The sequence below is a fragment of the Myodes glareolus genome, chromosome 6 (assembly GCF_982192425.1).
Source record: "Myodes glareolus chromosome 6, mMyoGla1.1, whole genome shotgun sequence".
In the NCBI taxonomy this organism is placed as follows: Eukaryota; Metazoa; Chordata; class Mammalia; order Rodentia; family Cricetidae; genus Myodes; species Myodes glareolus.
In genome coordinates this window covers 19,533,877-19,604,860 of record NC_142031.1, presented here as the reverse complement: position 1 = coordinate 19,604,860, position 70,984 = coordinate 19,533,877, and the positions used below count along the sequence as shown (strand labels likewise).

At 47.7% G+C, this 70,984-nt stretch overlaps 2 protein-coding genes and 1 pseudogene across 5 annotated transcripts in view; 1 reads left to right on the top strand and 2 right to left on the bottom strand.

Moving 5' to 3' along the window:
• Window positions 1-22,465, bottom strand: part of Ncmap (non-compact myelin associated protein) — a 33,031-nt gene extending 10,566 nt beyond the window's left edge. For both annotated transcript variants that reach the window (XM_087907024.1, XM_087907025.1), the window contains exons 1-2: window positions 22,384-22,465; window positions 2,639-2,821 (exon numbers count right to left, since the gene is read on the bottom strand). The gene's annotated coding sequence lies outside the window, so the exon portion shown is untranslated. The remainder of the gene's footprint in view (window positions 1-2,638; window positions 2,822-22,383) is intronic.
• A 21,272-nt stretch (window positions 22,466-43,737) lies between these two features.
• On the bottom strand, window positions 43,738-70,496 carry Rcan3 (regulator of calcineurin 3). Of its 3 annotated transcripts, none has more exons than XM_048443192.3 (5): window positions 70,276-70,496; window positions 60,852-61,084; window positions 55,548-55,721; window positions 53,883-54,054; window positions 43,738-52,173 (listed from the first exon to the last, which is right to left on the bottom strand). In XM_048443192.3, exons 2-5 carry the CDS (start codon window positions 61,044-61,046, stop codon window positions 51,995-51,997), a joined length of 720 nt encoding a protein of 239 aa, XP_048299149.1. In that variant the 5' UTR covers window positions 61,047-61,084; window positions 70,276-70,496; the 3' UTR covers window positions 43,738-51,994. The 3 variants fall into 3 exon arrangements, with proteins under 3 accessions (XP_048299149.1, XP_048299150.1, XP_048299151.1); XM_048443193.3 differs by lacking the exon at window positions 70,276-70,496 and adding an exon at window positions 69,965-70,143 and having other exon boundaries at window positions 60,852-61,087; XM_048443194.3 differs by lacking the exon at window positions 70,276-70,496 and adding an exon at window positions 69,965-70,143.
• Window positions 45,360-47,764, top strand: LOC125406296 (protein Spindly pseudogene; annotated as a pseudogene).
• Window positions 70,497-70,984: the final 488 nt, after the last annotated feature.

The following is a 70,984-nucleotide window of genomic DNA, read 5'->3' as shown; positions in this document are numbered from 1 at the left end:
ACTCCATAGATAGCCGAGGATGACCTTGAACTCACCTCCCAAGTGCTGAGGTCACAGGTGCACTGCTGTGCTCAACAAAGAAGTCAGAACTTGGTTTTTCTTTTTCAAATGTTTTTAGTTTATTAATTTCTATTTGTTTTATTTTATGGATATGAGTACCTTTGCTTCATGTATGTAGGTGCATCACATGCAAGCCTGGAGCAGGTGGCATCAGAAGAGGGCCTCAGAACTCCCGGAACTGATGCTACAGACGGTTATGAGCCACCATATGGGTGCTGGGAACAGAACCAGGTTTTCTCAAAGAGTAGCCAGTGCTCTAACACTGGGCCATCTCTCCAGACCCAGAACTTGTTTCCTCAAGGTGGTTTGTACTCATATCAGCTCTGCGGGATTGCTGACACAAGAGACCTGCCATTGTCTCCCCTGTCCCTGTGCTGGCTACTGCAGGCATCAGCCCCCACTCTCTGCTGTAAACCTCCCCAAGAACCCCCATCTCCACTTCCCGGCTCTACTGGAAACAGGGGTAGGTATCTGCCTGAGACATGAGGGAGGCCATCTGGAGGCTCTTGGTGGGCTGGAGAGATGGCTCAGTGCTTAAGAGCACTGGCTTGTCTTCCAGAGGACCTGGGTTCAATTCCTAGCACCCACATGGTGGCTCACCATTGTCTATAATTGCAAACTTGAGAAGTTCCAACACCTTCACACAGACACACATGCAAATAAAAAGAAACACCAAAAAGAAGCACATTTTCTTTTTTTTTAAAAAGCTGAGTGGTGGTAGCACACACCTTTAATCCCAGCATTAGGGAGGCAGAGGCAGGCGGATCTCTGTGAGTTCAAGGCCAGCCTGGTCTACAGAGCGAGTTCCAGGACAGCTAGGGCTGTTACACAGAGAAACCCTGTCTCAAAAAACAAAACAAAAAAAGAAGGCTCTTGGTGACCTGGCCATGTTAATCTATAGGGCAGGCACTACCTTCACTTTCTCTACCCCAATCCAAGTCCAGGGTCCTGCCTGCCCTGTTCTTGGGATCTTCAGACCCTCCTATGGCTCAGCACCCCTCCATGGCGTCTACAGGTCTCTGCCTGACCTCCCCTTGTATATTCGCCTTCTGCCCTGGGCTTCTGGTCACCTGATTGCTTTAGATAGGCTGGGGTAGGCCACATGCTTCCCAGAAGAAAGAACACAGTCTCAAGCCAGGCACCCCTCCCACAAGACTCCCACCCAGCCTGAGTTCGGGAGGCTGTTTTCTTCCTCCCCACTGCCACCATTAGCCAGAAAGCACAGCGAGTGTCTGTGGCTTGGCTTGGCTTTGTGTGCTCCCTGCCAGCCCTTGAAGATACAGCCATGTCTGGTTCTTTTTCAGATCTGCCCTCCTCCCCGAGATAAAAACCACCATCTTCCCTTTGCCGGGGGAGGACTGTAGTAAGGGCCCATGTAGGGCCCCGTCCTAAGGGAGCAGAGGGCTAAGGACGTGAATAGGACTTTTGGTTTTTTGAGACAGTGTCTCGAACTCACTGTGTAGCTAAGGATGACCATGAACTGGCTCTCCTGTCCTCACGTCTCCAGCGCTGGGATTATAGGTGTGTGCCATCCCACCTGGTTTACGTGGTGCTGAGGACTGAACCTGGGGCTTCACGCTTACTAGGCAAGTATTCTGCCAACTGAGTGGCATCTCGAGTCTAGAAAGTGCTGGTAAGAGTTCAATGTCCTGGGCGCAGTGGCAATGCCTGTAATCCTAGCAGCAGAGAGGTGCAGGCACGAGGATCAGGATTTCAAGGCCATCCTCAGCTACAAAGGGAGTTGAAGCTAGCCCAGGATATAAATACTATCTAAAAAATGAAAAGGCCAAGGATGGGAATTTGGGATGGAGGTCTCCCTGTCTCCCTGCTCTGTTCTTCTTTTCTTTCTTTCTTTCTTTCTTTCTTTCTTTCTTTCTTTCTTTCTCTCTTTCTTTCTGTTTTTCGAGATAAGGTTTCTTCTGTAGCTTTGGAGACTGTCCTGGAACTAGCTCTTGTAGACCAGGCTAACCTCGAACTCACAGAGATCCACCTGCCTCTGCCTCCCCAGAGTGCTGGGATTAAAGGTGTGCGCCAACCACCGCCCAGCCCCTGCTCTGTTCTTGAGGAGAGTCCTTGGCCCCTCCCATCACAGCAAGGCAGAGGTACTCAGATGTGTTTGCCTAAGCCTGTTTCTAGCCCCACTGCTTCCAATGCAAGATGCCACAGAAAACAGGGTTTCCTTTTTCATGGCTTCAGTCAGGACTCTGAGGCTCAGGGCTGTGAGGTTCACTCTCGTGTTCATTTGGCCTGAAAGCTGTAGGGCAGCTCATGAACCTGACCTTGCCAACTGCAAAGCTTGCATTTTCCCCACCTTCCCATCTGCCCGGTAGGGACCGTGACCGGTCACCGCAATAATACACAGAGGCGGACATACACACACACATGCACACACAGACCCACTGATACCCTCATACCCACTCCCACCCAGTCCCACATATTCTACCCCCTCATACATGTGTACTATGCACACATAAACACATACATACACATACCCTCATACCCATTCACATCCAGTCACACAAATTCAAACATACACATACACATAAACACACACACACACACACACACACACACTAACCGGTGAGTGGCCTCCTAAGGACGCAGGACACAGGCTCCTCCTCGGGTCTGCTGGGTTCACCTCCTGGGTGCTGGGGTCCAGGTTCCAGCTGGGCCAGTCACTCCTTCAAGGACAACAGTGTGTGGTCCCAAAGCTGATCTCGCCTCCTCCCGGCAGCGAGGGCTCTCAATGACATCTCTGTTCCTGCCACATTCGAGGAGGTGGGAGGAGAGCAGTGAACACTGGTGGCCAAGGATGTGGATGTTTTCATGTGTGGGGGTCCCAGCAACTGCAGTTAACCACGTCGGGCCCAAGCCGGGGGACTGAGCACTGTGCATGCCTGTGGCCGGGGGATGTCGGGATACTCTAGGGAGACCAAGGTTGTTTTTCAGAGAGCGAGACTAATTCACAGCCACCGTTGTGAGCATGGTCCTTGTGCCTCACAGGCAAAGAAGGTCCCGTTCCATCCTCATCTTCACTCTGGAAAGGAGTGTGTGGCCACTATTGCCACTGCACATAGAGGTAGCCAGTGGCTCAGCGCAGACAGGAGCCCCACCTAACATCGCTACACTAGGTGGTAGGCGGGGGTCTGGAGCTGTACAACCCCATCTCTGGGAACCACAGTAGACTGCATAACCCCATCTCTGGGAAACCACCGTAGACTGCATAACCCCATCTCCGGGAAACCACCATAGACTGCTTCCCAGAGAACACACACACACAAGGGGCGGCCTGCATCAGTGTTGGGCTTTGACAGAAACCCTGAGAGGTTAAGGAAGGTTCCACCCACAGAGTGGAGAATTTGTCCTGGGTTTTGACCCTGCCTCCTACTGTGCGCCGCCTTTGGTCACACTGGGGTCCTCTACCTCAGTCTAGTTTTAGTCACACTCACAGACTCCACAAGGGACTATGGATGGCTCCCTCACATTAACAAACTGTCTTGTATGGGAGCAGGGCTGGGAAGTGTCGGAGGGTCAGGACCTTTTACTGCTTACTTACACATCCCTCTCTGTCTCTCCCAGGGTGTTATTGGGAAGAATGCTGCCCCCTCAACTCAACACCTCCCCTCTTTGTCTGCCGTGCTTCCAAGCTCCTCCCAACGGAAAAAGCCACAACTAAGCAACTGCGGCCAGAGTTACTGTAACCCACGAAAGCCGTTCCATGGGGCTGGGACATAGCCTGGTAGGAAATGTTCCTGCCTAAAGTGTATGAAGCAGCCTCTGGTTCAATCCCCAACCCTACATAAACCGTGTGTACACCTGGAAACTGGAAGCAAGAGGACCGGAAGTTAAAGATCGTCATTGGCTACAAATTGAGTTTGATTACGGCCTGGGCTACATGAGAACCCTGTCTCAAAAATTAAAAATAAATAAACAAATAAATAAATAATGAGATAGGGGTTGGCAAGCTGGCTCAGCAGGTAAAGGCACTTGCTGTCAACCCTGATGATCTGAGTTTAATCCTTGGGACCCACAGGATGGATGGAGAGAAACATGTACCATCATGCATACACACAAAATAAATAGTTAATTAAAAAGTTAAATGAAATTTTCAAAAGCCCTAACTTTCCAAAAAATTGGGTCTGATTCAAGCTACAGAAAACTGGCCTTCATGTCGGCACAGTGTAGTCTTCACCCACTGGTACTTTCCCTTCTGTCTTCCCCACATGACAACCCCGGCAGGTTTAAGAGCTCTGGTTTGTGTGAAACTTCTTTCTACCTCTGTCCAGCAGGCGGCGATAGCAGTGAGTTGTAGGTTAAATAAATTGCAGAATCCAAGATTCTAAGGATTTTCTGCCCTGGAAAACAGTCATTCTATGGTCTCTGACTGTTTTCTTCTCTGGGTTAAATAGCTTCCATTTCAACAATCCTTAAAGTGGGCTAGATGGAGCTGGTAATGTTTATAATGCGCTGGTACTGAAGGTATGTACCAGGCTGGAGGGACGGCTCAGTGGTTAGGAGCACTGACTGATCTTCCAGAGCACTGGTGTCCAATTCCCAGCACCCACGTGGCAGCTCACAACTGTCTGTAACTCCAGTTCCAGGAGATCTGACACCTTCACGCAAATGCACATTAAATAAATTAAAAAAAACGAAGAAGGTATTTACCCTTACACTAGGCTCAGAATGGAATTTTTTTGTTTTAATCTCAGGTGGGTACCTGGATTTTGTTATCACTACCTGGACCAACGGAGGAAAATTTCCTTCTGTTTCAACAGTCCCCTAACACCTCCTCAGCCCACAACTTCTGTGAGAACTCTAGGAGGCAGCTGCTAGCTGTGGAGGCCACTGCCATCTCCTCTACAAACGGGGAAACTGAGGACCGAGAGAGCCTCAGAGCGCACACAGAGGAGAAGCTCGTGACTGTCTTTCTGATGGGTGCAGAGCAGGGTAGAGCAACAGCAAAGAAAACTGCATAGCATAAAATAACCAGCTGGTGACCCTCAAGCGCACCCCAGGCTGCAGGCTCCCCCCACCCAGTTTCTCCTTTAGTGCCCGGCTGCCATGACAGTACTGTTCCCTGTTCATAAAGCACACGGGGTTCAGAGCTACTCCTAGCAGGATGTAGGCGAGATGAAAGCAGGATGCAGGCGAGATGGCTCAGCATGTAAGAGCCTAATGACCCAAGTTCAAATCCTGGGACCCACAGTGGAGAGAACCGACTCCCAGAAGTCATCCTCTCTGTCTGCCTGTCTGTCTGTCTGTCTGTCTGTCTGTTTCTCTCTCTCTTACATGCACACACAAATATCATATATATATATATATATATATAAGCATTGTCCCACCCCCATAGGACATATGTATTGGTGTGCAGGTGGAGGACAGAGCTTAACTTTGGATGTCACTCCTCAATGCCATCCACCTGTTTTATGAGGCAGGGTCAGTTGTTAGCTTGAAGTTCACAAATAGGCTAGAGTAGCTGGCAGCCAACGAACCCGAGAGATCTTCTTGTCTCTCTGCCTCTCCAGCTATGGGCTTATAATCAAGCCCCCAGCTTTTTATGTGGGTGCTGGGGGGTGGGTTCAAACTCAGGTCCTCATGCTTGTGTAGCAAACAGCTTACTGACTGAGCCGTCTCTCTAGGCCCCTCCCCAACTGTCTTTAGATTTATTTTATGTGTGTGAGAGTTTTGATTGTGTGTTGATGCTACCTGGTACCCACAGCGGTCAGAAGCGGGTAACAGATCTCCTGGGACTGGAGTTGTGGATGGTTGTGAGCCACCATGTGGATGCTGTAACCAAATCTGGGTCCTCTAAAAGAACAACCAGTGCTCTGAGCCACTGAGTCACCTCCCCAGGCTGTTTTGTTTGTTTTAAGAAACATGGCCTGCTGGGAATGGCAAAGTACTCTGCTAATTCCAGATACTCTAGAGGCTGAAGCGCGATTGCGACAAGTTTAGGTCCAGCCTGGTCTTTACTATGTAGCCCAGGCTGTCTTTTAACTCCACCCCCTGCCTCAGTTTCCCCAGTGCTGGGGTTTCTGACCTGTGCACTGTGCCTGACGTGATCTGGATTTGGCTCTCTGTTTCTCCTGCCTTTCCTGAGGACATGGCAGGCTCAAGTGCTTGCTGTGGATGGCTTAGGTTGAGTAAAGCTTGCTGGCCCAGTGCTTCTCAACCTATGGGTCACAACCCCTTTGAGGGTGAAGGTCTCTTTCACAGGGGTTGTGTATCAGAGATCCTGCACAGCAAATATTTACATTATGAGCCATAACAACAAAATTATAGTTATGAAGTAGCAACTAAAATATTTTTATGGTTGGGGGGTTCAGCACAACACGAGGAACTGTATTGAAGGGTCGCAGCATTAGGAAGGCTGAGAACCACTGCTTTAGAGCACCTGTGTGGAGGGAGGGTGTGCCAGCTCTTAATCTAGACAGTCCACTCTTTCTGGGAGCCCCTTGTCCTGATCTGTGGTCTCATGGGGGGGTCACAGTGTAAACCCCTGATAGCTGGAACCCTGGCCTGGGAGGGAGAAGTCCTGGATTCAAACCTTACCTTTGTTGCTCACTTGCTGTGTCTAGAGGGCAGCTTTCTCTCGCTGGGAATGGCCAGCCAGGACCCAGTGACCTTCTTCCTCTCAGCCATCTACCTTCAGACTTCAGCCGTCCTGAGTGGCTCAGGACATGGCCCCCTCACCCTCCTCAAGCTGGCTGGCCTCCCACATCCTCCATTCCAGAAAGAGCACACCCCCTGTTTCCTGCCCGAGTCAGGACCTGGCAGGTCTGGGCTGCAGAGAGGACAAGAGAGAGGCCAATCCCAGCCTCTGAAGCTGCCTGCGGTGAGCACTGGATGGCTGCCAGTCACAATAGGCCTCAAGATACAGAGGGGCGTTTGTCTGGGGACTCGCAGCCTCACGTAAACCTGTGCTCTGGCTTTGGCAAGCCACCTCCTTTTCTCCACACCCTCTTGGGCGGCAGTAGCAGCTTCTGCTTGGCTGTGAGGTGAGAGAGGAATGCTGGGCAGAACCCTTTGTAAGGCTGGGAGTCAGGCAAGGAAAGGGATGGGAAGAAAGGCTGGGCATCATTTGTGTAAAGCACAGCAATGAGGGTCACAGTGAGGGTAGAAAGAAGGCAGGAACAGAGGAAGGCAGGAAAAGCTCTGGACATGGCCAGGTTTGGTCAAGAGGGCCAGGGACTAGTTCTAGACTCCCTCACTGGCTAGATAAGGAACTATGGGCACAGAACCCTTCTCTTCCAGACTTGGTTCTCTCGGCTGTAAAATGGGACGATTGTCTTAACCTCAGGCTGAGAGGACCTCATCAAATGAAGTGATTTGTGAATATACCAGTAGGGTATAGGAAAGAAGATGTAGTGAACACCTAGAGGGGTACAGAAAAGATGACAAAGTTTGGACCCGGACAGATTTAGGTCTAAACGTTACCACTCAGCTGGTGGAGTGTCTGCCTGGCATACACAAAGCTGTGGATGTGGCTCCCCAGCCTAGAATAAATTGGGCATGGTGCACCTCTGCAATCCCAGCACACAGGAGGTGGAAGTATAAGGGGCAGGAGATCAAGACCATCCTTGGCTACATAGCAGGTCTGAGGTCAGCCTGCCTACATGGGACCCCATCGCGACAAAACCCAGTGCTAGTCCTTGTCTTCCCGCTGTGTTAAAACCCTTGACCAAGCCAACATAAGGAAGGGTTATTGTGGTTCACAGTTTGAGGGTACAGTCTATCAAGGTGGCAGAAGGGATGACCGGTCACACTGTGTCTAGAGTGAGGAAGGAGAGGGGGCGGCCGGGGGGTGGGTAGAGGGGAAGGCTGGATGGTGGGTGGTTGTTGGTACCCAGAAAGCATTTTCCACTGTTCTCCCAGGGCACCCGGTGATGCTGTTGGTTGCATTTAGGATGGGCTTTCCGCACTTTAATTATCCTAATCGAGGCTTGTTTCTTGAATGATTCCATATCCTGTAAAGATGACAATCTGTAGTACCCTTCACACCTCCACGGACTTATTTAGTAATGTGGGGGGGGGCACACGTTATTCCACTTAAAAAGTATCCCCCACTTTAGTTTTTCCTTTTGAGATAAAGTCTTGTTTTGTAAAGTTGGGCCTGAAATTCACAAGCCCCCGGCCCCAGCCTCCGAAGTGCTGGGATATCAGGTGTGAGCCACCATGCTTGCTGTTCCCCATCCCTGATTTTAAAATCTCATTGAAGGGCCTCAAAATATCGTGGGCCTCCCCACTGTGCCAGGTGGCCCCCACACAGGTTCAGGATTCTCTAGGTGCCAGTCTGTCTGTCCACCTTCTGCTGGACCCCATGTCCTCCGAGCTTCCTCACTCTGGGCAGAGCTGAGCTTGGGGCCCTGGTTGGTGACACTGTCCTCCTTCTGTATGGTACATATTCTGTTTGTTCCCGAGGCTGCAGACATCCTAGAGGCTGATGGGGTACCTGTAATCTCAGATATGGAGGGGGGACATCCAGGTGCGCCCAGGGTCTAGGTGTATATTAGGCCATCAAGAACTGGGGCGACGGGGTGAGCACTCAGCATTAGCTGCTCCTTTCAGCTTCTTGGTGCCGACCTCCGTGCGCGAGGCCTCCCATTCAAGTCCGTCTGAAGCCCCGTCACACCCCTTTCCACTCTTCCACCCCCAAAAAACTTAGGCTCAGAAAGGCTGAGTGACTCATCCTGTTCACAGGTATCAGAGCAGGACATAGACCCTGCCTTCTGCTTCCCAACGCCCCCACCGGTTCCCTCAGCGTACTGGAGGCAATGTGGAAGACTGTCGGAGTTGTGCAGAGCTCTGGACAAGCGTTCTGGGCCCAGGAGAGGTTGGGTTGATGTCCTGGTTGTGCCAGGGTGTTGAGCAGGGGAAGTACCTGTCACTGCATGTTTCTGGGAACTGTGTGTCCCTGGCTGGCCCCAAGTGTGGGGGAACCTTGGCCAAGAGGGGCTGTTGCTAAACAGACTCACGGGGACTTCATTTCCTTACCAAGAAAGCCAGAGCCACATCTGTTCACCGCAAACCATAGAGCTGCAGAGCTGGGGACGGGACTCTGTCCATTCAGGGACCTTTGAGTGCTTATGAGGGAGACACTCAGTCACCAGAGGATGAAGGGGCGGGAGGTAGGAGGCCCTGGGCCCGAGGTTTCCCTTAGGGGCTTACATCCTCTTCCAGATGATACCCAGCTCTTCTGCTGACCGAGCAAGCGCTGTTTTGTCCGGCAGAGAGAGGAAGAGCCACTGGGCGGGGCTCGCCTGTGGGAATGGTGACTGGGGTCCGGAGGACTGAACACTCAGGAGGGGGAAGGGGACTGTCTGGGCTGGAATCCTGGACTGTACGAAAGGAGAGGGTAGCACCAGGATTTGTCAGTTTCTGCTTCCTGACTGGATGCAATGTGACCAGCCTCCTCAAAGTCCTCCTCCGTGACTTCTGTGACTTCCACATCGCGATGACCCGCAACCTTCAACTGTGAGCCACAATAGACTATTTCTCCTAAAGCTGCTTTTGTGTTTTTATTTTTTATTTTCATTTATTTGTTTGTTTTTCGAGACAGGGTTTCCTCTGTAGCTTTGGAGCCTGTCCTGGAACCAGCTCTTGTAGACCAGGCTGGCCTTGAATTCACAGAGACCTGCCTGCCTCTGCCTCAGTAGTGCTGGGATTAAAGGTGTGCGCCACCACTACCCAGCTTGTTTTTATTTTTAATCAGGGTGTTTTATCACAGCAACAGGGCAGTAGCTGAGACATTGTGGGCTTGTTGTCTGAGGAAAGTGACTTTTTTGGGGGGGGGGGTAAAAAAAACCTCTAGCCATCAGAAACTACAATGAACAGACTCCCCTCCTTCCCCAACCTGTTGGAAGGTCTCCACACTCCCAGCTTGCTTTCCAATCAAGACAAATGAGAGCTGTGGGTGTTGCTCAGTCAAGCACTTGCCTCAAAAACATGAGAACCCAGGAGAAAGGCCGGGCGTGGCAGAGCATGTATGTCATTTTGGAGATGGGGAGTTGGGTAGTAGAGATAGGTGGAGCCCTGGAAACACCTAGGCCAGCTAGGATTTGCTGTTTGCCTATGTGGTGAAGTTTCAGGCCAATTAGAGACCGTGCCTCAGACAGATGGTGGAAGGAATCTGAGGACTAACACCCAAGGCCGGTTGTTCTGACCTCCATATGCATGTACCATGTGCACCCCATCCTCACACACACACACACAAAAACAGCTTGGACTCTAAGGTAAAGGAAGAAGGGAGGCCAAGCTATCCAGGTTTAAATATGTACAAGACTAAGAAAAAAGAGAATAATTTAATTGAATGTCCTCCTTCCTTCCTGCTGCCAACTCGGAGTCACATAATTGAATTTCTCCAGGTATCCTCTTCTCCCTGGCCCCAGGCCCAGCTTCTGAGCAAACACAGCAGCTGGAGAGGGAGGACCAAATTCTGAGTTGCCCAACCCACCTGGAAGGACACAGACAAGTCCCATGGCCGTGTGACCACGAGGAGATTCAGCTGGACTGAGAATCACAGTCCCAAGGGCACGTCGGGCCCCGCCCCTTTCCTGCCCCTCCACCCACCCATCACCACCCACGCCACAGATGGAGTCTTTTAGGACACTTGGTTTTCCCAGCAGGGTGTTGCCCAGTTCCTGATTATCCTGTGTTCTGTCCTCCATAGCCTGGTGTGTGGTGAGAAGGACAGCTTTGGAATTGGTCCTGGGTTCGAATTCTGGTCTAGCTATGTCTCCTGGGCTATAACCTCCTTAAACCCCTCCATTACCATCGGTTGGCTTGTGCCTTCTCTTCAGCGATAACTCTTAATAACTAGGGGCAATGACTTAGCCTTAGCTGGACACCAGGCCTGGCAGTCTTACCTCTTAAGTCACCTAGCCAGGTGTACTGACCCTAGTGGCTCAGTCACAGGGATGAAGAAGTCCTAGACTCTCACTCTAGTTAGGAGCCAGTCTCCCCAGAGACTGGTCTTCACCCCTCCCGAGTCCCCTCTTGCAGCAGTTGGCATACGGGCATGCCAGCTCTGTCTGCCCTGTTGTCCTTATTCTCAGAGAACAAACCTGCCTCAGTCATCACTACCTTACAGCACCCAGCCTGGAGCTGCCTTGTGGAAGGTCCTGGAAAGAGCAAAGGAGGAGAAGCCTGCAGGTGTGCAGGCTGCCTAAAGAGCTGAGCCTTGTGGACGCACACAGCGGGACCTGCAGGGGGCAAAGGTGAGTGTCCGAGGTCAGGCGAGAGCCAGCGCTGCCTCTGTCACCTTGATGCAGACGAGGAACCTCACAACTTCAGACCCTGAGCTTTTTCCTGGACTCAAACAAGGGCAATTACACTGGCTGTAGTAGGACGGATCTTCAATTCCAGCACTTGGGAGGCAGAAACAGGAGGATCTCTGTGAGTTCCAGGCCTGCCTGGCCTATAAAGCAAGTTCCAGGACAGTCAGGACTGTTACACCGAGAAACCCTGTCTCAAAAAACCAACAGCAAAACATAAAACAGGAACTGGACCTGGGTGTCGTGGCACGCGAGCCTTGGGCAAGGGACTTGGAGATTCAAACACATAAAGACACATAGATGGGGACACGGGTCATCCTTGATACAAGAATGCCCACTTTATTGTGTTCAGGGGCAGCTTATTTAGGGCTCTGGCCACGCCCCAGCTCTCGGGATCTTTCAGCTGCAGACTCATCAGAACCCACTCCTCTGCTATCAGGGTCTGGTGCTCAGAGCAGCTGCAGCCTGCTCAGAGCAGAGGAAAACAAGTTGTTTACAGGAAATTCAGGGTCTGGTGGTCGGCAGTCCCCAACAGGGTGTGGTGATACATGATCTTAATCCTAGCACTTGTGGATTGGAGACAGGAGGATCAGAAGTTCAAAGCCAGCCTCAGCTATATAGTGAGTTTGAGGTCTTGCCTCAAACCTGGAAAGATGGTCCAGTCAATACAGACACTTACCTACAATCCTGACAACCTGAGTCCAACCCCCAGAACCCACCAGATGGAAGGAGAGAATCAACTCCCCACATGTGTGCCATGGCATATGGACCCCTCCAAAATAAATAAATGTAATAAAACATTACGAACAACAACATCAAAAGGGGACTCCGTGGGTAGTCCCAATTCAGCAGTCACACAGACGGCACCAGTTCAACTAAGTGGGTCACACACACCAAAACCAAAAGTAAGGAATCTGGGAAAGGGACAGACAGGGAGGAGGGCAGGTTGAAAGGGGTGGGAGAGAGATGAGACAGAGAAAGATAAGAAGGGATGGGAAAGAGATGGGGGGCAAGAAAGACCAGCCAGAATGTATTAAATATAAGTATGAGATTGTCAAGCAACTAACTTATCCAACAAAGGAAACCTGCATTCTGCACTGGGAAGCTAACCAGTGAAGTGTTTGCTTGACTTCACACCCTAGAACCCATGTAAAGACCATGCATGTGCAGTGGTGGTGCATACCTTTATTGCCAGCTCTCAGGAGGTAGAGGCAGGTGGGTTTCTATGAGTTTAAAGACAGCCTGGTCTACAGAGCGAGTTCCAGGACAGCCAGGGCTACACAGAGAAACCCTGTCTCAAAAAATAAAACAAACCAACAAAAGAGCCATGTATGACGCTGGCCTTAGTCCCAGTGCTGGGGAAGTGGAGACAGGAGACGCTCTGGGCCTCACCTGGTCAGCCAGCCTAGCCTAATTGGTGCGTTCCAGGCAATGAAGGATGTATGGTGGTGTGTGCGTGTTATCCCAGCACTCAGGTGTTGTGGAGTATTTGTTTACCTAGGCAAGGATGTGCTACATTTGTTTGTTTCAGAATACTGATTTAACTGTGTAAAGGTGTGCTACATTTGTTTATGTTTCAGAATACTGATTTAACTGTGTAAAGGTGTGCTACATTTGTTTATGTTTCAGAATACTGATTTAACTGTGTAAAGGTGTGCTACATTTGTTTATGTTTCAGAATACTGATTTAACTGTGTAAAGGTGTGCTACATTTGTTTATGTTTCAGAATACTGATTTAACTGTGTAAAGGTGTGCTACTTTCGCCCATGCTGCATTTGTTTAATGCTGTAAAGACGTGTTGCTTTGCCTCCCTAAGGTACCTGATTGGTCTAATAAGAAGCCAAACGGCCCCTACCGAGGCAATAGAGGGCTAGGCAGGGCTGTCGGGTGGAGAGAATAAGGAGGAAGAGGAATCTAGGCTTGAAAAGTAATAAGGGGAGCATGAGGGAGAAAAAGAGGAAGATTTGCGGGGTCAGCCAGGCAGTTACCAGACAGACAGACACAGAGTAGGACATACAGAATGAAAGAAAGAAAAGCCCGAGACAGAACATAGATGAAGAGAAACATGTTATAAGAACTACTGGGATGGGACTGGTGAGATGGCTCAGCGGTTAAGAGCACTGGCTTCCTTTCCAGATGGACCGGGTTCAAACATTCCCAGTACCCACACGGCAGGTCACAACTGTCTATAACTCAGTTCCAGGGAATCAGACACAGTCACACCAATGTGCACAAAATTAAATAAATTGTTTTTTACAAAAGAGCTAGTGGGACAAGTATAAAAGGCCGAGCATTCATAACTTCTAAGTCTCTATGTTATGATTTGAGAGCTGGTTGATGGCCAAAAGAAAGCCTACCATATTCAGGAGGCAGAGACAGGAGGATTACAAAGTCAAGGTCATTCTTGGCTAAGTAGCCAGTCTGGGCTAAGTGAGACACTATCTAAAAAAAAAAAAAAAAAAAAAAAAAAAAAAAAAAAAACACAGGAAAGGAAACAAAAACAAAGACAGGCAAGTGCTTTGGTGACCCTGGTGAGGTAGCAGCCAGGCTCAGTATTGGCAAAGAACAGCTTTGGCGTCCCTGGATGGAATGCAGCCATAGCATGCCCTGGGCTTAACAGTTCCTGCAGCCTGTCATTACCGCTTGATGGGTTAGGCTGCTAGGCTCCCAGGTTGGTACCCTCTCAGTGATCCTGGAGCACCCTGACACTCCAATCTTTAAAAGAGCCCCTGATTGCAAGAAGACCTCAAGTTCAAGGTCACCATGGGCTGTGTTGTGAGACTCTGTCTCAAAACTAAAGATCTGTGTGATGCACGATTAATAAAAACTCAGAGAGAGAAATTGGAGTTCAACAGGAAGATCAGAAAAGCAGAAGAACCAGCCACTGACTCCGTCTGAAATGACAACCCTGCCTCCGGGAATCCCAGAACAAGACTGTGTCTGAAAGCTGTTTCCTCCCATTTTATAATCCTCTCTAGTGCTGGGATTAAAGGTATGCACCACCCAGTTTCTATGACAACTAGTGTGGCTACTGGGATTAAAGGTGCATGCCATTGTGGCTACTGGGATTAAAGGTGTATGTCATTGCTGGCTGGTCTGTAAGACTGACCAGTGTGGCCGTTTTGCTTTCCCGACCCCCAGGCAAGCTTTATTTATTAAAGTACAAGTGCAGTGCTACTACATCTGTGTGCAGCTCAGTTGGCAGCGTGCCTGCCTAGCCCCACTCAGTTCAGGCATGGTGGCACACACCTGTAACCAGCACCCTGGAGGCAGAGACAGGAGGACCCTGTCTCAAACCGAATTAAACACCCTCCTCCCTAATGTGCGAAAGCCACCCCTGCCCTGGCTCTCCACACTGCAGCATCATCATTGGCGTTTGTTTCTTTTCGTGGTTAACTATTTCCTCCCTAATAGTCTCTGTGGGCTCCACCTTCCGAGGCTTTATTGATTTGCCTCGGAATGCTTTTATAGTGAGCTCATGTTTAGAGGCCAGTTTGGCTGGCTTTAGGGCTCGGGATAGACCCAGCCCTTTTCTTTCTCTTCTGAGGACGTGGCCACCTCCATCCACTCCCTTTATCAGAATAGCCAGCTGCTGCTCTCCACTTTATTCTTAGCCTTTCGCTTTTTAAAAATAATGTGTGTGTGTATTTCATCTGCACACATGTCTATGTACCACCTGCATGGCTGGTGCCCGTGGAGGTCAGAAGAGGATACTGGATCCCCTGGAACTGGAGTTATAGCAGTTGTGAGTTGTCCTGTGGGCGCTGGGAACTAAACCCCAGGTCCTCTGGAAGAGTAGCCAATGCTCTTGGCCACTGAGCCATCTCTCCAGCTTGTCTGTCACGTTTTCAATCTCAGCTTCACAGTGATGTCCGTGTTGAGGACTTCCCTTATTTCACTGTTGATGCTCTGTGTCCTTTTAGTCCGTGCTCATATGCTCTCCCATCATTTTGGAATATTAAACCACCATTATTTTCTTAGTGATTTCCTTGTTAATGTCTTCTTTGGGTTTCTTTCTTTTTTCTTTTTTCCCTTCTTTTTTAGACAGGTTGTAACCTAGCCAAGGCTGGCCTTGACCTTGGACTTCTGATTTTCCTGACTCCACCTCCCAATATTGGGAGGGCAGATGGGCACCACCACGCCCACACCTTCCCTCCCCTGTGTGAGGACATGCTGCCCATCTTCTCAGGGACTTGGCTTTCACAGAGGCCATACTTCTCAGCTGCTGTTGAGATCTGGGTAGAATGTTCCTGCTCTAGATACTGTCCTGTCTCACGAGCAGACACCATGGCCAAGGCAACTTTTAGCATTTCATTGGGGGCTTGCTTACAGTTTCAGAGGGTGAGTCCATGACCATCCTGGTTGGGGAACATGGCGGCATGCTGGCCGGCATGGTGTTGGAGCAGTAGCTACAGGCAGCAGCAGGGAGATAGATAGATAGATAGATAGATAGATAGATAGATAGATAGATAGATAGATAGAGACAGACAGACAGACAGACAGACAGACAGACAGACAGACAAACAGAGATTGGGCCTTATAGTGATATTTTATTTGTGTTTTAATAAATAAAGCTTGCCTGAAGATCAGAAAAGCAAAGCAGCCAACCACTAGAGAGACCAAATCTTCAGACCGAAAGGGCAAGACCCTGTCTCTACGAATCCTCAAACTGAAGTTAGAGGCTGCACTCGACTCCTGCCTTATATTCCTCTCTAGTGCTGGGATTAAAAGTGTGTGCCACCACTGCCTGGCCTGAGTGTCTGAGGCTTTAGAGGAACCGAGGAAGCAAATGCTGGCCCACTGGGTGCTCAGATCATCACTGCTGATGTCTCCTGAACACCGGACACTGAGGCTGGCGGTAGGAAAGAACACACAGGAATCTGCGAAAGAGAACTGATGTGTGACTTCCAGAAAGTTTGGGAGGACTGAATGGACTGGCCTCCTCCTAAAGAAGCTCTGGGTGAAAACGGTTCACCATGCTCAGTGGTGGGAGGAACTTTAAAATCCTGAGGCAGTGTGCCCTGAAAGTTGTCACAGCAAACCCCAACACCAGGTCCTCCAAAGGGGACACGGATATCAGTAAGTGATTACTGTGGATATCAGAGGCCAAAGGTTTGAGCCAGAGGTGGATGCAAGGACACAGCGTGGGGTGTGGTCCCTGCTGGCTTCCCTCTCCTCAGTTCTGCCACATGACCAGATGGGTTTCTAGGGCCTCCACCTTTCCCCAAGGAACTGTGATCATGTGTATGCCACTCACTCTGCTCCCACGGGGACCCTGGCTTAGGGCCCCATCAGCTCCAGCCTGCCTGATCCTGATAGGAGGCCCCAGTCCTGCTGTAGAATAAACCTTCTGTTTCAGAAACACACACACTCTCTTTTCCATCCCCAGACCAAGCTGTGGCCAAGTTACCCGAGAACTTCAGACCACATGAGAACATCTGGCCCTGTTGCTCTGCAGCCAGCCTCTGTCCTTGCCTGTGCTGCAGTGGGTGGGGGAGCATGGAGCCCCACTACAGTCAATTGACTCAGCTCTGTCTCTTCCCTGACTTCCTGCCTCCTTCGGCCTACCTAGTGCCAGTGTGGATCAGGAATTCATCTCAGGACAAGGCACAAAGAGTCTATCCTACCGGATCTTAAAGTGAAGACAGAGTCCAGATGCTGAGGCACCACGGGGCAGTATTCAGGAAGATGGGAATAAGGAAGCTGCTGGAGGCAGAGAGGGAGAAGGGGAAGCCAGCTAGGAAACCTCACATGCCATTTCTGCCAGCTGGATGCAGGAGCCCTAAGTGTGCAGCAAAAACAGGTTTTTGTTTTTCTGTTTTAGAGACAAGACATTACTGATCCCAGGATGGCCTTGAACTTGCAATGTAGCAAAAGATGACCTTGAACTCTTGATTCTCCTGCCTTCCTTCCTCAGTTCTAACACCTGCCCCCCAGCCCCAGGGCAGTGTGGCAGGGAGGTCATCAAAATCTACTTTTGTTCTCTCAGCTCTTGGGGCAGCAGTTACTTCATGTCCTGGCCTCCCTTGAACATGCTTCTGTGCAGCTCTTGTCTGAGAAGAGCCACTGGTGCAGGGGAGAGGGTCCGGTGAGAGGGGTGACCTAAGCTGGAGGGGGTGGGACCGGAGAGTGAAGAGTTCACTGTTCTGCCTGAACCTTCAAGTCAAAGGCAAGAGTGCAGGTTCGACAGCACCGGTGTGTCGCCTGCAGGGCTGCGGGGTGGTAATAGTGAGCGGGGGTGGGGGGTGGGGGGGGGTGGGGGGGTGGGGGGTGGTGCAAGGTTGGGGCGGGGGGGGGGAGTGACAGCAAGTGAGGGGGGCAACATCCTTGCTTCCTCCCTCCCTGTTCACTTAGATACCACAGTGAGACATACGTGGGATTTTGTTTATTTATTTTTGAGACCGGGTTTCTCTGTGTAGTCCTGGCTGTCCTGGAACTCTCTCTGTAGACCAGACTGGCCTTGAACTCACAGAGATTTGCCTGCCTCTGCCTCCTGAGTGCTGGGATTAAAGGGGTGAGCCATTATGCACAGCAAAACTTACCATTTTATTTGTCATTTTGTGTCCGTGTGCTCACACGGTGGTGCATGTATGCAAGTCAGAGGACAATTTTCAGGAGCTAGTTCTCTTCTTCCACCACGTGGATCCCGGGGTCAAAGTCAGGAGGTCAGGCTGCGGGTGTTTTCCCCTGCTGAGCTATCTCATTGGCCTTACCTGGCTACTTTCCTTCCTTCCTTCCTTCCTTCTTTCCTTCCTTCCTTCCTTCCTTCCTTCCTTCCTTCCTTCTTTCTTTCTTCTCTCTCTTTCTCTCCCCCTCCCTCCTCCCCCCTCTCTTTCTTTCTTTTATCTTCAAGATTATTTCGCCATCTAGCCGAGGCTGGCCTTGAACTTGTGGTAAGCCTTCTCCCTCAACCTCCTAGTACTAAAAGGACACATATGGACTATCACAGCTGTCAAGATCCAAGTAAAAGATTCCAACCAACTAGGAAAGTACTATGAGAGGCATTGATATTGTGGAATAATCTTTTTGCACATTGTGAAGATGTGTCTTTGCCAAAGTGCCTTTTGATTGGTTTTAAAAAGAGCTGAATGACCAACAGCTAGGCAGGGAGAGGGATGGAGGGTGGCAGGCAGAGAGAATAAAGAGGAGAAATCTAGGAAAAGAAGGATCAGCAGGAACTAGAGAGAAAGAGAGGAGCACGCCTGAGGCCAGAAGCCAGGCAGCTGTCAGTGAGCCAGACACTAGAAGCAGTGAAAGTAAGATATACCGAAGGAAAGAGGGGTAAACAGCCCTGAAGCAAAACATAGATGAAGAGAAACAGGTTAAGTTATAAGAACTAGCAAGGGGGGCTGGAGAGATGGCTCAGAGGTTAAGAGCACTGGCTGCTCTTCCTAAAGGTCCTGAGTTCAATTCCCAGCAACCACATGGTGGCTCACAACCATCTGTAATGGGATCTGGTGCCTTCTTCTGTCCTACAGGCACACATGCAGACAGAATATTGCATACATAGTAAATAAATATTTTTAAAAAAAGAACTAGCAAGAAATGAGCCTAAGGTAAGACTGAATGTTTATAATTAAAAATAAGTCTCCATGCTATTTTTGTGTGAGCTGGTGACTCAAAGAAAAATCTGTCTACATATGGCGTCCAACATATGGGGGCTCAAATACCCAAACATAGGGCCTGAGAAAGCTAAGAAAAGTTCTGGACAAGGAGCCAGATGTGACTTCCTAGACATAGGGTTTCTTGGGTGGGGTGGTGCTCTGTGTCCAGAGGTGCAGCTTCCAGCCATTGCCTGCAGGCTGGAGCCAGCCACCAGCACCATGTGCTAAGCTGAGCCCCAGGGCAGCTGACCTGGCAGTTTAAGATTTTTCTCCTGTAGTCAGAGAACACTGCAGATGCTCAGTAAACACAGGTCCAAATGGGAAAAAAAACTCTCAGATTTCAGTGTGTTTAAAAATGTGCATAGGCTTAAGAAAGAAAACCAAAAGGGGTATAGACAGTCAGAGAAAAAGATAATTTAAAAATAATAAAGAAAGAATAAAGTAACATAAAAAGAACAAGCCATGTAAAGATGGAAAATACACAGAGTCTGGATCCTGTATGGCACTGTGCTAACTTTGAATACTTTTCTTGCTGCTGAATAAACAACAGCTGTGGAGAGACATGGGGTCGTAAGAGGAACTGCTGAACTATACCAGCCTAGATATGTAGGGATGCCTTAACTTTAAAACGGAAGTCAGAAAATGTATTTCATTAGGGAAGAGGTTACGCTTTTGTTTTCACAGGAAATGAAAGGCTGTGGAATCCTTCAAGGTTAATAGGGATCAGATTTGATAGGGGGAGACCCCCTGAAAATCTTGACTACAGGCATAAAGAGATAAACCTAGAAAAACTATTAGACAGGTGACATATAGTGTACCTGCTCAAACAACACACACACACACACAGAGATCATCTTTGGCTGGCCTGTGTTCAACTCAGAGTCCATACTTGTGTTAATGCAGGTATGTATGTTACCGTTGAAATCCTGTGTGTTTTCAGAGCAAGGGGACCAGACACCAATAAAAATGGGTGGCCAGATGATCCAGCCTCCCACATGCCTCTGCTGCAGTGTCCTGCGAGTTCTGCATCCAGAACAGCTTCAAAGTTCCTAGCTGGGATGGTCCAGCCCCAGACTAGTCCAGCCCGGACTGCAGATAGCCTGTGCTTTCCTATTGCACAGAGACTGGACAGCAAACGTTATGACTGGTTCTCCCAGGACTTGATCATTATCTCAATTTCTCAGGTTCCCTTTGCCCACAGACAGCAGGACGCAGTCTAGAGAACACAATGCCCACCTTCCCAAGAGATGAAATGGGTTATTTTCGGTCACTTAGTGGGTAATGGATGTTTGTCACCATTTAAGGGGGACATAGGCATATAGGATAAAAAGGCAACTCTTAACCTCAAGTAATTTTACATTGGTATGGATTTTGGCATACTGATACAGATTTAAAGTTATTTTTGTTATAGAGCATACATGTTTCTACTCTTATTTGGGGTATTGTGCTTATGCAGAGCATTAAAAAATGCAATGCATAATTAAGAAATACAGGTTAGTAGTTAGTCATCTATAATAATCAAACTTGTAGTCACATTAGGTATGCTTTCAAGGTTAAACAGATGTAGTTAGATAGAAGGACTTCAAAAATCAAAGACCTACAGAATTATGGCATTTAATATGTTTAATAACCTAAGTCTTTTTTCATGACAATGAGACATGTCTGCCCCTGTCATTACCAATTTATTTCATAAAAGGATAATGGGCACTGAAGAACCTCCATATGGACTTTCCTTTCATTGTAAGATTAGACATTTGGGCAAGAAGCTGTCCTTGCCTTGACTGCAGGCAGTAAATTAGGTACAAAACTTTGGATTCAGCAAGATAGGATAGATAACGGAGCATTTTCTCTGAATTTGCCAAGTACAAATGGACTGGACATTGTGAATGCAATTCTTATCTAATAATTGTTATTATTGTATACAGTTTTACTGTGTTAGAGTTAAAACCTTTCTTTTTTTTCAATTTAGACAAAAGGGGAAATGTGGAATAATCTTTTTGTAAATTGTGAAGATGTGTCTTTGCCAAGGCTTCTGATTGGTTTAATAAAGAGCTGAATGGCCAATAGCTAGGCAGGAAGAAGCTAGGCAGGAGAGCAGAGAGAGGAGAGGAGACACCAGAGGAGATGGAGAGGAAGCAGGAACTGCAGGAGGCAAGGTAAAAGCCACGAACCATGTGGCAGCGTGTAGATTAATGGAAATGGGTTCAGTTATAAGAACTAATGGGACAAGCCTAAGCTACACGCTGAGCTTTCATAATTAATGTCTCCATGTAGTTTTTTGTGAGCTGGTGGCCCAAAGAAAAATCTGTGTACACACTGAACTTATGTTTTTGGGGGGCAGTGTCTTCCGGCTCCTGTGGGTACCCGAGGCCCCCCCCCATATCAATTCTCCACTTCAGATCTTTGCTTCTTACAACAGTTTCAGTCAGCTCAGAGCGATGGAAGCCCAACAATGACGGTGAAGGAATTAGGCAACCACGGCCACCACAGAGACCAAGCGATCCTATCTTCAAGTCCGGCTCACCAGGGCCTGCTCACCACACACACCAGGAGGTGCGCGGCTCTGCCCCATGCAGCTACCCTTCGGAACTTTACTAGATACTCGGCACCCTCCGGGAGCTGGTGAGACAGTGGTGAACCAGCCTGACAGAAATTAATAGCTTACGTAAAACCATGACTTAATTTGTCAAAGATGTTCCACTTAGGTACAAGAAAACAGAATTGCACAGAAAAGAAAGGGCTACGGCGCCAGGCGGGGAAGACAGGGGGACTCTGACTGGGACCACTCAGGCTTCTCTGCTCCTTTTGCAACTCCTCAAATCCCTCAACCTCTCTTGCAAGAAGAATATTCCTCCCACACCCCAGGGCTTCCTTAGTTCCCAGTTCAGCCTTTTTAGAGGCAGGAACCACAGGTATCTCTTTCCACCTTAAAGAACCCAGAACTGGAACCTCCCCCTATCAAGGAGCGGCTTGTTCAACGTCTTGCTTATTGACTTTGCTAGAAGCCTGGGCCCCTATGGTCTCCTTGGATTGCAGAGCTCCTGGGGCCTCGGAGGGGGCGCGCTCTCCTCGATACCTACCCAGTTCATAGACTAGGCGAACTCAACGCTCCTCCTACCTCTCCAAGACTTTTCCCCAGGAGTCGTGGTCACTCCCGGTGGCTTCGCGGGAGGGGACAAGGAAACCACCAGCTTTCCGCATGCCTGAGATGTTACCCCAAATGCAGCTTGCTTCGGGGTGCTTCTCGGCCTGCTCCCGGGACACCTCAGTGCACTAGGGTCTGCAGGTACTGGAGATTTTGCTGATCTTTCGGCTACTCGTTCCCGTCAAGGTGCACCAGGCTGGGAACCCCCGCCCCGGGCGACCCCGAGAGCTATCTCCTGCAGGCCTGAGCCCTTGCACGCTGTCCTCCCGCACCCCAGCGTTCCGCGCCCCGCACTCCTACCTGCTTGGCACGCCCGCTCCACCTCCTGCCGGCCGGCTTCTAGTGCTCGGTGGCCGCCGGCCGCCGTGGCCTCCGGGTCCCGTCCCGTCCAGCCCCGCCCAGCAGGTGACCCCCGCCCGCTCTGCGCTCCGGCGCCGCCCCGCGGTGTCCACGTGCCGCCCTCTCGACCAGCCACTGGAGGGGACTTTAGGTCTGGCACCCCCGCAGTCACTTCTTCCAGGTAGGACTCCCGAGAAGGCAAAAGAGGAGGAAGGGACTCCCCCGCCCCCGAGCAGATCGAGACCCGCCCCTGGGAGTCGGATGAGGCGAGTTGATGGAGTGGGGATGTAGGCCGACTGCGGGACGCACGGACCAGAGAACTCACAGTTGTCAAGTGACAGAAATTTCTCCTGCGTGTGTTTAGAGTCTAGTCTTTCAACCCAGGAGTGAGATACTGTCTCAGAAAAGAAGATGGCTCAGTGGGTAGAGTGCCATCTAGCAGACATGAGGACCCTGAGTTGAAATTCCCAGTATCCAGTCTAAAAGTCAGCTTGAGGGGCAGAAAGGGTGGGCTTCATAGGAGCTCGGTTCTGAGCACCCACATCAGGCAGTTCACAACTGCTTGTAACTCCAGTATCTGCAGGCACCTGCCCTCAAGCGCACACACCCACTCTTCGCGTGCTCGCAAACACCCCCCCCCACACAATTTAAAATAAAATATGTATTCAAATAAAATAAAGCTGACTGCCTCTTGATAATGTGAGGCCTGGGGAAGCAAAAACAAGAGGTTCCCGAGGCTTGCTGACCATCCACTCTAGACGAACTGGTGAGCCCCAGGTTCAGTGAGAGATTCTGTCTCAAAAACTGAGGTGAAAGGCAACTAATGGCTGCCGGTGGAGGAGTGGGGTAGGCACTGGGAAGTTACCCATGCTCGGGTAAATAACCCATGACCCAAGCAGCCATATGGAATGTGCTTGTTTATAAAAGCGGAAGGCAAGGAAGGGAGAGCGTGGGAGAGGGAAGGGGATGAGAAGGGGTAAGGAGGAGGCATGGCCAAAGTATGAAATCATGAAACAATAAAAAACAAAATGGGAAAAGATAAGGGAGACACCTGAAGTCCATGTGTGCACACGCATGCACATTCACTCCCACACATGAACATACATGCACACACAAACTTAAAAAAAAAGAATGTCTCCCCCAACAAAAATAAGGAACAGCAAATCTCCACCTTCAATCAGACTGTCTCATTCCTCACGGTCTGCTGGGAGCCCTGAACTTTATTCCGGGCACATAGTGGGCTCTCAAGCAGATTTAAAAGAAGGGTTCCTTGAGTAAACAGGGAAATTGAGGGGGGGGGGTAAGCCTCAAGTCACCCAGCAGGTAAGTGACAGGCCAGGAGTAGTTTTTGGTCATATACAGGGGGTGACTGGATCTGGACGAAGTGCCTTGGAGATGCTCACACCCCAGCTAACGTCCTTCCTGGGTGCCCAGCCTGGTGTTTGGATCTATGCTGATCAAGATGGACAATACCATAATTCACTGCTTCCCTGAAGACACCAGCCAGTCTGCTCCAGAAGGCTTTGCAAGGGGAGGGCAGGCATAAATGGAGGAGGATATAGAGGACACGCCTGGCTCTGAGTTCCAGTCCCAAGGAATTAGAATAGGATGCTTCCCGAAGCTCTCCTGGTACTGGGCATGGGACAAGTGCTCAGCAGTGAGATGGTCTTGGGTTCAGATTCTGATCCATGGCTCACGAATTCCAAGACAGGAGCAGCTATCGTGTCCTCAGCTCAGAGCTACCATGACGAGGACTAGAAACGAGATGCTTCAAGGGACGGGCTGGGGACCATCATATTTATTCATAGGAGCCAGGGAGAAGGCCACACACACAAAGGGGCCTCAGCGCGTCTGCGGCAGGCAGTCCCCTCCACGAGATCAGTTTGTCAGTCCTCCTGTCTTCCATCCCATCTAGCCTTTTCTCCCCTCATCCTAGCCGCCAAGTCACGCTACGCCAGAACAAGTTCTCCCATTCCGATATGAAGGCATGTGGGGGTGGGCCCTCTCTCTCACCAGCTTTATCCATAACCAGGGCCAGCCCTTAGAGCCATCCTCCTCGCCAACACAAATGTAGACAACCCAAGGTATCCTTTATCACCTATTGCTCCTGCATGAAAGCCCCGTGAATGTTCACTTTGGGTTAGACTCTTTGAGAGACGGGGCATCACCATGGAAGCCCCACGCTGCTTGTGGAGCGCACCTCCAGTGAGGTGTGGTGGGGGTGGTGTCTGTATGATTCTACAAAAGGGAGGCAGTCTGTGGTGGTGTGGTCGCCACGGACTCCTGGGTTTGAACGCTTGGCCATAGGGAGTGGCACTATTGAGAAGTGTGACCTTGTTGGAGTAGGTGTGGTCTGAAGTGTGCCACTGCATGTGGGGGTAGGCTTTGAGGTAATGTGGCTCAAGCTATGCCCAGTGTTACAGGCTCCTTCTGTTGCCTGAGAATTAAGATGTAGAACTCTCAACTCCTTCACAGCACCATGTCTGCCTGCATGCCAGTCGCCATGACAATAATGAACTGAACCCCTGAACTGTAAGCCTGCCCCCATGTTTTCCTTTATGGGAGTTGCCGTGGTCATGGTGTCTCTTCACAGCAATAGTGACTCTAACTAAGACACAACCCAAGCAAGGGACAGGCAAGCACCATCTGTGGGGGCACAGGGGAGCCAGCCAGGACTGGAAGGACAAGGGGGCTGGATCCTGTGTGTGCAAAGTCCCTAAGCAGTGAGCTTCCCCAAGTGGAGGCCGGGAGGGGGATGCTGAGACCAGAGGTCTCAGGAGGAGGAGTTCCGATTTTCCTCTAAGGATGGTAGAAAGCCAGGAGAAGGTGAGGAGGAAGGTCACAGCTAGTCTGGTCCGTGTTCTCAGGTGGTCACTGGGGACGGTGGATGGGATGGAGAGAGCCCAGCTGGAAAGCAGTGTGGGTGAGAGGGTGAAGGGGAGTGCTAAGGGCTGGGGCTTAGCTGAAGGAAGGCAGGACTGGTGCCATTCCAAAAAGGCCCTGTGGTGGCCTGGTCACGGACACACCAATTTGTGTCCTCAGCTTTGGAGGCTTCAGAGACAAGAATCCCAACGCCTTGTGCACATTAGGAGGGGTTCACTACTGAGCCACACTATCAGAATCTTGGCCCTCCTTCTGGCCAAGCTAGGAGGCTTTTGAGGACTTCTCTAGTCTTCCCTGGGGACATACCCAGAGTCTGCACGGGAGAGCTGGGAAACAAGCCTGTGACTTGTATGTATGCTGTGTAGAAATACTTGATGGCGACAAAGCCATCCACCTGGTTGATATGACATCATGGTACTGATAGCGCTACTACAAGACCTGTTTTGAGTACCAGCTGCACAAGACGATTCCAACGTGGTTAGCTGAAATGATGCACATCTTGTACAACATTCTGGCCAGTCCTCCACAAAATACTCAGAGACTATTTGCAATTCTAAAAGACATTGATCTTGAAATTTAACCATCATTTTGCTTTCACAGGATCCCCCAGAAAGAACGTCACCCCCATGACAGCTGGAAGTAATTCTAGAGAACGACGTCCCCTCTCCCAGTAAAGTTTGTCCTTGGGTTTAGGGACATCATTTAGGGGTTGGCTATAATTAGTATAGGGTTGAGGGTTGGGGGAGGAATTTTATAAGCGCAGGAATCCAAAAAAAAAAAAAAAGAGGGATAATTGGATTGTGGGATAATAGCTTTGTACTTGTGAGTTATTGTTTTTAGACAAATATATTGGTATTGATTCTTATATATTGATACAAACTTAAATTATGTTGACTATTTTATGCATGCATGCTTCTACCTCTGTTTAAAACATTTTTATGTATTGACATATATATATTGTATTGATATATGTATATTTTACCATATTGCATTGTATACTTCTACCACTGATTAAGATACTTATATATTGTTTATGTATTGATATATATATTTACCATATTGCAATGTATACTTGCACATTGTTTATATTTGGAGGTCATATTGTCCCCATTTATTGCACAGTTGTTTACTATTTCAGTCTTTAAGTTAGATAGATATTGAGAATAATATAGATCAATAGTCATCTAAGTTTGTCATTTATAATTAGACTAATCAGGTTCTTTAGATACATAGACATTATATTCAGTATAGATAGATAATCTTCAACCTCTTCAAAGAGCTGTAGAAAATGGCCTTTAATCTAACTCAGAGTTCTGTGGTAGGGAGACACAATCGCTCCTGGCAACACTGATCTATTCCCGAGAGAATGTTGAGCACCAAAAACGCTCCACCTGGAGCCTTTCTTCTTGGCAGAACTGGCCTTTGGGTAAAGAAATGCCCATACCTCAGTTACAGAGTATCCGTAAATGGATAAAACAGGACTGTCATATCCTGCCAAGACAGGATAAGATAGTTTTGAAAAGTTCCTTGCCTTTGAAAATGGTATGTCAGTTACGTTAGGCCTTAGCCAAAGTTGGTTGCTTCAACGCTGCAAACGTGATTTTGGGTGTTTGCCCAGGTAGCCAGTTGTCTATGTGATTTGTTACATGTTCTGGAAGTTTGATTGCACTTCCTAATTACTCAGGTAACATTATTTCCCTTCTCAGATCTTTGATGGGATTGAAGATTATATAAACGTAGTTACTTTCTTTTCATGACGTGGCCAAGTTATTTCTTATACAAGACTTAAGCTAGTTAGAATAGGATATTTGTATTTATTGTATATAATTGTGTAGGTTTGTACTTACTGTATATAATTTCGTAGTAGGCTTAGAACTCTCTTACTTAAACAAAAGGGGGAGGTGTTGTGGGAGTAACTTCCGCTGCCTCAACCAATAGTCGCTGAAATACGAGCCCACAGTGCAGCGGGGAGCGACTTCCGCTCCGTCAGCCAATAGCTGCTGAAATACCAGCCCACTGGGGCGTGGTATATTTCTCTTTTAAAAAGAGAAGCAGATCCGGATCAGGCCCTCTTGGTTCCGGCTCTTGGTTCTGGTGCTTGCTCCTGGCTCCAGCCAGGATCTCTGAGTTTAAGGCCAGCCTTGTTTACATTATGAGTTCCAGGCAAGGCTGGTGCATAGGGAGAGCCTGTCTCAAAAACAAACAAACAAACAAACAAACAAAAACAAAAGCTCCAGTATTGGGCACGGTGGTTGATGACTATGACACCAGAGCTGGAGGCTGAGGCAAGGGAGAAACAAAACCCAGACTGTTTGGCTGTATAGTGAGTTTTAGGCCAGCCTGGGCTACATAGTGAAACCTTGTCTCAAAACAAAACAAAAAACCCTGAAGAAACAAAAAGAAGGAGGAGAAAGAAGAGAGAAGGGGGAAAGATGCCCCTTTTCAGTGGAAAGTCCCCAAATTCACCAGGCTTCTTTCTTGTCCTGCTAACAGAAGACAGCTCAGTGAAGCCCCTCTGAACACTGGCCTTGAACTTACCTGGCCTGTTTGGTGCTGGGGATGGAACCCAGGACTTTGTGCACACCAGGCAAGCGTGCTCCCCACTGAGTCACATCTCCAGCCCAGCACTGAGGTTTTTATCTCAAGTCAGGGTTGCCCAGTCTTTCTTCTCTCCAAGCCTTGGTCTGCTGTTTATGGCTTTGGAGATGGTTGCTGGGGAAACCAGCCCAGGTCATGAAGGATTAAAATGTAGTCTCAGTGGGGAGACGGCACGGTCAGAGCCAGAGACACCCACGTGTACACTGATTAATCTGGTACCAGGAAGCGTGGATGCTCTTTCAAAATCAATTATTCACCTTGCAGCAAATGAGGTAACAGCAGAGGCAGAAAAACTCAGGCTGTGGTTCTTCCTTTCTTTCTTTCTTTCTTTCTTTCTTTCTTTCTTTCTTTCTTTCTTTCTTTCTTTCTTTCTCTTTTTTCTTTCCCCTCCCTTCCTCCCTCCTTCCATCTTTCCCTCCCTCCCTCTCTCCCTATCTCCCTCCCTCCCTCCCTCTTTCCCTCCCTCCCTCCCTCCCTCTCTCTCTCTCCTTCTTTCCTAATTATTTAAGGTTGGAGAGACAGCTTAGAAGTTAAGAGCATGTGCTCTTGCAGAGGACCCCGGTTCGATTCCCAGCACCCACATGGTGGTTCATAACCATCTATAACTCCAGTTCCAGGGGATCTGATGCTCTCTTCTGACCTCTGTGAGCACCAGGCATGCACATGGTGTACATACAAACATGCAGGAAAACACTCACACAAAAGCAAAATGAATAGCTCTAATAAACAAAATCTCTTAATAATAATAATTTATTACTGTTATTTGTGTGTGTGTGAGCATGTGTGAGCGTGTGTGAGCATGTGTGAGCGTGTGAATCTGGGCATGTGCGTGTTACAGCACACCTGTGGAGGTTAGGAGGTAACTCCTTACACCGTCACTGGGTCCTAGGTGTCAGCTTTAGGTTACAAGGCTCGCAGAGTCCTTCCTCTGACCCAGGTGAAGGGTAAGCAGCCAAAGGATGGTGCCCCAACGAACCATGTGATCTCTCTGGGCCTCTGGCTTCTCATGGATGATTGGCAGGGAGATTGTGTGGTGTCTTGGACTCTCCCTGCAGGTGAGATTGCTTTTCATCACCATTCCAACTAGCCCAGGCGAGCCCACAACAGCCTCCTCATTGTCTCTGCTACACTGTGGGAGTCTGCACAAGCGATTTGCAAGTTAATTCAAAGGAACATTTTCTGTCCCCACAATGAGAACGAGAAGCTATAAATGAAGATTAGCCTCCAGCCATCTGTCAAGGGGGCCCCCCTCACCCTGAGGACCTGTGGCTACATCTAGAGAATTCTAAGAGCTCTTTCTGGCTGCAGTTAGTTCATACAAAGCCATTCAGACTGCTGAATCTGGGTACCACTTGGGACCCCGAGTCGGAAAAGAGAAGACAGAGAAGAGATGCAACTCGGCAGCTTCTCTACTGGCACGCTGTGTGACATCTGCCAGCTTTCCCAGCCTCTCTGGGCTTTAGTGTCCTCTTCCACCATTCATTCATTCATTCATTCATTCATTAACTGTCACTGAGGGCCTGCTAAGGGTCAGTGTTGGACAAAGGAGTTGACATCTCTGCTGAAGCCGATACTTCACGAGAGGAAACCAATGAAAATAAACAAGCCAATGACACCGGTGTGGGAGGAGAGTGCTCTGGAGGAGGGTGAGGAGGAGCTGGAGATGGCACCCACCTGCTCACCCACCCCAGAGTTTTGTGAGGAATGAAGGAGTCCATAGTGTTACCCAGCTGGACAGTAAAAGAGCAGAGAGAATGAAAACAGAGTGTTGTAAACAGGCATCCTGTTCAATGGAAAACGTCTGCCCAAGACTCCAAAGGCCCAAAGCGGAGGCAGTGATCCAGGGAGAAAGGACTGATGAGGTGAACTTGACCGTCCTTGAACCCAATGGCCTCAGCCCTGCTGGTCCGTTAGTACCTCCTGGATACCTAGGCTGGCAAGACGGCTCAGCAGGTAAGGCTGATGAGGTAGGGCTTGCGGCTAAGGCAGATGACCTGATCCCCGAGCCCACACAGTGAAAGCAGGGAACTGCTCTCACAAGTATGCTTTGACCTCTGTGTGCACACACTTGGCATGCCCCCACAATAAATAAATGCAATATTTAAGAAAAATCTGGGTATGGTGGCATACAGCTTTAATCCCAGCACTCAGGAGGCAGAGTCAGGATCTATGAGTTGGAGGCCAGCCTGGTCTACACAGAGAGTTCCAGGTAGCCAGGGCTACATAGAGACTTAGAGATAAGTTGCCTCAAAACTTATGTATTTATTTATTTATTTAAAGACTCCTTGGGAGGAGCTGGAGGGATGGCTCGGCTGTTGAGAGCTCTGGTTGCTCTTCCAGAGGACCTGGGTTTATGTCCCAGCACCACTCAATGGTCTGTAATTCAAATTCTAACCCCCTCTTCTGCCCCGCCCCCACAGGCACTGGGCACACATGGGGTTCATGGGCATTCATGCAGGCAAACCCTGATACACATAAAAAAATGACTATCTCCTGGACACACACTGAAGGACTTCAGAAGTCACAGAGGAGCAGGCCTCGGGGGCAGGGGCAGACAGGCCTAGCTTGAGATTAGGCAATACTAATTAATATGTCACTAGAATTGAGGCCATAAAGAGGGAGCGACCTGCCCACTGGCTGGCACTGAGGGGTGCTGGCGCTCAGGCCTGAACTTTCCCACACTCTGTGAGTTTCCAGGTGTGACTTAGCACTGAACCCCTCCAGGATATCCCCGCCTCTCACGCCCCGTCCTCCTACCTTCCTGCAGGTTGGGATGTCTGAGGGAGAAAACGCTGGTGGCCCTGGGATGGGGATGCAGCTCAGCGGGCAGCTGTCTGCCTAGAATGCACAAAAGCTGGGGCTCCATCCCTAGCATCCTATAAGGTAGGCTGCGTGGTGTTTGCCAGTAATCCCTGCACTCCGTAGGTGGAGGCAGGGGAATCAAAGTTCAAGGCCACTCTCAGCTACTTAGAACCTGTCAAACTAAATAAATAAAAGAAAGAAAATGTGTAGGTTGTGGTGAGGGAGCCTTGTAAACACAGTTCCCTCACCTGTCTGGACAGTTCCATGGGGTAGGTGCTACTACTGCAATTTGTACCTGAAGAAACCCAGGCTTAGGCAGGTCTTAAACTTGCCCAAAGTCACCCCAAGAGTCTGGCCCTAGAGCTTTGGACTTAGAAAAACAAACAAACAAAAACAAAAACCCCCCAAACCAAAATCAACTACACAAACAAAACACCTGTCACTGTGGGAGGGGCAGAGTCAGTGGAAGCCTGAGGCAAGGAGCTTGAGACCTGGAAGTTTTGGGGGGACCCAGTCCTGGGCACAGACATCACTGATGCCCTGATGTTTGCTGTAGTCTGAGTGGAGTCACCCCTGATAGTGCCTCCCTTCCCAGCTCCCCCTGGGCTCCACCTTCCTCACACCCATGCCCCAGGGCTGCTCCTGTTCCTCACACAGCAGCAATCTGACTGTGACCTGTCCACAGTTCTGGTTTCTGATGGAGGAGGGTTATCTGTCTATTGTGTTATTTTCATTGGTCAATAAAGAGACTGCCTTGGCCCCTTGATAGGACAGAAAATTAGGTAGGTGGAGTAAACAGAATAGAATGCTGGGAAGAGGGCTATGAGGCAGATGCCATGGAGCCAGCCACCAGGTCAGATATGCTGAATCTTTCCCGGTAAGCCACACCTCGTGGTGCTACCATGAGATTATTAGAAATGGGTTAATATCAAGATATGAGAGTTAGTCAGTAACTAACTCTCTAGAGATAATGGGCCAGGCAGTGCTTAAATGAATACAATTTGTGTGTTGTTATTTCTGGGACTAAGCTAGCCGTGCAGGAGCTGGGTGAGGCGAAAAGCAGGCCTGCCCGCAGCCCCTCACTACATATGGCGCCAACGTGGATAACTGAATCCACAGAAAGCTTGAGAGAGCTTGGGAACAAATAGAGTAAAGCATGTTTTGTTGGTAGCAGCAATTTCTCAGGTCTGCTCTGTTTGCTAGAGGCAAGCAAATGCTCTCGTCTAAGGGAGGCTTCCTGACTCAGCTTTAGCTGCAAAACTTTGTAGCTCATTAAGAGGTCCTGCCACGAAACACTTAAACGGTGTTGGTGAAAAACTGAATGCATGCTTTTTGGTTTTCAGCCGTAGCAGGAAAAAAAAAAGCTGCGCTGTTTTAAAATGCCGTCTTTCTGGGCTGTCCTGCCAGAGCAAACTCTGACTCTTTCAGGCAGGCAGTCCGACTGAGTGTGGTCTGTGAGCAGAATGCTGCAGCTTGCTTGCTGGCAAGGACCTTGAAACGCCATAGAGTTGTGGCAGTGAACACAGCTCTGGCTGGTACCTCAGCCTTGAGGCTGAAATGCTAAGGAATGAGCTGGATCTAGCTGTCAAAGCCACGGCTCTCCATATTGCTTAGTAAATTAATGGCTCATGTGGTCAGAAAAAAAAATATACAGTAAAGAGAGATTCAAAAAGGAAAAAAAACCTCTAAATGGTTTACAATGTGTATATACAGGCTAAAAGTTAAAGTTCTTAAAGTTAAAAGGAAAGAAAGAGAGTAGTTGGGTGTGGTGGTACACACCTTTAATCCCAATGCCTGGGAGGCAGAGACAGATCTCTGTGAGTTCAAGGTGTGGTAGCATACACCTTTAATCCCAGCACTGGGGAGGCAGAGACAGGAGGATCTCTGTGAGTTCAAAGACAGCCTAGTCTACAGTGTTATTCCAGGACAAAGATATACAAAGATCCTGTCTCAAAAAATAAAAGTAAAAATAAAAGAAATAGAGGTTAAAATAAAGCCACATAAAGATGAAAATATACAAAGATCCTGTCTCATAAAATAAAAGTAAAAATAAAAGAAATAGAGGTTAAAATAAAGCCACATAAAGATGAAAAATGCACAGAGAATCTTCATACTGTATGCTTTTATGCTCTCTTTAAATTGTTTGATTGCTGAGGAAGGAGCAACAACTGCTAAAAGACTTTTGTTTATAAATGCTGCTAAACTAACCCAAGATAGGAATTTTAAAAATACCTTGGCTTCAAAACTGAAGTCAAAAGGTATGTTACTTTGGAGAAGAGATTTTGCTTTTGTTTCCATAGAAAACGAGAGACTCTGGATTTATTCAGAGTTAAGAATAATCACCTTTGACCAAGGGAGGCCACCTAAAAAATCTCCGATAGGAACAGATGGCCCAGATGACAAAGGTCTACATCCAGAACTGATCCAAGACTGCTGCCTGAGATGATCGAGACTCACAGGATACTCCAGTCATGACTTGATTATAACTCTAAATTTTCTTTAGGTCCCCTTAAGACTATCAGCGCCCCCAACCAGCAGGAAGTAGCCTAAAATACTACGCCCACATTCCCAACAAATGGATTATGGGTATTTTCCTTTGTTTAAAAAAAAAAAGAGGGAAATGGTGCGGGAGAATTATCTGTATTCTGTCAATCATATTTTAATAAAACGCTGATTGGCCAGGCAGGCAGTATAGGCAGAAAAGCCAGACAGGAAGTAGGGGTGGAGCAAAGAGACTGGGAGTATTCTGGAAGCAGAAGCTCTCTCTCAGCCATTCCTGCGCAGACCACCAAAGAGGCAACATGTAAGCTGTCACACTGAGAAAGGTATTGAGCCCATGTGGCTAACATAGATAAGGATAATGGGGTAATATATGTTATAAGAGTTAACAAGAAGCCTGACCTAATGGACCAATCAGTTTATAACCTTATGGAGTCCTGTGTGTGATTTTCTTTGTTGCTTGCCGGCTGTTGGGGTACTGGGCTGGACAGAAACCCCAACAAGTCAGCCCTCTTACTACAGGTTTCTGTCCTGGAGCTGTAGTTACTGCCCAGTCACAAGCTCTGCCCTCCCATCTGCCTTGATTCTCTCCGTTTGATCTACAGATGGATGCTTGGAACCCATGGCTCCTGTGGGCTCCTGGAGGGCAATGACTGGCTTTGGTTTCTCTTTTTCCCAAGTACTCAAATAGATTTTTGCCTTCGAGGGGCCCAGCCCCCAACAGGCTCTCAGCAGGTCAGAGAAACTGGAGAGATGTGGGTAGGTAATCTCTCTCTCCCTCTCTCTCTCTCTCTCTCTCTCTCTCTCTCTCTCTCTCACACACACACACACACACACACACACACACGAACTTTATTTGAGCCAAAGCTTAGTTCTTCATTTTATTTCCCTCTCTGCTGGTTGTTCTTTCTGCTCTGTTCGTTCCCTGTTCTTTTTCTTCCCAGTTGTTTCCCTTCTATTTCTTTCCTGTTCTTCCTTCTGCCCCTCTCCTAGCTCTTAATTTTCTCTTATCCCTCTCACACCTCCCAATACAAAGATTTCTACACAGGAAAAGATTACCTCACAACCATAAGTTACATATTTTCCAAGAATAAATTAAGTTACCTGTTTTCCGGAGAAGCCCACAAGTAGTTAAGCATTTTTCTTCGTATTAATTTTCCCACCAAAGCATCTTTACACCCCCCCCCCCGATGATTCTTTTATAAATGATTAACAAAGTTTTAAGCCAGCTCAGTGTATTTCAGCCGGTTCCCTGTGGACTGGCAGGCAGCGGTTTGTGGCTCCAGTGTAGCAGCTTCCTATCCTCTAAAAACCTTTGAGCGAGCGCTCAGCAGACATCCATTTTCCTTCACACACGACAGGGTCATTTAAGTTCCTTTCACAGCCTGTGCTTTCAAGGTGCGCACTGGGCCTGCGATTAATTCTGTAAGTTACAAGACCAAGGAACTCAGGCCTAACCTCGGGTGTAGGGACAGAACTGTTTTCTTTAATCATAGGACTGTTTTTCACAGGCAGCAAGCAGTTATGTCTATAATGCATGAAACTTCCTGCTTTTATTTTCTGTCTTCTGCAAACCTCATGTCTAACAAAGGGGAAGGTAACTTCTAACCTACTTTTGCCTTTATTGGATCTCTTATTGGAGCAATTGGTAGAATAACCTAGACCATTTTCCCGATCATCTTTAGTCTTAGTCACCTGTATCTTTTAGGTGACTGACTCAGAAAGTGCAGTTAAATCATAGATCTAACTAAGCATCGTTGCTCTTATAAGAATCGTCTTCAATATGATCTGTAAGCAAATTACCCAGAGAGGAAAGGGGTTTCCCTATGAAACAATCACACTGTGTTAGAAACGGTGGGGTCCTTTCACATAGTAATCACACCACACCCAATACAGCAGGAATGCGGCAACAGTCAGCAAGGAAGATGCACAGCAGAAGCAAGGAGATAACCCTCCCGCCAGGGGCTTTGCTTCTCCAGAGTTTAGTTTTGCTATTCTGTGAATTGAATAAGCACCATTTGCTGGCCGTAGCTCCACTGACATGGCCACCAACCATTTTTTTTTTAAAGATTTATTTATTTATTATGTATACAACATTCTGCCTCCATGTATGCCTGCAGGCCAGAAGAGGGCACCAGTTCTCATTACAGATGGCTGTGAGCCACCATGTGGTTGCTGGGAATTGAACTCAGGACCTCTGGAAGGGCAGTCAGTGCTCTTAACCTCTGAGCCATCTCTCCAGCCCTCCATTTTTTTAAACTTTATTTTAGACAGGCTCTTATTTTGTGGCTGAGGCTACCTTGGAACTCACGCTATAACCCAGGCTGACCTTGAACTCTTGGTAATCATCCTGCCTGAGTCTTTCAAGTGCTCCGATTATAGTTGTAAACCGCCATGCCCTGCCTAGGAAGGGTTAAAAGAGCTGTTTTTAGGAAGCAGCATCAGGCTGAAGGATATTGGGCACCACTCCTGGAGTGGCCATAACTTTTCTTTCGCCCAGAACTGCTCCACCTAGGGTACCACCCAGTACCTCATGGGCTCCCAAATTCAGCTGCTTTTTGTCCTAGAATCTATTTAGGTCCCAGGGCAACTGAAGGTTAGAACGGCTCAGACTCCAGGCTGTAAAAGACAGAACCCTGGCTACTCACTGCCCAGGACACTGTGGGACTCTCTGTTCTGTCTTTCCACAAGGTGAGTTGAGTTCAAATTTAGAGAGAACTGTGGCTATCGGCATGGCTCAGCCAGCACTGTCCCTGGCTTCTAGGACTCTCAAGCAGATGTCCAATGTCAAATGGCCAGAGCAGGACCTATCCCAGGAACAAAAATACCCATCAAAAGTAGTCCACAAAATGAGTGGCCACCCAGTATAGGACTGTTGTGGAACAAACTTTTGTACACTGTAAAGATGTGCCACTCTGATTGGTTTAATAAAAAGCTAAAATGGCCAACAGCTAGGCAGGAGGAATAGCAGGGACTTCTGGACAGAGAGCTCTGGGAAGAAGAAAGGTGGAGTCGCCAGCTGGATGCAGAGGAAGCAGGACTTGCAGAGGAGAGGGAAAAGTCACGAAGCAAGTGGCAACACATAGATGATTAGAAGTGGGCTAACTTAAGAGGGATAAGCCTGAGCTATAGGCTGAGATTTTTTATAATTACTAACAAGTCTCTGAGTTGTTATTGGGGAGCTGATGGTCCTAACGGAAAAGTCTGACTACAGAGTCTGACTACATGCAACAGCTGCCAGGACCACAGTGAGTCGGTAGCAGGGCCCCAAACAACACTGGCAGTAAAATGAAAATAAGCTAAAATGGGTTTTTTTGGTAATATTTATTTTATTTTATGTGTATGGGTGTTTTTCTTGCATGTATGCTTGTGCACCACGTGTGCCTGTCTCCATGGAGGTCAGAAGAGGGCACTGGATTCCCTGGGTCCAATGGTTGTGAACTACCTGGTGGGTGGGGCTGAGAACCAAACCTGAGTCCTTTGCAAGAGTAACAAGTGCTCTTAACTGCGGAGCCATCTCTCCAGACCCTAAAAATTACTTTCAGGATTGTTCCTTTTGCTGTTTTACAAGTGCAAAGCACAAATGCTTTAACGATCAAGGCCAGGAACCATGACAGAAAATCTGTCACTTCAGACCACGGAACTCAGGGTCGTCTCTGGCTTGCGTTAGTCCGTCTCTTTGGAACTCTCTCCCACTAGGTACCTGTTTACACTCGGACCCCAGACAGCTTGTGCTCTAAGATGTTGGACCATTTTTTTATCTTAATTTTAAAAAATATTTATCTTACGTGTAGGGTGTTTTGCTTGCACGGATGTATGTATTCCTGGTGCATGGGGGTGTCAGAAGGAGGTTGAAGAGCCCCTGTGTTGTTGTTGTTGCTGTTGTTTTAACTCTTTGCTCTTTTGGGGGACCCTCCACCCAGTTCCAAAATTAATACACACAGTCTTATTCTTTCTTATGAATGCCTGGGCTTAGCTTGACTTGTTCCTAGCCAGATTTTAACTTCAATTATCCCATCTGTCTTTGTCGCTGGGCTTTTACCTTTCTCTATTCTATATACCTTTTTTTTTCTTTTTACTTCTTACTCCATGGCTTGCTGTGTAGCTGGGTGGCTGGTCCCTGGAGTCTTCTTCTTCTTCTCTTGCTCCTTGATCTCTTTTCTCTTTTTGCTCCTATTTATTCTCTCTGCCTGCCAGCCCCACCTATCCTTTTTCCTGCCTTGCTGTTAGACATTCATCTCTTTATTAGACCAATCAGGTACTTCAGACAGACAATGTAACACAGTTTCACAGAGTTAAACAAATGCAATATTAAAGAATGCAACACAGGCTGGAGAGATGACTCAGTGGTTAAGAGCACTGGCTGCTCTTCCAGAGGTCCTGAGTTCAAGTTCCAGCAACTACATGGTGGCTCACAATCACCTGTAGTGAGATCTGGCGCCCTCTTCTGGCATGCGGGCATACATGGAGGCAGAATATTGCAGACATAATAAATAAATCTTAAAAAAAAGAATGCAACACATCTTTGCATTATTAAACAAATGTTCCACAGCATAAACAAATGTAATATGTTTTAAAATAATACTCTACCACTGCCCTGGAACTGGAGCGATGGATGGTTGTAATCAAGCGTGTGGGTGCTGGGAACTGAGCCTGAGTCCTCGGCAAGAGCAGCAGGTGTTCCTAACCACAGAACCATCCCTCCAGCCACACTTTATTTTTTTTTTACCTTTAGGTTTTCCTTTCTGTCTCCTGCCCCTGCTGTCGCAATCCTCTCTGAAACCTGCTTTCTATTCCTTTTTTCTGTCTTCCTTAGTACAGTGCGGTAGCCTTTAGAGTCAGCCCTTCTGTGGTCACGGCTCGCTGTCATAAATAAAAATTCCAGAAGCAACTATTTCCCTCTCCACGATGAGATGGTGGTGGTGGTGGTGGTGGTGGTGGTGGTGGTGTGTGTGTGTGTGTTAGAAAAGGTTGTTAGGTGTCCTCTTCTGCCACGCTCTGCCTGTTCCTTTGAGGCAGAGTTTCTCGCTGAATGGGTAGTTTGAGCCTATTGGCTAGGCTGGCAGCTAGCAAGCCCCGGGTCCTCCGATCTTTCCCCCTTTCCCTGGAGTTACAGGTGTGCAGCCCATGTCCAGCTTGCTCCGAGGGTTCTGGGATCTCAGCATGTCCTCATGCTGGAGTAGCAAGCTCTCTTAACGGCTGAGCCATCTCTCCTGTCCCCACATAGAGAGATTGATAGGGTGGTTTGACCTTCAGTGGTCAGTGGTTAGATTTTTTTTCTAACTTTCTGCTTTTGAGGGGTCAGGGCAGGGAACAACAGGGTCTCACTGTGTAGCTCTGGCTGGTCTGAAACTCACTATTTAGACCAAACAGGTTTGAACTCAGAGATCCATCTATCTCTACCTCTGGAATGCTGAGATGTTGTAGGGAAGCTGCTTGTTGGTTCCTGGCTGCTCAGCAGCTCAGACCGAAAATAACCACACAGGAACTGTATTACTTAAATCACTGCTTGGCCCATTAGCTCTAGTTTCTTATTGGCTAACTCGTACATATTAATTTAACCCATTTCTATTAATCTGTGTATTGCCAGGTGGCTGTGGCTTACTGGCTAAAATTCTGGTGTCTGTCTCTGGCGGGCTACATGGCTTCTCTTTTGACTCTGCCTTCCGTCTCCCAGCATTCAGTTTAGTTTTCTCCACCTAGATCTGTTCTACTCTATCAGGCCAAGCCAGTTTTCTTTATTCATTAATGGTAACTACAGCATACAGAGGGGGAATCCCACATCACTGAGATTAAAGGTGGGCACCACCACTGCCTGGCATGCCTGCCCCCATCTTAGACTTTCTTGAGAGCTTTTCTTTAAGGTGAAGGAACTAAACACAGCTGTGAAGAGCCAGTGGGGAGCTGTGGCTGCTGAGGAGCCCTATGAAGCCTGTTTGATGTCTGACTGCTGCTCTCAGGAAGAAGACAGATTCTGCATAGCCAGTCACCACCAGGAAAATGCTGTGCCTTCCGATACCAAGTCCTCCCAGGGCACACCTTTGGCCTTGTTCCTGGGACAGGAAGTCACCTTTTCCGGAAGGCACAAGCCTAACTCACTTATCAGATGTGAGTTCACGAAGCAGACAACTGCCAAGAGTGGACAGTGGGCCGGGCACTGACCAAGGCTCTGTGAGACTCAAGGTGGCTTTGCTGTACCGCTATTAGCTACAGAACTTGGGCATCACATGGGTGGCAGAAGATGGTTCATGTGCCCTTAATGGATTTTTTAAATTAATTTTCTCCAGCAGAATACATAGCAAATTTCTCTCGAGGAAGAGACATTTTTGGGTACTCCGTCTTTATGTGGATAACTCAGGGTCCGGTGTGAGCAGGAGAGCAGCTCTGCATGCGTGCGTGCATGTGTGTGTGTGTGCGTGCACGTCTTTCCACAGAAGAACTTACTAGTGAACCTTAGTGAATCATCACATTCAAAGGCTGTTTGTCAGCCACAGAGACCACTCTATTCTAGCCTCACCAGTTGTTATTAGAAACTTCTAGTGGAATGGAGTAAGTCATCTCATAGCCATCATCAAATGTAAGTCATCATCAAATGGCTAGAGTGGCCCAGGAAATCAGCACCACCGCACCAGAACACATGGCTCACGAGACCGTCATGAGGGCAAGCCCTGAGTAGCACCTGGACTCTCGTTTCCTCTTTCGGGAAAGAGGCTAGGCAGCATCTGGAAGAAGGGAGGAACAGATAACTTTCCACTGAAGATTTCAGATGTTCAAAAGATGCTGAAGGAAGATGGTGCTGGGCCCAGAGAGACAGCCTGGTTGCTTCTCCGAACGGCGACTTGAGACTAGCCTCATGCAGAGAAGAGTGAGTGATTGTATGTTCTTCACCATTTGTAGCAAACTCAGTGAAGAATCTGTATAGTCTTAGTAGGAAAAAAAAACCCATATATACCCATCTAGCCACAGACTGAGCCCCACTGGGCCCTTTTCTGAAATATTTTATACTCAAATAAAAGGCACACATGCCATCAAGAAAACCTCAGTTTCATCTAAACATATCACAGCAAAATATTTTCTTTCAGCAGAAATGGAGAAAATAACATGCAATCGTTAACTCAGCTTAACGCAGCGGCAAGGCAGGAAGAAGGCAGATGGGTTAATAGTTTTGGAAAAATGTCTGTTATTTTAGATCAGTCAGGTGGCTTAGCTAGCAAGGCTGGGGACCTGATTCAATCCCTGGAGCTCACATAGAGGAGAACTTTCCAGATAATTGTCCTCTGACTTCTACATATGCGCGCGCGCACACACACACACACACACACACACACTTTGACAATTTGAAAATGTTTCTTCTTTATTATCATTAGTGTTTGTGTGTGTGTGTGTGTGTGTGTGTGTGTACATGCACAATGCCCTAGCAGATGTGTGTCGGCCAGTTCTCTCCGTCCACCATGGGTTCTGGGGGAGGCATTCAGGTCATCATGCTTGGCAGCAAACATTTTCATTCACCAAGCTATCTCCAGCCCTGTGCTAATGGTTTCTTAAGGCCCACAGGAAGGCTGGGTAAGACCTCAGAGTAACTCAGATTTCTCAGGTCACAGCACATGGCTCTCGAGACAGCCCTGTGTACTAAGCAGCACTTCCCTGCTTATCTGCCTGCACAGGACCCATTATTGTCTGACTTTCTTTCCAAACACAGGTGTTGTGGAAATGACTCACGCATGTCCACTTTTGCTTTGCATTGTTTTTTAGACCTTGAACTCCTGATTCTCCTGTCTCCACATTCCGAGGGCTGTGATTCAAGCATGGGTCACCATACTGAGCACTCCGCTGTCTTCACAGCTTGTCTCTGGCTGGCTTGCGCCTCGCAGCTTGCTCAGCCTGCTATTCATGTGCACACGTGCCCTGCCGGGGAAGTCACCGCTCTCTCACCACCGGTATTAGGGTCTGTGTCCGGTGCCGGCACACATGGATGAACTTTTAAGTCAGCTTATTTTCAGGAGGGTAACTTCTGAAGTTAGACCTTTGTCCTTCTAGTTCCTATTCTGTACTTCTTGTTTTGTGCTTTTTAGAAGCAGAATTTTACACAGCCCAGGCTGGCAGCAAGCTTGTATATAGCTGAAGGTGACTCTGAACTCCTGGTCCTCCTGACTCCAAATCCAAAGAACTGAGATTTCAGATGGGCACCACCATTCTAGCCTCACCCTGCATCGCTTTGTTGTTTTGAGACACAGCTCCAGGCAGCCCAGGCTGATGTCAAGCTTGCTGTGTAGCTGAGGATAAACTTGAGCTCCCGATTCTCCTTCTTCCCAACTGCTAGGATTACATCTAACATCATGCCACGTCTTTTGTATGCAGGGGATTCAACCCAGGGTCTTGAGCAAGTGAGGAAAGCAGTTAGTCACACCTCAGACCTCAGTCTGTTTCTAAAAATAGCTTTTCTTTTTCCTTTTTTTGGGAAAAAAAGCCAATGCAAACCAAACTGAGGGTACTGCCAGGCTGCTGGGGATTAAGACTGGGACCCAGTGAATACTAGGCAAGTACTAAACCAACCGAGCAATACCCCCAGCCTGCTAAGGTCATGTTGAACCCCAAGTTATTTTAGAGCCGCAGGCAGAGCCCAAGGTCCCAACCTGGAAGCGCAGCGCCATCTGGCGGCAGCTCCAGAGAACAGCCTGGAGAGGCCAGCGTGGAAGAGCAACCTGATGCCTGCTCTTTATACATTTTATTCAAAACTGTATAAAGAATCTCTGAGTCCTACATATTTCCAGAAGAATTACAGACTTCAGCTTAAGAGAGGGCAGAGTGCTGGGAAGATGTGACTATACAGTCTAGTTCTAGCTTTATTTTGACCAGCTGGCATCTTCTGGTAACGGTAGATAGGTAAGAGGTGGGAAGAGGCAGAATCAGGGGTGCTACCAGTCCCATTCATCCAGGTTTGGGGGTTCTGCTTTTTTTCATTCCCAAATAGAGTAGCTGCTTACTTTTTATGTTAGAGACAGGGGCTCACTATGCAGCCCTGTAACTCACTATGTGGACCAGGTTGGCCTCAAACACCTGCCTCTGTCTCCTTAGTGCTGGGATTAAAGGTATGGACTACCATGCCTGGCTCCTATTTTTTTTTCAGGCTGGCCTCAAACTCACAGAGATCTGCCTGCCTCTGCCTCCCAAGTGCTGGGATTAAAGGCGTGTGCCACTACCACCTGGCCTGGCTCCTAATTTTAAAGATTTATTTTATGTACACGGGTGTTTTGCCCGCACTGAGTGTCTGTACACCATGTGTGTGTGGTGCCCGAGGCCAGAAGGCACTGGATCTCTGGAACTGGAGTTACTGACAGTTGTGAGCTGTCATGTGGGTGCTGGGAGTGGAACCTGGGTCCTCTGGAAGAGCAGCCAGTGTTCTTAACCACTGGACCATTTCTCTAGTCCTTAATTACTAAAATAAATTTTATATCATGTAAGATTTTCTATGAACAGAGCAGAAAGCTGGGCATGGTGGTGCACATCTTCAATCCCAGCACCAGGGGATGGAGTCAGCAGTTCAAAGTCATCTTCAGCTTCACAGTGAGTCTGAGGCCAGCCTTGGCTACTGTTACATGAATCCTTGTCTTGAAAAGCAAAATAAATAAGCACAGTTAAATAACTACTTAAAAAGAGCAAACTGTGCGGGTTGGAGAGATGGCTCAGCGGTTAAGAGCACCGACGACTCTTCCAGAGGTTCTGAGTTCAGTTGCCAGCAACCACATGGTGGCTCACAACCACCTATAGAGATCTGGTGCCCTCTTCTGCCCTGCAGGCAAACATGCAGGTAGAACACTATATACATAATAAATAAACCTAAAAAAAAGCAGACTTATACAACTTAGAATAAGTATTAAGGACTGGAGAGATGGCTTGGCGGTTAAGAGCATTAGATGATCTTCCAGAGGACCTCAATTCAAATCCCAGCACCCACATAATCACTCACCATGGTCTCTAACTCCAATTCCAGGGAATCTAGTGCCCTCTTCTGACCCTTGAAGGCACTAGGCATGCATGTGATGCACAGACATTCATACAGACAAACACAAATAAATAAAAGTTTCAGCAGCAGTGCACGTTAGGCTACTACTATAATCCATCCACTACCTTTGAGGTGACGGCAGGAGGATTAGGAAGGAAATCAAGGCCAGTCCAGGCTACACAGGGATTGTGAGAGCAGCCTGGGCAACCCTGTATCAAAAACAAAAGTAAACAACAAGTCATTTCTGGTTTCAATGCTGGAATGTGGAGCTATTATTTTTCCCAGTAATAAATCGTTTTAGCCAAGGAGCACAGCAGGCAGGGCTTTCCCAGCAGAGAGGACCCACAGCGCTGTCTGCTGCTAGTGGCACCCTGGAATGTGTGTGGCACGGCCCGCACTAATGTGCAGCAGGACTCTTGTTCACAGATCAAATACGGTTTTTTACTTCCCTGACCTTTATGTTATTGCCCGATCGGTCCTAAAGCGCACACACTGAAGGCTGAACACAAAGAACTCTGCTCGATGAACTAATTTTAAAAAACAACCTTTTTATTAGTTTCAACATCAAAACTTGTTACATGTAATTGCAAAGTGTCCTCTAAATTACATTCTGCTTTTGTCACCTCACAGGACAAGGAATGTTTAGAGAGCCTCGGAACACAGGACAGTTGAAGCTGATAATGAACTATGGCCCGTCACATCAAGCACACTAAAACACGGACACATGAAGATCACTGGCCGGTTTTCACAAGTGCAGCGAGTATTCACTACAGTGCATGGGCCCAGGGAGATTAGACACGTCCAGATTCAGAACAAATCCCACTGCAGGTTTGAGTATGAAGAACGAAGCACAATGGCTGCGAAGGCTTTCCCCACACTCCAAAGACGCAAATGCTCCACAGTGACGGGAATAAACACTCAGGGGCTGACAGCAGTGGCTATGGTGCAGTCGCGAGACCGACACCTGCTGTCTCCCCTTAGTTCTCCACCTGACTTTGGGAGATTGGAGACCAACAGGGAACAATACAGAAAAACACCAATTATCTGCATAGATAGAAAATAAATCCTCCTCATGGTAAGAATGCACACCCAGTCAAGGCCATGTGGGAGCTCCAAGGGTCACAGGACCCTCTTCAAGAGTTGCAGGTCCCCAAGAGAAAGCACAAACCCAAGTTAGCAGGTCTCTGCACATTTACCTCCCTGAGGTCACTTCACAGCTCTGACAGAAACCTTACAGGGAACAGGACAAGTTCCCAGCCCTGGCTAGAGATCCAACAGCTGCTGTTGTGTACACCCAGCAGCCCTTCTGTGGAGACAGGGTCTCATAGAGCACAGGCTGGCCTTAAGCTGCAGCAATCCTCCTACCTTCGCCTTCCAAGTGCTGGGATGACAGGCGTGCCATCATGCCTGACGACATTTGGTAACCTGGACTCTCAACTGTCACATTTTGCTCTGCTCAAGAGTGAAGGAAACAGTGGCCCGCTGAGGATGAGGATGGCTCTGGAGAAGCACACTCCAAGGGGAGTGTAAAACGTCAACAGTCACTGGTCATGTGGTTGTTCAGGGTCCATATACCTTACTCTTAACTGTGTAGAATGTGGGCCTCTTGCTTAGAAGCAATATTTCCCCAGGACTCCCGATCTTCTACATTGTCACAAAAGGAAAGAAAAATAGCTCTTTTTCTTTGAGACAGGGTTTTGATTCCATGTCCCAAGACATTCTCATCCTTTCAGTCCCCTTGTCTCAGTCTCCTGAAGGCTGAGATCACAGGCCGGTGCCACCACACCCACACAGCTGTTTCCTCAACACAGATGTGTTAAGGAACACAGAGGGAGAAGGAAAGGTGACCAAGCTCACCTGAGTGACAGGTGAGGGCCAAGACTCTACAGAGAAGAGACAAGCCGGCAGGCGCGAACCCCAGGCATCAAAGAATCATGCACACTTCTACTGATAATTACACCTAGAGCCATCCTTTAAAAATAAATCCCCAAGTCTGTAAAATAGATTACATAGAGCTGAATAAACAGGGCGGCTTTTTTTTGTGCTGATGTGGATGTACTGACACGAATCCGGGCGCTTGCCTAGTGCTTTCTGAACAAGCCGCTGGTTGCAGCAGCCGGGAAGCGTGAACTGGGAGCAGGCTGAAAACAGAAAGCATGGAGAGAGAGATCACAGATCTTCAAAACAAACTCAAAGAGTGTGAAAAGGAGCGATCGAAAGCTGCACAGTATGGCTTACAGCTCTTGGAGAGGCAAACTGGATTGCAGAGTCAATTGGGTAAATGTCATGAAGAAATGAGGATCGTTACTGAGGGTAATAACCAAGAGAAGTATGCGCTTCAAAGAGAAGCTGAGCTCAAGAATCGGATGTTACAAAGTTTGAGCTGTGATTGTGAAGCTTTGAAACAACAGAAAACGCAACCGGAGCAGTTAGAAATGCAGCTAAATAGAAGCCACAGGCAGGAAGTGAACGACCTGAAAAATAAGTTAGAGAAACTGAAAGTGGAGTTAGAGGGTAAGTGAGAAGCAGCTGAAGCAGAAGCTGGACCACCAGGAGGAAGTTCTCGCCCACAAATCGGAAGAGCGCTGGCTAATGGAAGGTGTGAAAACTGCTCTCCAAGAAGAGGTGAACGAGCTGCAGTACAAACAAGAACAACTAGAATGCTCCACTGCTTCCTTAATGCACCGGGTAGACCGGCCTCAAGAAGAAAAAGAGGAGCGAGAGAACAAAGTGGCGCCGTATTATAAAAAGCTGGCGTAGAAAATCAGGATCTTCAGGTGCAGTTGGGTCACGCGCTTCAGCAAGCCTTGGATCCAATAGTAAAGGCAACTCCCTGCTTGCAGAGGTGGATGATCGAAGGGTGGCTAGGGAACGGCAGCTCAACTCGGTGAAAGTCAAATATCAGTCACTGAAGAAGCACAATGCATTCACCAGAGAGCAGATGAACAAAATACAGTTACAAATCTCCACATTGCTGAGGATGTGGGGATCTCAAACTGAGTTGGAGCAGCAGGAACGGTTGTTTACCATATTGGAACAGAAGAATGGTGAAATACAACACCTTTTAGGTGAAATTAAAAATCTGGAGAAATTTAACACCTTATATGAAAGTATGGAATCTAAGCCTTCCACATCAGCCAGCCCTTGTTCTCTAGAAGACAGCACCTACTATGCAGACTTACTTCAACTAAAGCTTGGTAAGTTAAACAAAGAAAGCACAAAAGGCGAGCAGAGAATGAAGGCGATGTTTGAGAGCCGGGCCCTGGATATTGAGCGGAAACTGTTTGTGAATGAAAGACACCTGCAGCTTTCAGAAAGGGAAAATATAAAACCGAGAGCTAAGTTAGATGAATCAAAGCTGAAGTACGAACCTAAACCTGAGAAAACTGAAGCGCCTGTGCTCAGAAAGAGGCGTGAGGTGCTGCCATCGGATGTAACCGCCCCAGAAGAGACACCTGCTGCCAGCACCATCGGGGAAGTTTCTAGACTGCCACTTCAGAGAGAGGAGAGAGTCCTGCCTCAATAGCTTAAGCGGTAGCGCTGTGCAGTCGGGACCGCCGGCCTCTTCAGCCATTCAGCCAGCTAGCCTCTCTCCTCCGAAGGAGAAGAAATGTGTGAAGCGCTTGGACGGTCCGGGCAGTGCTGAGGCCTTACGTGAACAAAGTGGGAACACCCCCAGATCCCTCAGGTTTTCTGCAGATTGTAAGAAATCACACACCATCGTGTACGCATCCTCAAAGTCAACCCCGGAGATGCAGTGCCCACAGCAGGAGGGTGTTGCTCTGCGAGGCTCGCTGAAGATTGTGCCTGTGCACACAATACCCTTGTGGAACATTTTGCGTACACCAGCGCTAAGTCCTCTGTAACTAGAAATTCAGCTATCCTGTGATTCTAACCCAGAGCCTCCGTAAGTGATGGTCCTTCACAGACCGTGAACAAACCATTACCAGAGGAAATGCCTTTATTTAAACCTGTTTGCTGCACTGGACCAGATTTTGAAAGTGATAAATAATGTTCCTGAAGAACTGAAAACTGGGCAGTACAACACTGAAGTTATTAATTATGTTTTCCTATGTACAGTTTCATGAATAAATAAAAATTTATTTTCCCTGTCTTGAAAAAAATAGCTTACATAAAAATATAAATCCATATTCATCTTTAGTCTTGAGCAGAACTTGATTTTCTAAGCACAGAGGGAGGGGGACCTCCCCCAGCAAACTTTCAGCTCCATGCATGCAGCCTCATTCTCTGTGCCCGGCTCCTCTCTTAGGACTCGTTACATTTTAACAGCATGAACGCGACTCTCCAGGGAGCCCATATAAAGTGCTAACCCAACTGCCGTGAAAAGGAAACATGGAAGCAGATTCTAACCCCACGGCTCAATGGTGATAAGAGCACAAGTCACGATCAAGCTGATTAAAAGCTCCCAAGTCGCTACCTCCATCACCGATGTTTAAAAGCCATTTCTCATTCACCATAAGGAGTCCCTCTCCTATCTGCTGGGCCTCCCACTCTTCTCTAAGTGACAGGAAGAAACATCCTCCATACTTTAAGAGTCCAGTGCATGAAAAGACGTGGAAGAAAGGAAGGCCAACCACAATCCCCGCGGTGCTGTACACGCCCATGTAAGTCGGGTGTCAGGTCAGTCACATCGTTTTTAAGACAGTCAAATCATTTCACTTGATTATCATGACTTTTTTTTCTTTTTTGGTCTGATTTGCTTTTTTAGACAGGGACTCACTGTATAGCCCTGGCTGGCTTGGAACTCACTGTGTAGCCCAGGCTGGCTCTGAATTCAGTGCTCCACATGCAGTGCTAAGATTAAAGGTGTTTCCACCATGGCAATAATCATGACATTTTACAAAGGCAGGCCTGGGGCTGGAGCTGGCTCAGCGGGAAGAATGCATGCTGCTCTTGAGGACCAAGTTCAGTTCCTAGTACTCATTCAGGTATCTTACTACTGTCTCCAGCTCCAGGAGATCTAATGCCCTGTTTTGGCCCTTGTGGGCACCCATATGTACATGTGCATACACACACACACACACAGACACGTAAATAAAAATCTTTAAATCTCACCAATCTCAACTCTCACTTTTAAAATATATTTAGAGACAGATTTCATGAAAATGGTAAACAGTCGTCCCCTTATGGGGCAAACTGCTCCTGACCTGTACCCTGGTGTCCCCTCAACTCAAATTGCCCATTTAGTGGCCACAATGCTCTATGTAAACCTTTCGGTAGAACTTAAAATCTTCTCTGTAGAATCCTCTTCCCTTTTTGAGATAATCCCATGTAACACTTAATTTACTATTTAGTTGAGGACAACCTTGAACTCCTGACCCTTCTGCTAGCAGCTACCTCCGAGTGCTGGATTACAAGTGCCCGCTAGTACGTGGCCATCCTGACGTTTGAGGGATGAGTAAAACTACCTTTCAGCTCTCCAAGGTGAGGGGCTGCTCCTAGCTCCTGCCTCTCCACCTCTCTCCATGGACCTTTGGCTCCCACAGGTGGTGTGTTGGAAAAATCTAGACTCTAAGAGCCAAACCCCTGCAGTCCTGCTGGCCAGCCCTACTAAGCGTCACGGCTTCATCACCCTTTACAGGGTTTTTCCTAACACAAAGCCCCGTTCTCTTCCTCACATCTCTCAGTTTGATTCCCACGAAGAGGTGTGGCTTTCTGAAGAAACCAATGGTTACTGTTAGAGCTTCTTTCTGTAGAAGGATTGCAGATTTCTGAGGGAAAGTACGAAAGCGCTCCCGAAGAGCAGCAGGGCACTCTCACAGGGGGAAGCAGAATCCTCTAGGGAAGTTAATTCTAAGAAATAAGTCAGCCAGGCATGGTGGTGCACACCTTTAATTCCAGCACACAGGATGCAGAGGCAGGTATTTCACAGTGAGTTTGAGGCCAGCCTGGTCTACAAAGTGAGTTCCAGAACAGCCAGGGCTGTTACACAGTAAAAACCCTGTCTACAAAAACAAAAAAGAAAAGAATTGAAATAATTCAGTTTGAAAGAAAAATGCACATAAATCTACTATGGGAACTGGAAAGAAGATAAGGGATAAGCTGTGTGCTGTGGTACATCTGTAACATCTGTAATCCTCGCCTTTGGAGGCAGGTGCAGTAGAATCAGGATTCAAGATCAACCTTGGCCACACAGTGAATCTGAGAGCAGCTACCCGTGCTACGTGAGACCCTTTCACAAACAAACAAAAGAACGGGACTCATCTGTTATACAATGGGTACATGAACTGAGCATCAAAATAGCTTAAACACAGACACCTGGAGACTCTGGTTCATTTCATTCAATAGCAGATGAATAGTTTTTCTTCTTCTTGAGCTTGTCTTATGAAAAGAATATACCAGAAAAGAGGAAAATACTAACATTTGCTATCCAGGAAAGTTTAAATGGCTTCCCTTCTCCTTGCACACGCCCCATACATACACACAATTTAATACTCCCAAAAAGATTTAAAGAGATGAATAGTTTGCACCTCTTGACTTAAACAAAAAAGGAATAGGCCAAGTGTTGGGGGACACACTTTTAATTACACACAGGTAATTCTCTCAGCACTTGGGAGGCAGAGGCAGGTAGATCTCTGTGAGTGCGAGGCCAGCCTCCTCTACAGAGCAAGTTCCAGGACAGTCAGAGCTAAAACAAAGAAACCCTGGAAGGCGGGAGAGAGGCGGGTGGGGGGGGGTTCTTAAGTTGGCAGCTAGAAATGAAAGCCAAGACTTAAAAATAGGTTTTGATCACTTAGAGAATTAGAGAGAATTGTTATTGCATAATGTGAAACACAAAAACTTCCCAACTGCTGAAGATCTACTTGTTTGCTGGCAGGTAGGGTCTGTCCTGCAACCAAAAGAAGCAAACTGCTGAGCTCAGAAGTGCAAAGCCAAGCTGGGTGCAAAGGAGAGCCTATCAGCTGACCCAGCAGAGGATGACTTGGCTCCAACAAACCAGTGTGGATGAAATCATAATCTCCAACCAAATCCACACTGAGGACTCCCAATGGCAAACACACAGAGTTCAGCATCTGAGGGCTGAGTACCTGAGGGCAAGGACAACCCTTCCTGTTGCTGTTGTTGGTGATGTGGGGCACATCTGCAGTCCTAGCACTTAGGAGATAGAGGCAGGAGTTCAAGGTCATCCTTGAGACATAGCAAGTTTGATGTCAACCAGAACTATATGAGACCCTGTTTCGACAAGTCAGCATTTGTGTGCAATACAGTTTAAATCTTCAGAAATCAATTCTACCACAAAAGACACTCAGCTCTAACAAATCATGGCTTCAATGTCTCCATTTTTCTTTCTTTACAGTAGCTGCCAAGCTGGTTTCTTAGTTCTGTGCCCAGTCCCTTCACATATCCCAGCCAGCCCCGGACGCCTGCTGTGCAGTGAGAGCACAGTGAGTGGACCAGCGGACCCACCTGGAGCACAGCACTCTGGCAGGAGAGCCTTCTGTAAGAGGGCTGCAGCCCCAGCACACTAGCGATGCTGCACTCACGTACAGAGGCTCAAACACAGCATCAAGAGCAAGAAGCAGTTCCAGCTGAAAGTCAACTGCAAGCCAAGGTGGAAACTTTCATTAAAAGGGAAGCATGGACTGCACACAGGGGCTTACACCTTCAATCCCAGGACTCAGGAGGCTGAGGAAGGAGAACAAATGGTTTCCAGCCTGGGCTACATAGTGGGTCTCAGGCTAGACAGTGTAAGACCTTGTCTCAAAAAAAAAAAAAAAAGTACTGTTTTTTTTTTTTCCTTTCCAAACAGTTGAATACTTGAATGGAAAAATTTGAAGTGCATGGTGGCTCACTTCCTGTAATTCCAGCACTTGGAGGTCTAATGCAGGAGGATCACAGAGGATTTTAAGCCAGCTAGCTACAAAGTGAAACCTTGTCTTCAAAGAAAATAAAAAATGAAACAATTCCTCCCAATTCAAAGTGGTCTTCGGAAAGTCTTATTTTCTGAAATTTAAGACTTGACTAACAGCACAGATCTACACACAGCATAGGACAACTCAGGGAGTGACAAGCTAGCACTAGGATGGTCAAGAGAGAAACTGAAGAGCTGCCCTCCACAGGCTGCAACTCCGCATCATCACCAGCCAAGCTTCCGGGTGACACATCCTGCTTGCAGAGTCCAGGCCTGGAAGGGCTGCACTGGGAGCACGGTTCTGGGCACCACCTCCATCAACTGCAAGAGGGATACTGAGGAGAGCCAAGAACACGTCTGCGCATGCCGTTTCGATCTGATAATCTCACTCATTTGGCAGTTCATCCCCAAGGCTAGTGGAAAAATACTGAAGAAAAAGAGGCTTCTACAAATGATTTTGGATCTAAGGTTTGTGTTTGTGCCAAAAAAAGGTTATGTATACTGAGCGACATTCAGCCTTTGCTCAATGTATTTGTTAGACACGACCACACCGGTACAAAGAATTCCTACAACAAATTACTGAACTTATGAGACTAATTTTTAAATCTGTAAAAACCGTAGTGCACTGGGTGATTCTAATTCTGGCCTTCGGTACCCAATGAGCGATACGTTCTGGGGTACTAATGTTCTGGGGAGGAGTCAGGTGCCACACAGTGGGGGCTAACCTTGTCACTTAAAGTGCCGTTTGCAGCATTGCTCGGAATTTCAAACAGCTGGCCGCATCTGCTACTTCACCCCATGTTCTGGCCTGGCAAGGCTGACCTTGCTGCCAGATGGATGCAGCAGCATCTCGTGGCTGTGCTCCAGTGCAGGTGCAGCAGTAGCAGCAGGAGGCACAGGTGCAGAGGATGGGCTCACAGTGCACAGTCCAGCTGCTCACTCAGGGCGGCTGTGGGAGCTTCCGGGCGCCGAGTCTGCGTGATTTTTTGTTTTGGGTTTTTTGTGTCTTCTTCCTCTTCAGTTTCGCTTTCACAGACGTGCACAACCACGCTGGGGGTAGACTCGGTTCCTGCATGCAGTTCGTATTTCTCCCCTGCCGAGGCAAGCACAAGAAGGGGCCTGGCCGTCAATGGAAGGAATTAATTTATCTCCCAACTTCCTCTTCCACTAATTCATTTAACAGCTGCTGATTTTTTTTTTGAGACTGAGTCTCATGAAATCTGGGTCAGTCAGAAATTTGCTGCTGTAGCTGACACTGGCCTTGAACTCTCCAATTTTTCTGCTTTCATTCTCCCAAGTGCTAGGATTGTAGGCATGTGTTATTTTGGTAGGTTCGTTGTTTAAACTCTGTAAAATCATCTATCCTGCACCAGAGGGGCTTAGCCTGTTTGGTATTAAACATTTCCCTTTTTTCCCTCTCGACAGGGTCTCACTATGCAGACAGGCTGGCCTGGAACTCCCAGAGAGCTGCTTGCCTCTGCCTCCCAAGTGTTGTTAAGGGTAAGTGTCACCATGCCCTGCAGAAGTTCCATTTGTTAAAGACACTGTCCTTTCTGTCCTGGGAGTTAAAATCCAAACATGGCTGCTAAGCACGCAGGCACCTTCAGGGCAGACCCATTCGGCATACCCTGAAACCATCCTATTCACAATAACATCCTGGCCATCATGTTAATCTCCATGACTTTAAACTGAGCATAAAGAATGGGCCTGCTACTGTATGAATATACACAAGCTTCCTTCATTCAGGGAGCACCTTGCTTTGGAACTAGCTCCTGTCTCTTCCTGCAGGTGAGGAAGTTTCTCCACTCTTATGTCCTATGCTTACTTTGGCTTTGTGGTTGTTATGATGGGAACCCATTGATTAGATTACATAAATACTAATTAAGTTGTTAATATAAATGCTAATTGCTATTCTAGAAACAACCGAAGTGGGTTAGTTATATTCATAAAGGTTTTAGGTCCCATGGGAGGCCCTGGCTAGGCTCCAGGCAGCAGTTTCTAGTGTAGGACCTGACTTCTGAAAGGAGTTCAAATGTCCACAGGCATAAAGCTCTTTCTTCTCGGATGCTTCTGAAGTGCCCTGAAGAGACATGCTGTCCTTAACAGCCGGGAATCAGCTCCTCACATTATTAAAGAGATGAGAGCGATAGCAAGTAGAGAAGGAAATAAAAAACAAAACAGAAGCCGGGTGGTGGTGGTGCACCCCTTTAATCCTAGCACTCGGGAAGCAGAGGCAGGTGGATCTCCTTGAGTTTGAGGCCAATCTGGTCTACAGAGCTAGTTCAAGGACAGGCTCCAAAACTACAGAGAAACCCTGTCTTGGGGAAAGAAAAAAAGAAAGAAAGAAAGAAAGAAAGAAAGAAAGAAAGAAAGAAAGAAAGAAAGAAAGAAAGAAAGAAGAGAAAGAAAGAAGAGAAAGAAAGAAGAGAAAAGAAAGAAAGAAAGAAAGAAAGAAAGAAGGAAGGAAGGAAGGAAGGAAGGGAAGAAAGAAAGAAGAAAGGGTTGCAGAGAGAAAGTAGCAAGTGTGTTCGCTAACTGCCTGTGTGAACGCCCAGCTGAACCACTGACAGTGAAAATGATCATGCTGTACGTACCATCTAACGTTCACAACCAGATAACACAGGCTTAGCAGCTGGCTGAGGCCCACAGCATTGGGAATGCAGTCAGAGGGTGGACCCAGACTGGTGTGACAGCAGAGTCCACTGGACAGCCTGCTGTTGCTGGGCTCCACACCCCTACTGAACACCGTCTCCCATACACAAAGCTCCTGGGGACAGTAAGAGCAAAAGCAGAAGCTGTTACCTGGGCCCAGCTTGGAGACAGCACAGAGTAAGTCATAGTTGATCACAGGCATCGCATCTTCACTCTGCTTCCACCCCACGGGCGGGGAGGCTGGAGGGGAGATGAGGAACTGCTTGGTGGGCTGTGGCGGCAGTAAGTAGGACTTGTCCCGAGCCTCTCCAGACACCTGCACCTGCAGGGAAGGACATGGCCACGACCGCTTTGCAAATGTGTCTTCGTTTTCTCAATTTCTATCTTTATGGTAATTGTTACTTTCTTAGAGGGTTATTAAAATTATCCTAAATCGTTTGTGATCTTCCAGGAGGGAGACCGGGTTCACCTGGCTCACTGCACGGGGCCACACACACCGGAAACTTGATAAACATGACTTGAGTGAAAGAATCAGTGTGCAAACTGACGGACAGAGAAATGCACAGCAGTAACTATGGCTGGGATCTGGGCTCTAAGTGTTCCTCAGGGCCTACGTGGTAGAGGCTTGCTCCCCTGAGGGGTGAAATGGGAGCCTTTAGTCACTAGGAGCACACCCTAAGGCACAGGGGCACCCCAGTCCCTGACTCTTCCTGTTTCCCATGAATGAGGTGAACAACTTGGCTTTGCCTTCATGTGCTACCCCCACTGCAGGCCCAAAAGAAAAGGGACGATCATATATGGACTGAAACCTCAAAACCATGAGCCAAGACTTTTCTCCGGTACAGTTGTTATCTCTGATTTGTTACAGCGGGTGTGCTAGCTAGTTTTATGTCACCTGACACAAGCCTTCATCATTGAGAGGAAGGAACCTCAATTAAGATCGGGCTGTAGGCAAGCCTGGAGAGCATTTTCTTAATTAGTGATTAATGTGGGAGGGCCCAGCCATAAGGGTGGTAACACCCTGGGCTGGGGTCCTGGTTCTCTAAGAAAGCAAGTGAGCAAACCATGAAGAGCAAGCCTGTAGGCAGCACCCCTCCATGGCCTCTGCATCAGCTCCTGGCTCCAGGTTCCTGCCCTGGTTGAGCTCTTGCCTCGGCTTCCCTCAATGGAAGGAGATTCAGGAAAAATCCTTTCGTCTCCCAGCTCCTTTAGGCCATGGTGTTTCATCACAGATGGCATCACAGATTTCATCACAGATTAGTAACCCTAACTGCTTCACTGGGAAGAGCTGACGCACGACACAGCTCCAGTCTTAGAACAGAGGAAAATGTTTGTGTGGCGGTCAGAGGACACAGGTCAGCTCTTTCCTCCCACCATGTATGTGTGGGTTCCAGGGCTCAAACTCAGGTCATCAAGCTTAGTGGCAAGCACCTTTACCCACTGAGCCTTCTTGATGGCCCTTGAAGATTTTTTTATGTTCTACAAATGTCACATCCTAAGTGCTATTTTAGATGCAGAGAACATTTAATACACTAACCTTGAAGGTCAGGGCTTAACCTTCCCCTCACAGAGCCCTAGCTGAGCAAAGCTGCCACAAAAATGAACCCCTTAACTGTTAGCTGCAGCAAAGACAGAAGGCTTAATATGCTCCTAAGATAATGAACTCAGGTATGTGTAAAGTAAGAGAAAACACGGCATCGTCAGATCACGGGAACGTCGACATCACAAACCTCTGACCCAGGCTGGAGAGAGAACTGCGAGGAGCTGTGACAGAAAAGCAGCTGTGGGGACACGCAGCCACGTAGCACACCGTACCTGTGCGAAGTAAAGCTTCAGCTTCTGGCCGTGGAAGTCACTCTCATGCAGCTCTATCCGAGCTCTCGCTGCAGCCTCGGGCTTGCTGAAGTTGATCCTCACTCTGCGGAAACTCTTGAACAACTGGAATGTGACCTGGTCATCATAGAGGGTGAAGAGAGCTTCGAACCTCTCCTGTGAGGAGGGCAACAAGGCAGAGAGAAGTGGGAAGAAGAACAGAATACTCCTGTTAACAGGACGCCTGTGGAAGAGAAGTGGCCGGGTGAAGACCCTATGAAGTGCACTCCTTTCCCCATGAAAGCCCCTCTCTGGAGGGAGTTCAGGGTGGACGCCGTGTGACTCGTGCTCACATCTGCACCAACTGAACACAGCTAGCTTCGTTAAATACTGCAGCTTCAAAGGTCATAAGATAAACACGATGCATAAAACAGCACACACGTGTCTCCACACAACAGGAGCACTGCTGCCAAAGTCACCAGTGTATCCAGCTGCGCTGTTCCTCCGGCAACGGAACATCTCTGGTACTCGGGGTGGCCCTTCCCCTGCTTTCTTCACAGTGCTAGGCATTTGTTTGCTGCTTACGCCTGACACACTGAGCGAGATGTGTCTCAGAACCCGAACACCTCTCCCAGCATGTACACACAATACAACACAGAGAAATCACTCTTTTATTTATTTATTTATTTTTTAATTTTTGAGACCAGGCTCTCACACAGGCCAGGCCAACCTCAAACTTGCTAATAGCTGAAGATGACCTTGCATTCTGATCATGGGGTACCACCAGGCCTGGCAGCTTCCTAACTTTCGCTTTTAATGTCTATGTATCTTTATGCTTCAGAAAAGTTTCAGAAACAGCACATGTACACATGATCTGCATGCGATGTGTGCAGTAAACAAAGCCGATTTACTACTCACTGTCTTGTTTGGAGAGTGTCTCTCACTATGTCACACTGGTTGGTCTGAAATTCACAGAGAGCCACCTGCCTCTGCCTCCTGGATGCTGGAACCATAGTATCTTTTTATAGACTTTATAGACTGGCCTTTAAAATCTTCAAATATTAAGCTGGGCAATGGTGGCACACGTCTTTAATCCTAGCACTTGGGAGGTGGAGGCAGAAGCAGGTTTCTATGAGTTCGAGGCCAGCCTGGTCTACAAAGAGAGTTCCAGGACAGCAAGAGGTATTACACAGAGAAATTCAGTCTTGAAAAATCAAAAGTAAATAAATAAAATTCAAATACTGAACAGTTCCAGTAGTGTTTTGGTTAGGCAGACTAGGAAAGAGTTGGGGTCAGAACAGAGCTCTGCTTCCTTCCCACTTAGCAGCCTCCTGCGCAGCCTTCACCGCTGGTCCTCAGCCACTACCATGGAAAACCCATCCCGCAGGGCAGCGGACAGTTCATGGTGCTTGCTGCCATATCCAACGACCTGAGCATTCAATCCAGGTGTTCTCTGCACTTGGTGATGCTGAGTGTCCCCATCAAAAACAGGACTCAGGGGTCAGGCAGAGCTACCTTCATATGCCCCATTACCACAAGAAGGCATTAAAACCCAGTGTCCTATGGGTACCTACAGCAACAGATAAACAGTCTGTATACAAAGGGACAATCCCACACCGGACACATGACATTTCATACCAGCCAGTCCTACCTAGAGCAATTCTCTGAGGCTGGAGAGATGCCTCAGTGAACACTTGGTACTCAAGTTGAGAACTGGTGTTTGGACACCCAGACCTCACAGAAGAAGCTGAGCAGGCCTGATGGCCTGTGACCCCAGTGCCTCAGGGAGTCAGGAGCTGGAGTTAGACTAGCAGGACCAGTGAGCTCTAGGTTCAGTGAGACACCTGATATTAAAGTCTGATCACCTCATGCAAGCATACACGTGCCCACAAGCACATGTGTAAGCACACACACGCACACACACACACACACACACACACGTGTACATGCACACACATACACTCCACATACATATATACAGAACTTCACTCTGTATTAACATCGACTGAGTCCACTACAACACACATTAGAAAAACATGTATCATACTTTTAAATTCATGCTCAAACACGAGCATGTCTGTTCCCTATTTAAGAAAAGGAAAGTTGGGGGCAAGGGCAGCTTGATGATCTGAGTTTGATTCCTGAGCCTACATGGGAGAAACAGCCACAGCCTCCTGAAAGTTGTCCTCTGGCGTTTATACTTGTGCTGTGGAATGTGTCTCACCCCTAAATAAATGTAAAAGGTATTTTTAATTAAAAAATTTTTTAAAAAGGGGGAAACTTTGTATTAAAAACAACAAATAAGCTGGATGGTGGTGGTGCACACTTTAATCCCAGCACTCGGGAGGCAGAGGCAGGCGGATCTCTGTGAGTCTGAGGTCAGCCTGGTCTACAGAGTGAGTTCCAGAATAGCCAAGGCTGTTATAGAGAAACCCTGTTTTAAAAAAAAACAAAACAAAACAACAACAAAACTGCTTAGGGCCAAGCACATGTGCTGCTCTTGCAGAGGACCCGGATTCATTTTCCAGCATCTACACTCTAAATGGCTCACAACCACCTACAATTCCAGTTCCAAGAAATCTATTACCCTCATCTAGTTTCTCTGGAGATCCATACACATATACACACAAATAAAACTTTTTTTTTAAAAAAAAAGAAGAGCAAAAGAAAATCAACAAGAACTCAATTTTTCATCGAATCAAAACTTTCCCAGGCCATGTGTGGAAAAAACGGAAATAAACTTCTTGGTGTGAAGCTCCTCCTAATAAGGACGTGTATCTGTTATTTTCTGTGTGCACAAGTGGGTATCAGGGAGTCTCGGAACTGTGTGGCACCCATGACCTCCTTTCACCATCCTGTAGGTTTTTGGGGGCAGGGGTTGTCAAGCTTGCACCGTTGAACATCAAGCACCTTCCCCTAAAGATCCATCTCACTGCCCCGAAGGATTTGTAATCTTAAGATAAAGTGGTCGTAAGATCCTCTCAGATACCAAAATGCTTGTAGAATAAATGGCGGATATAAACAGGGCAGTATTTGCAAAGAACTGGCACACTGCTCCAGATGCACTGAACAACCTCTGGATGATCTACATAGAATACAGTGTAAATAGTTTTCATACTGCATTGCTAGGAACAACAAACATCTATAAATATTCAGTATAGAAACAACGTACTCTTTTCTCTCTCTCTCTCTTTTCTTTTCTGAGACAGGGTCTCACTATGCAGCCCTTGTGGGACTCACTATGTAGACCAGGCTGGCCTCCAACTCAGAGACCCACCTCCCCTCCCTCTGCCTCCCATGTGCTGGAATTAAAGCTGTAGATGCCCCATGTAGATACAATTTCTTAATGGAACCTTTTCCATCAGTGGCTGTTGAACTCAGAGATGCTATATCCACTGATAGATACAAAGGGCTGGATTTACCTGTGCTTTCTTATGATAACAAACAAATCGTCTCTAACACAAAATTCGGAGCTCTTAAACAGATGAGAAAAACAGGATGGACAATTGCAGGATTCTAAACTGTGACTGGACTGGGCAAAGCAGCAGCATTTGTGAGATAAACCAGCCTGCAAAGAAAGCCTTGGTGACTGACCATGCCCGCCAGCCCCTGTGGTGTAGGACTCCTGAGTCTCCCCAGCACACACACATGCCCAGTGCAGTTTGGACTGCCGCCCTTTGCTCAGAAGCCCTCGGGACTGCATCCTGCAGAAGGGCCAGCTCTTCCACTTGGCATCAGGGTACTTCACAGGATGGCCCAACATCTGCCTCCCAGCCAAATGTTCTTGACTTGGACAGTTATTGCCTGTGTGCCAACCACTCTTGTTCCTGCTACTCACTATCCTAATTAGGTTTCTTGGTATATCTGGTTTCCTCTGGCTAAAGTGTCCTTCCTTTCCTCTGTAAAATTCTAACTCACAGCTCCTCTCCCACGCCACATGCCCTTTGGAGAGACTTACTGAGCCTGGCTGTGCACTTGTCCACAGAAACCTTGATGGACTCCATTGTTTCTAGAGGGACTAACTTTCCATCTTGTCGCCGACCCACCAGCCCCCTGCAGGACTGTACACCCATGACTCAGACGCTGCTTAATTTGCACTCTGTCCCTTAACCTATGCTGCAGGTGTTTGAGCATGTATCCAGTTCTGCCCTGAAAGACACTGAAGGAAGTCCAGCCTGGGCTACAGAGTGAGAATGGGTCTCACTGAAAGGAAAGTTCTTTGTGTACATAGTTAACATTTAAGGGTCAAGTCAGGAGTGGTGGTTTCTACCTGTACACCCAGTGCCCAGATGTCAGCCTAGACCACACAGTGAGACTCAGAGAAAGAAAAAAAGAAAGAAAGGTGTGCAGGCTTTTATGAGATCACGATCACACACACACACACACACACACACACACACACACACAGTTTCTAAGTAAATAAATAGCTTTAAAAAGTTAATCTTATTTTTCCTTCCAAACCATACAAAGTACTACCAGAAATGTTAACAATGATAATTAATCCTAATAGCCTACATGCTATAAGCCCTAGGAAAAAGCTGAATTCCTTCTTCAGTGAATGTTCAAGGAGGAGGAAGCCAGGAAAAATCATGTGCTTGGAGGCTGGGTGTGGTGACATATCCCTGTGACATCTCAGCATTCAGGAGTTAGAGCTGGGAGGATCACTGGAAGTTCTAGGCTAGCCTGAACCACACATATATTTCCACGGCAGTCTGAGCCACACAGCCAATCCCAGGCCAGTCTGAGCCACACAGCCAATCCCATGACAGTCTGAGCCACACAGCCAATCCCATGACAATTTGAGCCACATAGCCAATCCCAGGCCAGTTTGGGCCACAGAGTAAGACCTTGTCTCAAACAACTACAACAGCATGTTGGGTAAAGGAGGAATTAGTGGTGGAGGTGGGAAAGGCACAAGAGAGGATGACAGAATGTATATGGCAGAATCACATTATGTACAGAAATAAAATTACTAATGATTCACATTATGTATATTTAATATCTTCAAGTAAAACATTAAAAAAGCTTTCCCTCAATTACAGTCTCCAAAACTCAATGAATAGGAGAATGAATGAAAAGCACATTTAATGAGCCTTGAATTCACTAAGAGCCAAGACTTCTCAGGTGGAGCAGGAGGGCTGGCTCTGCAGCACACCTGTGAGTGGCAGACCGAGACTCCTGAGATACAGCGAGGGACCCAGTGTAGCACACATTTTCTGTTATTTCACGTCACGGCTCTCAGACCTGTCTACTCAAAGCTATCTATGCTTCCGACGGTGTAAGTGCAGGGACTGGGGGCATGCCTACCTTCTGCTCTTGGACCTCAAACACCGCTTCGTGGACACTGCAAGCAAAAAGTGAGGTGGGCAGGTCGCTCAGATCCATCATCTCTTCCAAGTCATCTTCATTTTCACCGAAGACCATCTCCTCTTCCTCTTCCTGATCGCTGCTACAGAGATCTGACTGGCTGTCATTCCAAGATTTCATGGTGTCTCGAAGCATCTTCTCTGTGGGTAAAGTTCTAGGATATCTGCCAGACACTGCTTTAAAAAAAAAAAGAAAGAAAGAAAACAATGGAGAAAAAAAACTGAAGGCCTTATCATGTTGCAGTCAATCTATCCTCAAGACAGCAATTCATCAAGCAAAATGACTTTATCCAGGAAAGATCAATCAGCATTTAAGTCAGCTCCAGATCTCACAAGTGAATTTTCTATCTACACACCTGATTTGCTTAGCAGATTTTATGGGGCAATGGAATATGAAGAAGCGAAAAAGAAAACGCTTCCTGGTGAAAACAGGAAGAAAAGGACGAGGTGACAGGATCGCATCAACATGTACTTTGGTTTACAAGCAGAGAGAGGGAAAGTGGGAGCCGGAGCGGCCCTCACATATTTGTTTTGGGTTTTAGGCGGCAAACACTGGAAGTGGCCCAGCAGAATCACACCCACACGGTCTGCTCGCCATCTGCACCCTGAAATGCTGTCGCGAGGCTCTGCCTTTCTTACCCAGTAAGTTTTTTTTTTTTTTCCTGAGCAGACTCTCAAATAATTAAGTTGTCTAGATCCCTGAGTTTCCTCTCAAAGGTGTTCATGAACTCAAGAGTGTACAGCATACAACTAAAACTGGAAGACAACCCAGAAGACGCACTCCTGAACTTTTAGACATTGTGCACTTAGAGTCAGAGGCCTAGAGCTGGCACTGTCCTTCTGTAAAACACTGGAGCAGAATCTGCCTGTGTCTGGCTCCTCAGGAAACCACACCACACTCATCACACAGTGTACCTTTGGACATGTGACATGGAACTGAAGGAAAACCACGAGTGACAGAGGCACCGAGTGATCATGAGTATTACAACTGCACTTCTGAGTTCCCTTTCATTTTGAAGGACACAGGCTCCAGATGCATTGCTTACATAGGATACATTTCATACTGGTTATTAACTATGGGGTAAAAATAGTGGAGTTTCCAGCTGGGCAGTGGTGGTGCATGCCTTTAATTCCAGCACTCGGGAGGCAGAGGCAGGCGGATCTCTGTGAGTTTGAGGCCAGCCTGGTCTACAGAGTGAGTTCCAGAACAGCCAAAGCTACACAGAGAAACCTGTCTCAAAAAAACAAAAACAAAAACAAAAACAAAAGCATTTTCCCATTATTCTATACCACTCAAGACAACTTTAAAAAACAGCATCTATCCTTGTTCTGTCAACATTCTGGACACCTCCTGCCAGGCACTGGGGGACACTGAGTAGTTGTCCTGTAGGGCAAGCCAGTCACACCCCCTAACGGGGCCTCATCCTACTGTCTGCTCTACCATCCACTTCTCCACCTGCTCCTCTTCCTCGGCACGGAAGCCCGCTCATGTTGGATCCCACCATTGGTTCTACCTTGGCTTCATCTACCTGCTCCTCTTCCTACCCACTCCCTGTAGATGGGTTCACCTACTTTATTTCCTCCATCCCACTCCCTCCAGGGTTTAGTCTCCCAAGCAGCTGCCATTCTCTCTTGGCTTCAACTCCCCTCATTACTGACAACCAAGGCTTCCTGAGCACCAGAACCCACTTTCTGCAGTGTGCCCTCGACATCCCCCTTCCTTCACTCCCAGTCTCTCCCCACAGGCATTTTTCTCAGTCACTTTTTACACTTGGGTCTCTCTGAGGTTCCAGCGCTGCCCCCTCTGGAGCCTTTAGCTTCTTAGTTCTCAACTGGGTTTCCTGCTCCTCTGGGCCTCCCATGTGCCAGTACCATCTTGCATTTCACACAATTGCTCCTAATCCATGAAGCACGGCATCAAAGCCGCAGGGAAAGGAGGGCTGAATCTGCACCACATAGAACTGGAGGTTTGGAAGATATACCACATCCCTGGAGATTCTAAGTTGCCCCCTGGCCCACAGGGCTGACAATAAATCTTAGCTGATTCTTTTAATTGCTGTGTGAGGTCTTTCTAGTCTGAGGGGAGACCCCCAGGAGAGTGTCTCACTACAGCTTTCATTGAGGGAGGCTGGGCTCTCACACTCCGCTCCCTTCTCTGTTCTCAGGTTATTCAATTGCTGACAAATCACCGACTGCTCATGCCTTCAATTTCCCAGGCCCTGCCAGTTTCTGACTCACAGCTGCTCAGCAAGGACTGCTGAACAAAAGCAGACAGCACCGAGCATCATGCCATGTCACCATGTCACTGGAATGTCATCAATGACAGAAAAAATTCAGTTCTGTAAGGAATTAGAGATGTACTGTGGGACAATGGTCTTGGACCCCGTAAAGATTTGTTACTTGCATGGCTTAATAAAATGCTGATTGGCCAGTAGCCAGGCAGGAAGTATAGGCGGGGCAACCAGAATAGAATTCTGGGAAGGGGAAAGGCTCAGTCTGCAGTTATCACCCAGATTCAGAGGACACAAGGTGAGAATGCCTCACTGACAAAAAGTACCAAGCCATGTGGCTAACACAGACAAGAATTATGGGTTAATTTAAGATGTAAGAGTTAGTTGATAAGAAGGCTGAGCTGACAGGCCAACCAGTTTATAACTAATGGAGGCCTCTGTGTGCTTCTTTGGGACTGAATGGCTGCGGGCTCAGGTGGGACAGAAACCTCTGTCAACAGAGATGGGCTCCCAAAAACGGCTGTGGAGGACAACAGCAGGTAAAGAATGGGTGCAGTCTGGCACCAAGCAGGCGTTTGCAGTCAGAACGAGAAAAGTCAGAAAGCTGGTATATAGGTATTTAGTACCAGTCTAGTTTAATCTTGGGTATAAAAGTGGGCTTTCTTTGTAGCCTGTCTATGGCATTAAGTGTTTGTTTTTTGTAATCCCTCATTTATTTTTTATTTTCTCCTACTTAAAAGATTCTGGGCAGTAGTGGCACACACCTTTAATCCCAACACTTGAGAGGCAGAGGTGGGCGGATCTCTGTGAGTTCGAGGCCAGCCTGGTCTACAGAGTGAGTTCCAAGATAGTCAGAACTGTTACACAGAAAAACCCTGTCTCAAAGAAAGAAGGAACTTCCCAAAGATTCCCCCACAATAAATATGCACAAAAGATGGTCATGGTAGCTCATGTTTTTAATCCCAGCACTTAGCAGACAGAGGCTAGTGGATCTCCATGAGTTCCAGGCCAGCCTAGTTACATAGGGAGTGAGGACCAGACCAGTTCCAGGCAGGCAGAGCTCCTTTGGAGAGGGGGAGAGGGAGAGTAGAGGAAGGGAAAGAAAAGCTATTTTCTGCCTACACATGTGTAGAACTGGCCTTGATAGTGCTAAACCCATACTCTACTATTGAACTACAGTCCTAGTTTACAGTCTACTTTTAGTAATTATTACTTTGTTTCAAGGTTCTTCCTCCAATATCACAGAGAATAAAATAAAATAGAGCATAGGAAACAATCCTTGACTTGACTTAGAATTTTATATATTCGTTTCCTGTTTTTCTACCTCCAACTTAGGGTAGCTTTCTTTTGATATAACTTCAAAAAGAAATGATAAAAATGGGCTTAGGCATGCATGGTAGCTCATGTCTATAATCTCAGCATTTGAGAGCCGGAGACAGGAGGATTGCCATGAACTTGAAGTCAGCTTGGGCTATATAGTAAGTTCCAGGCTTGCCTGGGTTACATGGTAACCATCTTAGCTGGGTGGTGGTGCAAAAGCATTAATCATTAATCACAGCATTCAGGAGGCAGAGGTAGGCGGATCTCTGAGTTCAAGAGTCTGGTTTACAGAGCGAGTTATAGGACAACCAGGGCTACACAGAGAAACCCTGTCTCAAAAATGCAAAAGAGACTGCTCAGGGGTTAAGAGCACTGACTGCTCTTCCAGAGGACCTGGGTTCAATTCCTAGCACCCACATGGCAGCTTACACCTGTCTGTAACTCCAGTTTTAGGGAACCCAACACCCATAGCAAAAACACCAATGTACGTTAAAAAATCCAAACAAAACTAAACAACAACAAAAACTAACACATCTTTACATACAGGTAGCAGACTGCCTTTTAACTTTATCATTCTCTCTCCAAACTATTAAAAAGTAAAGCATAGTTCATATTCTATCAAATCAGCATGAGAGCAAAATCCATTTCTTACACAGTAGCAAAACCCACACGTTTAACAACGATATAATAGTATTATCCATTTTAGTCTCTATTCAAATTTTATTATCCTAACAATGGCCACAATAATAATTGTTCCTTCAAAATTACTTATTGTGGCACTAAAGGTTAGATCCAGGGCCTCCTACATACTAGGCAAGTGCTCTACCACTGAGCTGCTTCTCAGTCCTCTTTTTATCTGCATTTTGAGACAAAGAGACATGGTCTCCTTAAGGTGTCCAGCCTGGCTCTGAATACTCGCGTTAGCCTAGTCCTTGAACTTTTGACCCTTTTGCCTCAGCTTTTCCGTTAGCTGGGATTACAGGCTTATGCCACCAAGCCCAGATCAAAGGTTTTAGAGTATCATTAAGTAATTCTGTTATAAGACTTACACATTTATATTCTTAAAAAGGACAGACTGGAAATGCACCTAACTGTGAATGTGTCTGAGCAATCCCTGTCTCCAGGAGGGGTCAGGGGCCACCTTCAGACCTCCAACATGGGAACTCTGGCCCCTACAGGACTCCGTTCATATACATGACTCTATCTTACCTGTTTCTGGTGGATTTGGTTTTGTAAATTTCTAGTGCCTCTTTATGTATGTGTTTTTATACATATGTGTGTGCTGGTATGTGCCATGGTGTGCACATGGGAGACAGAGGGCAATTTTTGGTTCTCTCCTCCTACCATGTAGAACTCAGGCCATGTTAGGCTTGGCAGCAAGTGCTTTTACCCTGTGAGCCATCTCACTAAACCTGCCTAACTGTTCCTAATTTCTCAGGTACAAAATGTAGATAATAATAATCTCCACTCAATAAAGACGTTGCAAGAAGTAAAGGCTCATACTCAGAATAATGTTTTGCGCATGACCAGTACTCAGTAATTCTTTTAAAACAAGCATGGTATGAGTTTCCTTGTTGGTTGAAAGGGCCGAAATAGCATCAGCACGGCTGGTAAAACTGACATTTAAATCATAATACAGAGGAGAAAAATAACAAGACAACCCTCTAAATGATCACAAAGGAAGAGAAACTCCTCGCAGTTTGTATGACCTCAAGAAAAGCAGGGAGGGTTTGTCAGTAAATGGTGCTCCTGAACAGCCGCTGAGGTAGCTATCTGCTTCCAGTGTGATACAGACTTACAACAAAAATGCCACTAGGCCTTTGCATGAGCCTTATAGAAATTTATGTCACAGCGAAATGTCTATGGTATCAGCCATTACTTGACAGATATTGGCTATCTTGCTAAAAACACACAATGAGGTTTTTGTGTATGTGTTTTTGTTTTGAAGTCAACACTGTCAATCACTTCAGAATTTCCTGACATTCTAAATGCGGTTAAAACTGAAAAGAGCAGCTGGGTGGTGGGGAAGCACACCTTTAATCCCAGCACTCAGGAGGCAGAGGCAGGCAGATCTCTGTGAGTTTGAGGCCAGTCTGGCCTATAGAGAGAGTGCAAGGGCAGGCTCTAAAGCTACATTGAGAAAACAATGTTTTGGAAACATTGTTTGGGAACAAACAAACAAAATAAACAAAAAATTGAAAAGAGAAATATGCATGGACATCACACACAGTAACCTGGCAGCCACTTAAAGCTAAGGTTGGATTCATTAAGGCAATGCACAACAATACGGGGATGGGGCTATGGCTCAGTACTACAGCCCTGGCTTGGCATCAGGAGCCCTAGGTTCCATTGCTAGCACAGAGGTTTTATTCCTGACTACTGGAGCTATTGCAGCCTCCACCTGTGCTGATCGGGGCTTGGTATCACCTCCAGTGCCGCCTTAGTCCTGGCTGCCTTCTGGCAGACGACTTCTTCATAGAAACATGAATTGAGTGGGAAACCTCCAAGGAGCATGGCCATCTGCTCTGCTGTACCAGCCTCGGGACAAGACTAATCCACCAAGACTACACGCCAAGCAATTTCAGTCGATAAGGAAAAGGTGAATTCTTTCTGCTCCAGAATTAAAAAAAAATACTATGTTTCCCAACTTGAGGAACATTTTAATATCTTAGCCAGATTTGTTTGAAATGAGTAAAATGGCTACAAAAATACCAGAAGCAAATGTGTACTTTATTTGAATTTCTAATTTAGACTAAATCTTCCAAAAGACTACTCAGGACTGCCAACATCGAGGTTGTGGAATCTACTGATTCCTCTATCTCCCAGTCCTTCTTATCAATCATTGACAGAATTCTACTTTTTTTAAAAAGTAGTAACGACAAACAAAAATCAGTATAATAAAGTTGGCAGAACATTAGAGTAAAATAGGTTATAAAGACTAGATTTTGGGGGCTAGAGAGATGGCTTAGCAGCTAAGAGCATGTACCGCTTTTGCAGATGACCAGAGTTTGGTTCCTAGCTCCCACGTCAGGTGGCTCTTAACTACCTGCAACTCCAGCTCTAGGGAATCCAATGTCCTCTTCTGGCCTCCACAGATACCTGTGCTCATGTGCATATACTCATACACAGACACAATCTTAAAAAAAAACAACTTTTTAAGTGTTATATTTCTGGAGCTAGAGAGATGGCTCTTGCTTTTGCAGAAGACCTGGGTTCAGTTCCCAGCACCCGTATGGGAGCTCACGACTATCAGTAATTCTAGGATATCTGATGCTTTCTTCTGGGGGCGCCAGGCATAGGTGTGGTACATATACATACAAGCAGACAAAATTCATGCACCTAAAATAAACCTCTAAAAACTTAAAAATTACATTTCTGTATTTTCAGGATGTAAAGTCACGCCATTTTATTGATAACCTACAACGTTCCTATCATCATCGCTGATGGTCTTACTCCACCCATCAGTATGAGAAAGACAAAAGGAGAGCAATGCACAGTGCGACTTCCGAGAGTGACTGATGCTATTTGTTGTTGCGTGTAACTCATTTTCCCTGAACATAATCGCTTCACTCCAGGGTGAGGCACCCTCCACTCAACAGTTGAAGGATTTTTCCCTGTTCTTACACTGGGGGTTGAACCTAGCGCCTCAAGCACGCTGGTCAGCCCTTGAGCGCCATCACTCCAGGCAAAGTGGAGTTTTCTGTAGGGTTCTGGAGCTAAGTCAAAGGCTGCTTCTGAGCATGAACACCTGCAAGCCACTGCACGGGTCACAGGTCAGAGGAATGGAGTTCTAAGTCACACTACTTTTCACACCTTTCCCTCCTTTGGGACCCACATTTCCTGGGCCCTCATGCAGCGTTGTTTCTCATTTGCTAGCCTAAGACTACACGGGGTTCTAAAACCGTAAAATATATCACGATTGGATGGTAAAGAAAATCCCCCAAGCACTAAAACCTCCTCTTTTGGAAACTGGCTGCTGATGGGGTAAGATGTAAAGCTGTAGCAAAGATTAACAGGACGCTAATTTTAATTACTTCATAATCGTCCTACATCCAAAGTGCATCAGAACAATACATAAAATCCCAATCAAAAAGAACAACTGCATGCCAGGAAAAAAAAAAGCTAGACTCTGAGACGTACTGTATTTTTTAATTCTGACGTTTTACTTATTTATTTGTATGTATGTTTGCCCGTGGGTGCATGCTGGTGCATCAGGTACATGGATGAGCCCTCAGAGGTAAGAAGAGGAGGGGGGTAACAAGGAACAGGAGCTACAGACTTGGGAACTGTCATATGGATGCTGGGAATCTATGCTCAGTCCTCTGCAAGAGCAGCAAGTGCTCCGAATAGCCGAGCCAGCCCTCCAGCGACAATATTTTGTTAGACTATATTTATTTAACGGATGAATTGTGCTTGCCTGTGGTCGCAGCAGCACTCACATGGAGGTCAGAGAACAGCTTGGAGGAGGTGGTTCTCTCCTTCTACCCCGTGGGCTCCCGGGATGATGAACTCCAGCTGTCAAGCTTTACAGCCTCATTACCTGCTGAGCCATCACACAGGACCAAACATTGTCTTACAGTTTGATACACTGGACCAGAGGTAATGGCATAGTGATAAAATAAGAGGGCTTTTTTTTTTTTAAATTTTGGGCAGGGCCTTGTTATGTAGTCTAGACTAGCCTCTCAAATACTGAGGGAGGAAATAAATAAATAAATAAAAACCGTGCGCAGCACTCAGTCCTTAGAATAAGATTTTTAAGTAATCAGCAATTACAGCTACAGATGAAATTACTTCTCTGGCCAAACAGTAGATGAAAGACTTCTATGAAAAGTTCAAGTAAATCTGTTGTACTAGACAGCTTTCAACAAGGGGATGCGAGTATCTTTTGGTTTTAAACTCTACACTACATCACTCTAAATAATCCTAGTTTGAATCTGAAACACGGGCGTGAGTGGCTAGAATCTTAATCTCCTGAAGAGATGATGAGATTTCACAGGGAAGCTGGAACCGGACAACCTGGAAACAGACCACACTATTGAAGGCACGTCGGTTCAGGAGGCGGACACAAGTTTTCAGAAGCCAGGGCGGCAGAGATGCGCTGATGATATTCCTGAATCCTGGGGGAGGGAAAAGGGGGAGGAGACTGGGGCTTCCACCTGCTGCCAGCCTGTTTTCCTGGCCACACCTTCCCTGCCCTCGAGGGCAGACTGGGCCTGTCATCTTCCAAAAAGTCGTACAGTTGATGGAAAAACTGGTGGTGGAGGAGGAAGGACTTGGGGGCGAGGGGTGTTTTGTAGGATGTTACCCCGAAGCGCCCTGGGAAGACCCTGGGGACCAGGCGGCTGGCCCTTTTGCAGCGTCTAGGGGGCTCCGGGCAGCTCTGGGCGACTGCTGCTGCGGTTGAGGCTACTGTAACTTTCGGGGTCCCGGGGATCCCCAGCGCCGCTGCAAACCTGCCCCGAGCGGCCGCGCGCCGGCCCCGCCCTGCGAAGGGGAGACTCACCTGTACGCTCGAGGGGAGAGGCCCGAGGGCGACGAGCGCGGCTTGGGGAGGACAGACCCCCTCCGCCCGGGGCCGCGGGGAGCCGCCACGCCCTCGACGCCGGCAGCCTCAGCCCGGGGACGCGGGCGGTGACTTGTGCCGGAGCGAGGTCGCTGGCGTCGCGCGCGCTCCCGGACCCGCGCGCCTCGCGCCCTCCCTTGGGGCCTGGCGCCTAGCGGGCGCGAGGCGCAGGCGCACGGACGAGTGGGCGGGACCAACAGCTGGTGGGCGGGGCTGTATGGGCGTGGCATGTTCTGCGCGCGCGCACTCACCCGCTCTTCCTGGCTTTCTGGCACAGCTTGTGGGAGCTTTGGGCGGGAACCCTGAGCAAAGGCTTTATGTGACCTCCAAAAAAGGAGCTTTGACGACCCCTACGTGTTCGCCGCGACCCAGAAGCCTCTCCTCTCTCCTTGCTGACACCACAGGACAGTGACAAGAACAGCTAGCGAGGATACTAGAAACCTCAGAGCGGGTTCCTGTGAGCTCCAGCCGGGGAACCCGCCAACCGGATGTGCCAGACCGCACCCTGCAGCCCCCACCGCCCAGCAGAGGCGACGGCGACGTCGCCGAGTTGTGGGTGTCACCAGGTGTGTGACTGCACCCGCTCCACCCTCCCTTCGTTGCACGCTGCACAGATGTACAATATTAATGATATTTGCGTTTGCCTTTCCGTGCCCAGTCTTGATTGTCTCCCTTGGAGACAATGGGGCATTAATTATGTCTAGGTCGAGGTCTCCGCCAGTGGTAGCACCGAGGCTGGCTGGCATCAGTGCGTTAGTTTAATTTGACTGAGGCCAGCCTGGCGGGGAGCTGTGCTTTCCTGCAGCTCACAGGCTGGATGATGGGTACAGAGCTGGAGAGCTTGTCTCAGCTCCGGCTAGAAGGAATCTGCTCTGCTGGCCCGCAGTATGGTTCAGCTCCCCCGGGACCAGCGTGGTGGAAGGAGAAAACCAACTCCCACAATTATTCCTTGACCTCCAC

Coding starts and splice junctions, on each gene's coding strand:
- Rcan3 (XM_048443192.3), bottom strand. CDS start 61,046: ATGCTTCGAGACACCATGAAATCTTGGAATGACAGCCAGTCAGATCTC. Junction 55,722..60,851: donor TTGAGGTCCAAGAGCAGAAG/GTAGGCATGCCC, acceptor CCCTCCTCACAG/GAGAGGTTCGAAGCTCTCTT. Junction 54,055..55,547: donor TGAAGCTTTACTTCGCACAG/GTACGGTGTGCT, acceptor CCTTCCCTGCAG/GTGCAGGTGTCTGGAGAGGC.